We start from the raw sequence: 71,178 nt of genomic DNA, 5'->3' as shown, positions 1-71,178 counted from the left end.
CGAACCCAGGGTAACTCTTAAAGTGGAGGGGACCCCTATTGACTTCCTTGTCGACACCGGAGCACAACATTCGGTCCTCCGCACCCCACAAGGAAAACTAGCTAGCAAGAAGTCCTGGGTACAAGGGGCAACTGGTATGAGCCAGTATTCATGGACTACCCGAAGAACAGTAGATTTGGGAACGGGCCGGGTATCCCACTCCTTTATGGTAATACCAGAATGCCCCTGCCCGCTGTTAGGACGGGACTTACTGACCAAGATTGGAGCTCAGATAACTTTCAGACAAGGGGGGCCTCAGGTCACCGATGGCAAGGGCCACCCCATCCAGGTCCTGACCATGAAACTGGAGGATGAATACCTCCTCCACCAGGAGGCGCTCCCGAGAGAGGATAATATAGACAGATGGCTACAAGAATTCCCCTCGGTTTGGGCAGAGACAGGGGGGATGGGACTAGCCGCTCATAGGACCCCAGTCCTGGTAGAGCTCAAGCCAGGAGAGAGTCCGGTAAGGATCAAACAATACCCCATGTCTCAGGAGGCCCGGAAGGGGATCCAGCCACACATCCGGAGACTACGAAGCCTAGGGGTACTAGTTCCTTGCCAGTCTGCCTGGAACACCCCCTTACTGCCGGTCAAAAAGCCTCCCACAAATGACTACCGACCGGTACAAGACCTCCGGGAAGTAAATAAGAGGGTCGCGGACATACACCCAACTGTTCCCAACCCATATACTCTCTTGAGCTCCTTAGCGCCCTCCAGGGTCTGGTATACTGTACTAGATTTAAAGGACGCCTTCTTCAGTCTGCCGCTGGCACCCCGGAGCCAACCCTTGTTCGCCTTCGAGTGGCATGATCCGGAGGAGGGCTACAGTGGACAACTCACCTGGACACGGCTACCTCAGGGATTCAAAAATTCACCCACCATCTTCGACGAGGCACTACACGAGGACCTGGGTGAGTACGGAAGGGAGCACCCTGGCCTCACCCTTCTACAGTATGTAGATGACATCCTGATTGCTGCCGACACTGCCAAAGACTGTGAGCGAGGGACCCAGGACCTGCTGGCTACCCTGGGGGCCTTAGGATACCGCGCATCCACGAAGAAGGCTCAGATATGCAGGGAGAGGGTAAGTTACCTGGGATATATCCTGGAGGGCGGACAGCGGCGGTTATCAGAAGCCAGAAAAGAAACTGTCCTAAAGATCCCTACTCCCACCTCCCGAAGAGAAGTGAGGGAATTCCTAGGATCAGCCGGCTACTGCCGCCTCTGGGTTCCAGGTTTTGCTGAGATCGCCAGGCCCCTATATGAAGCTACCAAAGAGGGGAAAACATTTAAATGGGCTGAAAAAGAAGAAACTGCCTTTAATCAGTTAAAAAGGGCCCTCCTAAGTGCCCCAGCCCTGGGCCTACCGGACATTACGAAGCCCTTCCACCTCTTTGTAGACGAGCATAAGGGAATAGCAAAAGGAGTTCTAACTCAAGCCTTAGGCCCTTGGAACCGTCCAGTGGCTTACCTGTCTAAGAAACTAGACCCAGTGGCTGCCGGCTGGCCGCCATGCCTAAGAATTATTGCAGCGACAGCACTCCTAGTCAAGGATGCAGACAAACTGACCCTAGGACAGGAGATCTGGATCACGACCCCACACGCCATTGAAGGGGTCCTGAAACAGCCTCCAGATAGATGGATGAGCAATACACGTATGACTCATTACCAGAGCCTCCTACTCAACCCTCCACGAGTGCGGTTCCACCCCAGTGCAGCCCTCAATCCTGCAACCCTGCTGCCCGACCCTGACCTAGGTGCTCCACTACATGACTGTGCGGGAATCCTGGAACAAGTACATGGATTCCGGACGGACCTGACCGACCGGCCCCTCCCCGATGCCGAGGCTACTTGGTTCACTGATGGCAGCAGCTTTGTGCGAGGCGGACACAGGTATGCGGGTGCAGCGGTGGTCACCGAAACCGACACCGTATGGGCGGAGGCTCTACCCTCCGGAACGTCAGCCCAGCGAGCAGAGCTCATAGCCCTCACCAAGGCGCTGATGCTGGGAGCTGGAAAACGGCTCAACATCTACACAGACAGCCGTTATGCATTTGCCACAGCTCATAATATTCATGGGGCAATTTATCAGGAGAGGGGGTTACTGACGGCAGGGGTTACTGACGGCAGAAGGACGGACTATAAAAAATAAGCAGGAGATACTTAACCTGCTTACGGCCTTATGGCTTCCTGCCAAGCTAGCCATTAGCCACTGCCAAGGGCACCAAAAAGCTGATAACCCAGTAGCTAGAGGTAATCGAAAGGCTGACCAGGCAGCCAAGGCAGTAGCCCTTACTCCAGTCCCCACCATGACCATACAACTACCAGACCCGGGAGACCCAGTTTTACCAGACCAGCCCAAGTACTCCCAGGAGGAATTACAGCGGATCAAGAAACTCCCCATGGCCCAGGAGATAAAGGGATGGTGGTATACACCTAACAAGGAGCTCGTGTTGCCAGACCGGCTCGGAGTCTCAATATTAGAGCACATGCATGCACATGGGGGGCCCGAAAATTAAAAGACTTAATCCGACATGCCGGAATTAAGATTCACCAACGGGACACCAAAATAGAGCAAGTTGTATCTGCCTGCAAGACCTGCCAACTCACCAACGCGAGGGCCACATCAAATAAAAAAGGAACCAGGCTCAGACGCACCAGACCGGGAGCCCATGGGAAGTCGACTTCACTGAAGTCAAACCAGGAAAGTATGGTTTTAAATATCTTTTAGTATTTACAGACACCTTCTCTGGCTGGGTGGAGGCACACCCAACCAAGCACGAAACGGCTCAGACGGTGGCTAAGAAGCTACTAGAAGACATCTTACCCAGGTATGGTTTTCCTGCCCTGGTAGGATCAGACAATGGACCAGCTTTTATCTCGCAGGTAACACAGGCAGTAGCCAAGGCGGTGGGGGCAAACTGGAAATTACATTGTGCTTATAGGCCCCAGAGCTCAGGACAGGTAGAAAGAATGAATAGAACCCTAAAAGAGACCCTTACCAAATTAACCATGGAGACTGGCGGGAACTGGGTGACTCTCCTACCGTACGCCCTTTACCGGGTTAGAAACACTCCTTACACTCTGGGTTTTACTCCCTACGAGATCATGTTTGGCAGGCCACCCCCTGTTATTCCCAGCCTTCGAGCTGAACTTATTGCTGAGTTTAAAGATCAAGAACTTTTTCTTTCCTTGAGCGGGCTCCAGAGGGCGCACGAGGACATTTGGCCGCGCCTCCGTGCCATCTACGAGGCTGGCCCGATCCCGACACCTCATCAGTACAGGCCGGGAGACTGGGTCTACGTCAAGAGGCACCACCGAGAGACACTCGAGCCGCGCTGGAAGGGACCCTACATCGTGGTGTTGACAACCCCCACCGCTCTCAAGGTAGACGGCATCGCGACCTGGGTCCATCACACTCACGCCCAGCCAGCGGACCCCTCCTCGATCCGGAAGGACTTCGTCACACGATGGGCCATCAGTCGGGACCAACACAACCCGCTCAAGCTCAAGCTACAGCGCATTCGACCCACCTAATATTGGTAACTCTGTTATCTCTGCTTGTCATTGCTCATACGCCCCCCAAAACATCACCTGGCAGATCATAGACACCAGCTCGGGGACAATACTTAATCAGACCTCCCAGAGCCACCCCAGGGACACTTGCTTCCCAGAACTTTGCGTAAACCTCCAGACTCTGTTCTCCTTGTCACCATAAATGCAGCCGGTCCCATGATTGGGTCCGTGAGCTACATGGCAAGGGGGGAATGAAAGGGCGGGCCTACGCCAGCCGACTCCATCTTGTTCTGTGTCCTTCACCTTGACCACACCTCCTCTCCTTGAGTAAACCCTCCCTCACCTGCCGGACCCTTCCCCAGGACCCCTCCCCAGCCAATCGGCTGAGGCCATAGCCATTACCTCACCAACTGCCCCCAGGCCCCAATAAAGCCTTTGTCCTTTTGAAACTCGCTCTCTTTCCCTGGTATCTCACCGCTGCATCGTCGGTGCAGGTAGGGGATTGAGCTCGAGCTAGCTCGAATAAAGGCTCTTTGCTTTTGCATCGGACTCGGCTCCCTAGTGGTCTTTGGGGATCACGAATTCTGGGCATAACAGCCCCTCCGATCTCTACTACCCCTCAGAACATGGAGGACAGGTTCCTATGGACCCCATCCCCGAATCAGGCTTACCCTGACAGGTCACCTGAACAGCAACCTTTGGTTCATTATGAATCACAAATCATTTGCAAAATAGGAAGCTGCCTAAAGGCTGGCATGAGCTCCCCGTGAACTGCTGTAGGAGGCAGATGGTTGCCAATTAAGGTAGGACTCGGCCATCATGGATTCAGTAGGGCTTCAAACGGGGTGCCTCAAACAGGCTTTGTTCACGCGCCGAGAGGCTCCAGCTCTAAATGCCGAGGCACCTTCGCCCTGGCCTGTCCTTGTTGTTTCCAGAGCTGACAGAAGCCCAGCTGTGGATGTTCAGGGACATCTTTGGGCAGAATACCAAGCCTCGCAGCAGTCGGCCCCTGTTCAATTAAGAGAAGAGAGGACTGATAAATGTTCGGTTTACTTGCATCCCCTCAAATATCCAACACGAGGGAGACAATAATCTCATACATTCTGAAGTAACTTAAACTCATTAACATTGAAAAAAAGAAAGAAGGGAAGAAAGCATTCTGCAGCAATGAGCTGACACAGAGAACAGGGATTTGGTGACGTCACACAACAAGCCAAAGATGTGGCTCAGAAATGACAGGAAACCCACTCGGGATACTTAAAAGTATGACCGCTCAGCTAGCTAGCTCACCAACTAACCAGACAGGCAAACCAGGACCAGGAGATCAGTCTCAAACACCCTGTGAAGTGAGGATGGACGGTTGAGTTCTGTTCTCAATGTGAAACCCGAATGAATTATCCTGGAGGAGGGAGAACTGCTATCAATTAAACAAACAATATGCTGGTAAAAGAGCTGTGTGATGATAACCATTAAGCACATTCATTCAGATGCTGTACACACATTTCATGCCCTCTGTTCAAGACATAGGCTCCTCATCTGTCACAGTCACACACACACGATGTACGTACTTGCTCTGATGCCAGCAGATACAAAGCCCCTCTCCCTCGGCACGCACACCACTCACCCGAGACCACCCAGGGAAAGGGCCTCCACACGCCGACCGCACGTGCACCTTCATCCATTCCCCCGCCTCAGAGCCACGCGTACCAGTGGCCAGCCTCTTCATGCCTAGCAAGATGATGGGACGTTCTGCAAAGCTGGTGGGGTCACGCTACTCCTCAGGAAGGTGCCGCCTCCTGTGGCCTTGTGTGGCCCCTGGCTTGGGTCATGGCACTGCAAGCACTGCTCTGCTCCCCCTAAGGGTGTAAGGACCCTGTTGACCTGAGGCTCCAGGTTGGCCATCCACAAGTCAGTACCTGGGATCTATCCTAGGCTGTGAGGACCCGGGGAAGACACAGGAAGACACCCACTTCTGTCCTCTGGGAAGTCCTGCTGCTCTGTTCTCTGTGAAACAGAGAGTTATAAATGCAGAAGGAACCAGCCAGACTGGGGATATAAACAAGGGCAGCTGGCTGGGTGGCCCCCCGTGAATGAAGCCCTAGGCCCCATTTCAAGAAGACAGATGCTGCCCAAGCCCTAGATTAGAAGAGAAGCTAGAAATAGGATTTTCAAAGGAACGCTCCTCATTAAAAAAAAATGCTATCAGGACACATGGGTGGCCGTCAGCTGAGCGTCTGACTTCGGCTCAGCTCATGATCTCAATGGGGATGGGTTTGAGCCCCACATCAGGCTCTGTGCTGACAGCCCAGAGCCTGAAGCCTGCTTTGGATTCTGTGTCTCCCTCTCTCTCTCTGCCTATCCTCTACTCACGATCTGTCTCGAAAGAAAGAAAGAAAGAAAGAAAGAAAGAAAGAAAGAAAGAAAGAAAGAAAGAAAGAAGGAAGGAAGGAAGGAAGGAAGGAAGAAAGAAAGAAAGAAAGAAAGAAAGAAAGAAAGAAAGAAAGAAAGAAGATGTTGAAATGAAAAAAAAATAAATTTTAGAAATGCTATCAAATTCTTTAAATCTCCCCTTTTCCAAGATAAAACAAATCTCTTTGCAACTTGGTCTGTTGTCCCAAATATCTGGTGAATCATAGCTTTTGCTGTACTTGAGGATGCCGTTTTGGTTAATCTTCATCATCAACAGCTCTTCTGGTTATTGCATGTGTGCGAAAACTTCATGGTCACGATGTTTCTGATGGGGCTTTCCACACATGACAACTGTCTTGGACCTCAGCACAGAAATAATTTTCATGCTAACCTGGGCTCCTTCCAGAGTTTTCTTTTTCTCTACCCCCAGTGTACCCACCTGTACCCTGGACTCACCGCACTGACCTCTGCACTGACCTCACGGTAACACAGATGTTGAGGAACGATGGGGCCTTTTACACTTTACAGGATCTGTTGATTGTCATCCACCCAAAGAACCTTCTCAAACATTTGTAATACAGAAGGTCCAAAGAAGAGCTTGACGGGTTCGGGGAATTTCTAAGGAAGGTGGCCTTCTTAAGTTCCCAAAAGCCTTCTAGGGTGGCATTTGCTTTTTCTGTTCACAATACAGTTCTCAGTTTATTGGGCTGAAATACTGCCCAGACTCTGACGTCGGACCCATTTCTGAGGTGGACTTACCGAAGTAAAGGCTGGCATGGAAGGTGTAATTTCAAAGCATTCATTCACAATGAGAAATACAATTGTTCATTCAAGCCCAATGGCCAGCACCATCTTTACTGTAGAGAAAGCCACATGGGAAGCCAAACTATAACTAAAAGTTTGCCGATGGGGGGGAAAATGAATTTGATTCACCTCAAACGGAGTAGCCACGCTGAGTCTGGCCAGAAGCCAGGGCCTCTGGCTTCTCATTCATCTGCTAAATGTCACCATGCGTTCTCAAGAGAAAGAATACTGTAGGCAAAATCACACTTTGTACCGAAAGGCTTTTGTCCCAAATCTAAACCGTGTGGCCCATTTTAGAGGCAGGCCAAGGTCCTACTCCAGGGTAAGCAATTCTTCCTCCCTGGCCTCTTCTCTCACATTTACTGCTTGATTTGGGGGCTCGTGGAACATCCAGAGACACAGCGCTCAAGTTCCCCTTCAGAAGAAGCAAACTGCCGTGGCAAGACTATGAATCACTGACAGCCTCCACCTGGCAGCTCCTCCCAGGTACTTAGATTTGAACCAAGGTAACGCTTTTTGTGGGTTGGTCCTTGGCCAAGACTGAGAAGTATGGCAGTACTAGGGGCTGGTCATTTCTGCCCAGTGCAGGACTCCTCTAATGGGCAACCTGGGCTCTGGAGCACCCTCTACTCTGGAAGTCCCCTGGGATTCTGGACATTCTGGAGAAGAGACGCGAACTCCTTGAGAGGAACAAGACATCGAGAGGACCCAAGGAAGAGGTGACCTGGGCTTGCCTCTCTATAGCCCCAGAAGGATGTGCCGGCGCCTTGGCTGCAAAGACTCAGACCTCAGTGATGAACAGTATCTTTATTCCAAAGTCCTCTGCTGGGATTGTGGTGTCCTGAGCAGGTATTCTTCCAGTTTCAGTGAAGCAATTCCTTCAAGAAACAGTCTAATGGTATTTCCAAATCCTCCAAGCTGGGTAACCAGGGGGATTTTATGAGACATATTTATTCTACAATCCAGCATCTCACAAGACATCCGGAAGCTTCTTGTAAGCTGCCTCTCCTGCCTGCCTCCCAGGCAGAATTCTCACGTTGCTTCCCAGACAGGAAAAATAAAATGAAAAAGCTCCTGTTGTGCAGGATGAAACCGTCTGAGCTGAAAGGTTCCTGCTTCCACCCCAGCCAGTTGGTAGACATGCCTGTCTTCCACCTCCTTCCTGTCTGTGTAAGTCCCCTTGTGGCTGGGAGCCTTTCTCTGCCGTGGTCAACCCGACTTTAGATCTGCAAGGCCCAGGCCGTGGTTGAAATGTAACACAAAACTACCCTACTTCAATTTTCATTTCTATGAGACCTTTCTAATGATTCCTTCTTGAACTGACGCTTAAATGGCTAAAGACTGATCATAATAGAACATTGAATCGTTGACTTGTCTAACTCTCTCAGCCCTAATGAACTATTGTGTTTTCACTGAGCAGCTTACATGGTGTTTTCTTCCTGTCACTGAAGAGAGCAAGGGGGCTGAGGCAGAATTCAGATGAGCCCACGCTCACTTGGTGTTCTCATCCTAGTCATTTTCCATCCGACAGCGAGGAACAGAGCCCTCTGGAGGGAGAATCACAGAGTTCTGGGGAACAAGCTTTCCGACATGATCACATGCAGGTCCTCAGAGAGGAAGAAGGCGGCTGAAGAGGAGTTACCAGAGACCATGTCACCCTGTTGGGATTCCTAGACGGGGTGCAGGCTCTGCGTGTTAAAGGCTGGTGTTGGAGCCACTCCAGTTACCTTTCTTCACACACCCCCTTCTCACTGCCTATGGTGTCACCTCCGTGCCATCCCCCGGGTGCCCACCACCCTCCCCTGTCACCAGATCATTCCAGAAGCCTCTTGACTGACCCGTGTTTATCCCAGCTTCACTACAGTCTGCTTCCAGCACAGCAGCAAGAGGTCTTTCATGTCCCTCTCCGTCTGAGGACCCTCCAGTGGCTCCCAGCTCACTTAGAGGAAAGCCAGGGTTCTGACCACAGCCTCCACCCCCACTGTTCCCTCTAACGTCGCCTCTTAGCGCTCACCCTTTGCTTGTTCAGCTCCAGCACTACTGACCTCCTACCTCAGATATTCTTCACACGCTTCCTCTTTAGGGCTTTTCACTTGCCATCCCCTCTACTGGAACAGAACTCTCCTGGAAACCTGCGGGGTTCACTCCCTCATACCTTTATCCAAATGTCATCATTCAATGGGGCCTCTACCCCTTACATACTCCCTGGCCTCCATCTCTGTCTTCTTTTTCTCCATAGACTTTACTACTGACACACACTTTAGTTCACCTACTGATTTTGTTTACTGTTGATCCACCTGACTGGGATCTTAGCTCTAGGAGGGCAAGGATCTTCCTCTGTTGTTTTCACTGCTGAATCGTCAGTGCCTAGAAAAATGTCCAGCACTAATAAGGTGTGCAAAGACATATTTTCTTGAGTGACTAGAGTACATAAATCAATGTAAACATGCATAAATGAATGAATAGGCATTCATTTCTGGCCACGAATCCCAACGGCCAGAGTCTACTCTAGGCCAGAAGCCTGGACGTATCTGCACTTTGCATTCTAGGATTCTGGGCATAAAGAAATCTTCCAATGGGAGACGGCGATGCTAAAGGCAGAGTGAGATCCAGAGCTCAGAATGAGCCCCAGCCTTCCAGCCAGAAGCGCTGATTTAAGCCTAGGGCAACATGATGGAGGAGGAGGGGATGTGAACCTGAGTTCAAAAAGGCCCTGCTTCACAGCATGAGAAGGGACAAGTGGACTCAAGGAGCTTCCCTGGAGGCATCAGATAAAGACAGTCCGGTGAGTGGAGGAGGCATCACTGTGAACACCCCTTGAGTCTGGGGATGCTCTGGGAGCCTGGGGATGGTTTTGGCTGTTAGAGCCCAGAACAATCCAGGACAATTTTCCAGAAGGAGAAGAGGGGACGTTGGCTACCTAGGACCATGTCCTTTGTATAGGACCGATTCAATAGAATCGTGGGGCCAAGGTCAATGACTGAGACACATCCCTCTCCGAAGGCTTCTGGAGAGGGGAGTTCCATTTATCCCCTGTTCGCCAAGTCTGGGGTTTCAAACTTCTTACAAAAAAGTAGTATTTCTCCATGAGACTTCGACATTTGAGAACCTCAGTCAGTTCAACCCAACACTTATGTATTCATCAAATTTTCAAGGTACGCACATTTTACATTTTGACAGTTGTGTCAATCCGCCCACCAGAAATTGTGTACCGATTTATATTGTCTGTTTCTCACGCCTTACATTGAGTATCTATCTCTTTCTACCTGCTTTGAGGGGAATCCTATTTCCCAGAGACTTGTCTACTTGATTTATCCTTCCAAAGTTCTGGTCCTTGATTTGATTCATCAATTTCACAGACTTTTTACTTTGTGATTAATGGAGGCTCGTATCTTTATTAATTTCTTCCACCACTTTTTATTTTGCTGTTCATTTTCTAGCTTAGTTTGAATTCTTCATCCAATTATTCTCAATCTTCCAACGTTTTAAGCGTATTTATGTTAGCAGTATCAGCTTTAGATGATGAATTTTTACTAAGAATAACTTTAGTCCCATCCCCGTATGTATTTGTATACAGTGGTCTCATCATCTTAAATGTCTAGTCTGTCTTTTCAGTATTGATTTCCACTTTGACAGAGGAGCTATTTTTTATTTTGTTTAACTTCCAGATGGCTATCATTTATCTTCATTTAGGCACAGTCTTGCTATTAATGAGATCAGGAAATAGAGTTTGTAAAATTTTCATTTGCGGATTGGTTGTGGATTTCTTTGCCTGGGTACGTACATTGGATCAGTCAGGATGGGTTAGGTTAAGCTGCAATTAACAACTAAATATTCTAGTGCCTTAACTCACATGGGTAAGCTGGGTGTTCTTCTCATCATATCCATTTAACGACTGGAGCGGATAGAGGCTCCCCTTTGACACCTGCTTCCATGATCACAGGGGCAAAGAAAAGAGAACCTGGCTCTTAAAGCCACTTCTGTGTTCATTTCATTGGCTGAAGGAAGTTCAGATGCCAAGGTTCCACACAGCATGGATGTCTTAACCTCCCAAGGGAGGAGGACTGAGTATTTGTGAATAAACATCCTATCATATGCATTCAACAAATACTTATAAAAGACTGTGGAGACACCTCCTGCTATATACCAGAATTTGTCATAGACTTTGGAATCCTAGCAGATATTGTCAGTTGATGTCCTGCCTCCCCTTCTCATCCCTGACCCTCCTGTTATCATCCACTTTCCAGCCAGAGGAGGCCATGTGACCCAGATGTAAGTGGAAGTTGGTGAGGTTCCTAGGAAAGCTTTTTTTTTTTTTTTTTGCTTTTTTTTTTTCTTTTTTAAGCTTTTGTTTTCCTGATGTTGGTGCTGCCTGGTCTTCTTCCTCCTTCTTCCTGTCTTGAGTGCTAATGTTGAGAAAGGCCAAGAGAATGCCAGAAACATTTGCCTTGACATTGTTGAGCATCTGAACCAATGTCAGCAGCTGCCTACTCACAGATTTCTCATATGAAGAAAAAGGTAGCCTCGTGTTTGTATAAACCACTGTGGTTGGGTTTCTTGTTACTTGCATCTGAAAGCATTTCTGAGTCATAATCGAATTCAGCATGTAAACAAGACAATTCCCATCTTCAGTGAGTATTAATCCATTAGAAGTATTGTTATGAAATTATAGAAAATACGTTCATCGGTCTCTGCCCCCAGTTCCTGCACACAACTCCCAAAAGCCTTGTAATTTCCTAACCGATCAGAGCACTAAGAGCTTCTTTTGGTCCAATATTTGAGATTTGATCCCAGTTCCTGACACAGTTCCTAAATTCCCCGGAATGTCCTGGGTGATAGCAGTGCCTTTTGTTCTAATGAGAAAACTCTGGATGGGCTAGTGGGTGGCCCCTGGATGGGGGCTGGTTACTAGAGAGACCGTGATTAGAAGCTGGGGATTTTCAGCCCTACCACCTCTCTCTGTGCCTTGCCCCTCCGACCATTCTCCACAGAGGAAAGAGGGATGAAAACGAGTCAATAGTTGTTCATGCCAACGTGATGAAGTCTCCATAAAAATCCAATGGCACAGGGTTTGGAGAACTTCCGTGCTGGTGAACAGGGTTGGTGAACCCTCCCAGAACTTGCCCCATGTATCTCTTCATCTGGACAGTCGTCTGTATGCTCTGTCACACATCATCTTTGTCAATGTAAATCAGTGTTTCTCTCAGTCCTGTGAGCTGTTCTAGCAAGTAACCGAATTCAAAACGGGGGTGGTGGTGGTCATGGGAACCTCTGACCAGCCACCAGGTCAACAGAAATTGTGGGTAATCTGAGGACCTACCACTTGGAAATGGCATCTGAAGTGGGGGGCAGTCTCGTGGGACCGGGCCCTTAACCTATGGGTTCTGTGCTACTCCTGTTAGGGTCAGAATTGAATTGAATTGTAAGATACCCAGCTGGGATCATGGAGAATTGCTTGGTACCAGGGGGCGGGAGGGGAACACGACACATCTGGTGTTAGAAGTGTTGTGAGTGTGGTCGTGGTGTGAGAGTAAAGGAGAGAGTCACAAGAAGAGTGCGTTTTTCCTCCTCATCTGTGGACAGCTGAAAAGAATGCTAAATATGTATTCTAAATATGTAAAAGAATTTATACGGTCCCAGATGATCAAAGGTGTTCAAATATGTGCTAGGAGACAAAGTAAGATTGTCAAAATGTTGATCATCGTTGCACAAAGAATCTATTTTTTCCCAACACATAGTTTTCTCAATTGTTATAGGTGCAACAACCACACTAACAATTACTTAGCCAACTCTAATTTTCACTGGTATCAGTGACTCACCACTGTTATTTTTACAACAGCTTTATGGAAACTAGAATTCACACACCATATAATTGACCAATTTAAAATGTACCTAGTTCTTAGTATATCTGCAGAGTTGAGCAACTATACCCACAATCTATTTTAGGGTGTTGGCATCACTCCAACAAGAAGCTCTATACCCTCTCAGGAGAACTCCTTATTTCCTCCCCACCTCCCCCAACCCCGCTTGCCCCTCCTCCATCCCACTTCTGCCCACAGCCCTAGGCACCCACTGATCTCTTTTCTGTTTCCACGGACTGACCTCTTCTGGACATTTCATACACGTGGAATGATACACACATCAGGTGGTCGTTCAAGATGAGCTCCGCCCACTTACACGTTCTCCCAGTTCGTCCGTCTTGTAGCACACATCGGCCCTTCGTTTCTTTTACTCCCAGTTATTCCATTGGATGAGTACAGCACATTTCTTCATCCATTCGCTGGACGTTGCAGTTTTTTCCTTTTTTTCTATGATGAATAATGCTGCTGCAAACATTCACGTACAAGTTTTTGTTTGAACACCTGTTTTTCATTCTTTGCGGGTATATACCTGTGAGTGAAATTACTGGATGTGTAACTTTTTGAGGAACTTCCAGGCTGTCTTCCTAAGTGGCTGCACCCTTTTACATTTCTACCAACAGCGCATCACATTCCTATTTCTCCTATCCTCTCCAATGCTTGTTATCATCTGTCTTTTTTATTGTAGCCATTCGAGGAAGTGTAAAGTGGTATCCTGTTGAGGGTTGGATTTGCATTTCCCTGATGACTAACAATGTCGACATCTTTTCACATGTTTATTGGCCATGGGTGTATCTTCTTAGACTGAGTTTTTTGCCCACTTTTTCCATTTTTTAAAAAATGTTTTCTTTATTTTTGAGAGTCAGAGAGAGAGAGAGAGAGAGAGGCAGAGATAGAGAGAGACACAGAAGCTCAAGCAGGGTCCAGGCTTTGAGCTGTTAGCACAGAGACAGAGGTGGGGCTTGAGCCCACAAACCGTGAAATCACGACCTGAGCCAAAGTTGGACGTTTAACTGACTGAGCCACCCAGGCATCCCTTTTGCCCATTCTTAAATTGAGTTATTTGTTTTTGCGTTTTTGAGTTGTAAGAGTTCTGTATCTATATTAGTACAAGTTTCTTGTCAGAAATAGGATTTGCAAACATTATCTCCCATTCTATGGGTTGTCTTTTCACTTTTCAACTATGTCCTTTAAAGCACAAACATTTTTTAATGTTTACTTATTTTGAGAGAGAGTGAGAGAGAGAGTGCATGAGTGGGGGCAGGAGCAGAGACAGAGGGAGAGAATCCCAAGCAGGCTCCATGCTGTCAGCATAGAGCCCGACGTGGGGCTTGATCTCACGAACTGTGGGATCATGACCTGAACCGAAATCAAGAAATGCTTAACTGACTGAGCCAGCCAGGCACCCCAAAGCACAAAATTTTTAAATTTTGATAATGTCAATTACCTGTTTTTTTCCTTCTGCTGTGTTTTTGGTGTCAAGGCCACAGAGATTTACATCTATGCTTTCTCCTAAGAATTTAATAGTTTTAGCACTTAACATTTAGGTCTTTGGTCCATTTTGAGTTCATTTTTACCTATGCTGTGAGGTAGAAGTTCAACTTCATTCTTTTGCATGCAATATCCAGTTGTCCCCACACTGTTGAAAAGACTGTTCTTTCTCCCATTGGGTTGTCTGGATGCCTTTGTTGAAAATCAATTGGCTCTAAATATGATGGTACATTTCTAGATTTTCAATTCTATCCCATTAATCAACATGTCTTTCCTTACACTAATACCACACTATCTCGATTACTGTAGCTTTCCAAGAAGTTTTTAAGTCAGGAAGGGTGAGTTCTCCAACGCTGTCCTTCTCTTTAAAGATCTGCTTTGGCTATTTTGGGTTCCATAAATTCCCATATGAATTTTAGCATCAGCCTGTCAGTTTCTGCAAAGAAGCCAGCTGTGGTTTTGATCAAGATTTCATTGAATCTGTAGATCAATGGGAGAAGTGCTGCCATCTTAACAACATAGTCTTCCAATCCATGAGTCTGTTTATTTAAATCTTGTTTAATTTCCTTCAATAATGTTTTATAGTTTTAGTGTACAAGTTTTGAATCTCTTTTTTAGTTAAATGTAATTAGTATTTTATATTTTGATGCTGTTGCAAATGCAATTGTTTTTTTTTTGGGGGGGGGGTTAGGTTTATTAATTTATTTTGAGAGTGAGAGTGCGTGAGTGGGGGGAATGCAGAGAGAGAGAATCCCAAGCAGGCTTAGCATTGTATGTGCAGAGCTCAACGCAGGGCTCCAACTCAAGAACCAGGAGATCATGACCTGAGCTGGTCTATAGCCTGGCCCCCTGAGGCTTGGAGTTGAACAACGAAATTGAACAAAACTAAGCAAAACGTTGGGGGAGGGGGGGGAATGAAAGTGTAAAAAGCAAAGATAGAAAGCTCAAGGGGAGGTAAAAGTGTTTTCAGACACACACAGAAAAGGAGTGTCCCCACGTGCTCTGGCCAAACCAAACGCCCCCTTTTACTCAACTGTTGAAAACAAAGAAGAAGAAAAAGCGATGAAAAAGTCACACTTTCATACCCCTTCTCGGAAGAAACAGTCAGCGGGGACAGGACGGCTCACTGCCCTGAAAGACCTTGAAAGATTTACCCCAGATAACACAGCACACCATGATCAACCTCCAGAGGCTCTCAAAACCACTACAAACTCCGGTCTCTTCTGTCATTTCATCATCGATCGCTTCCTGTCAAGCATTAAAGCCATACCAGAGAAACCTGGACAAGGATTTGCTCCCCAATCCAAAGTGAGAAAAGCTGTTTCGAAAGCCCCCCCTCTTTTTGTTTTTCCATTTGCCCAAGGCCTTTCCACAATTCTTTCCTCCCGGTTCCAAATGTCTACAGGTCAAGAACTTGAGCAGTGCTGTCCACAGGGGCCACGGTTGGGAGACGGCACACCCTCCAAAGTCCCTCCAAGGGAGTCCCGAGGCTCCCTAAGCCGCTCCGATGGGCTCTGATCGCCCCTTCCTTATTTACTGCCATCAGGCACTTGGAGGTGGACGGTCGGTGGGTAGCGGCCGGGCGACCCGGAAAGGCTGAGAATGCCGCCCCCCAGAGCACCGCGCCCGCCCGGCCTCGGGCACACTTCGCCCAAGGCAAAGCCCCGGGAGAGGGGGGGAGGCCCGGGGAAAGCTTGGGGCCAGACCCCAGAGGACGACGCTCAGCGGGGCCGGGACAATGGGCGGCGGGGACCCGCGCGAGGGGCGTCCCGGGAGGCCGGCCGCCCCGCTGTTCCCGGGGGCTCGGGCGGCGGCCCCGAACTGGCCGCCTGGCCGCGGCGTGGCGCAGCCCTGGTCCCTGGCCCGAAGGGGACACGGCGCGGAGCGGGCGGCTGGCCCGAGCACAGGGCCCAGCGGGCCAGCGGGCCCACCCCGGCGCGGGCCACGACCCTGACCCCTGGTCCCCGGCCCGCGTGCTCCCGGCCGGCCTGGCACGGCTCACTCACCTGCCCACGGTCTGCTTGGCGAGCTGCTTCTTGCGGTTCAAGGGCAGCGACAGCGGCGGCCGCGGGGCTCGGGCCTGGAGCGGCTACATCGCTTCCGGGTCGAGGCGGCGGCGGCGGCTGCTACTGCGGCTGCTGCGGGGGCTGAGCGGCGGTTGCCGTGGCGACTGCGGCGGCGCCAGCGGCGGCTGCGCTGGCTGCAGCTACTACTGCGGCTGCTTCAGCGGCTGAGCGGCGGCGGCGGCTGTGCGGGCTGCGGCTGCTACTGCGGCTGCTGCGGGGGCTGAGCGGCTGCGGCGCCTGCGACTGCGGCGCCTGCGGCTACTACTGCGGCTGCTGCGGCGGCGGGGGCTGTGCCTGCTGCTGCTCCTGCGGCTGCTGCGTCGGCCGCGCCTGCTGCTGTGGCTCCTGCTGCTACGGCAGCAGCGGCTGCGCCTCCTGCGGCTGCTACTGCGGCGGCTGAGCAGCAGCCTCGGCGGTGGCGGTGACTGCAGCTACTACTGCGGCGGCTGCGGCGGCTCAACGGCCGCGGAGGTTGCGGCTGCTACGGCGGCTGAGTGGCGTCTGTGGCGGCGGCAGCTGCGCCGGGTGCGGCTACTACTGCGGCTGCTGCCGCGGCTGAGCGGCCGCGGCGGCTGTGGCTGCTAGGGCGGCTGAGCGGCGTCTGTGGCGACGTCGGGGGCTGCTGCTCCCGGGCCGGAGCCCAGCCCTCGCCGTGTCACTTCCAGCGGCGCCGCCCGCCGGGGGCCGCGCGGGGCCGGGCTGGCAGAGGAGCGCCGGGCTCGGGCGCGGCCTGGCCCCCGCCGCCTGAGCCCCCTCTGCCCACCCCCCGCAACCCGAGCCACTCCGCAGAGCGCGTGGAGCACCGCGTCCCGGCGGCACTGCGGGTCCCGACGCCCGCCCCCCGGCTAGGCCGTGCACCGGTGGGAGGGGGCGGCGGTTCGTGATCTCGCGGTTCCTGAGGTTTAGCTCCGCGCTGGGTTCTGTGCTGACGGCTCGGAGCCTGGAGCCCGCTTCGGATTCTGTGTCCCCCTCTCTCTCTGCCCCACCCCTGCTTGTGCTGTCTTTCAAAAATGAATAAAGGTAACAAAAAATTTAGAGGCGCCTGGGTGGCTCCGTCGGTTGAGCGTCCAACTTGGGCTCAGGTCATGATCTCGCGTTTTTTGAGTTTGAGCCCCGCGTCGGGCTCTGTGCAGACAGCTGGAAGCCTGGAGCCTGCTTCAGATCCTGTGTCTCCCTCTCTCTCTTGCTCTCTCTGCCCCTTCCCCGCCCATGCTCTGTCTCTGTCTCTTAAAAATAAATGTTAATAAAAATACTTTTTAATTAACAAAACAGTGGCTACTTTTTTTTTTGCAATAATTTTTTGATATTTATTTATCTTGTTTGAGAGTGAAAATGGGGGAGGGGCGCAGAGAGAGAGAGAGAGAGAGAGAGAGAGAGAGAGAGAGAGGGAGGGGGGACCTGAAGCAGGTTCTGCGCTGACACAGGCGGGGCTTGAACTCCAGAGCTGAGAGGTCACAAGCCACAAGATCACAAGGCACGAGACCACAACCTGAGCCAAAGTCAGATGCTTACACTGACCGAGCCACCAAGGCACCCCAAAACAGTGGTTACTTCTGACCAGGGTAGACATTGGTGGGTTTGGAGGCTGTGGCCAAAGGAAGACATACACGTACATTTGTCTCTATGGGAGGAGAGTATTCTCCAACCACTTTGTTTGGGTGGAGGCCCACTCAATGTGGTCTGCTTTACAAGTAACAGCATAAATGGGCTGAAGTAAAATCAACAACAAGGAATATGTTGCCTCCAGAACCCCCAAAATACGGAAAGATTGGAGACTTGTATGTCCTCAACAAACGTGTCCAACAAATGTCCTCACGGTAGGATGTCATACCTGTGCTCCCGGAGAAAGATAGGTAAGTTAAGATCCTGCCTGCAAAGATGACATGTGATAGCAGAAGGGTTTGGGTGCCCTGTGCATAACAAGGTAAAACATGTCCCCTTCAAGGTCAAGGGAAAGGTGGCCGAGAGGACATTGAAATCGGCGCTGAACAGAACCTATTAGCCAAATCTATAAGAAAGAGCAAACTATTTACCGTCTTTAAATCTGTTGGGATCCCAGGTGTTTTAAGGGTAGCAGGGTTTATACGGATAGAACTATAACTGAAAACAGTGGCTACTTATGGGGCACCTGGCTGGCTCAGTCCGTTGAGCGTCCCACTTCGGATCGGGTCACGATCTCGCGGTCCGTGAGTTCGAGCCCCGCGTCGGGCCCTGTGCTGACGGCTCAGAGCCTGGAGCCCGTTTCGGATTCTGTGTCTCCCTCTCTCTGACCCTCCCCCGTTCATGCTCTGTCTCTCTCTGTCTCAAAAATCAATAAACGTAAAAAAAAAATAAGAAATAAAAAAAAAATACAATAAAATCTGAAAACGTCTGAATTCCAAAACTCATCTGGCCCCTAGGGTTTTGGAAAAAGGACCGTGGGCCTGCTGTACTTTTCACATCCACGTTTAAGACAATAGACACACACGGCAGGTAGGAGTGTAATATTTGTACGTGAATCTACACTTGATTGATTACGATGGCCTCTGCCTACATTTGAGAAACAGAAACAGAATCATAAAGGCCAAACATCTCCAGTCCGACAAGACTGCCTGGTGTGCATACTGACTCTGGGACCCTACACCATACACCCATGTCCAATCTCGGGGGCAGGGGGCTGCCGCGGACACACTGGGAACCACGACCACAGACATCGTTTCCTCTTAGAATGACATGCTGCCTTCACGTGTAAAACCAACGCCATAAGGCCACACGTGAGCACATCTGTTTAGGGTTCATTTTGGTTCAGTGAACCACGGGCTTTCTTCACTCACCTATAAACAACCCTGTTTGATTTCACAGTAGGTAATACAGTGGATGACCAGGCCACGGAAGCTCGGATTCAGAAGTCGTGGAGAGAACACTTTCCTTTCCTCCTCTGCTCTATGCAGAGGCTGGACGGGATCCACTCAGACTGAAGCGAACCAAGCACAGCCACCTCCCCTGGAAAAGGCGGAGGAAGTCAGGGCGTGGAATAGGTGGGGGGGGTGGGGTGGGGGGAGAATGTTACCGCTGATAGAGCGAGGACACGGTTTGCGAGGCCGAACACAGAAAGGGCCGTCTCGCGGAAGGGAGACAGATGCGTCGTGGCAGCAGAGGACTCCCCTGGGACTCACGGGCAGAGATGCCTCGGACTCACGTTGCCCCTAACGGAACGGGCTACCTCGCGAGGTAGAGACTCTGCTGCTCCTGGAGAAGGTCGATAGAGACCTGTGAGTGGGGTGGGTCCGCAAGGAACATAACACAGCAGGACAAGCCAGGTAGGGACCCGGGCACACTGGACGGTCGATGCCCCACCCAGACGAGACAGCACCTACGCAGCTGCAGCTACGACCACGTGTACTCGCGTCGCGAGGGCGCGATGCCAGGTTTCGCTAGGTCTTGCATGATTTGAGAAGAAGCTGGAAGTCCAGGTTTCCACGTGAGAACTCCCAAGTGTTCAGTATGGCCGATGATTGTCATCAAGACTTCCACACGTAAGAAACAGACCAAACAGAACACATCTTCACCCTGCAGGCAAACATCACCCATCTTGGGTTTTCACGATTCACATATCCAGCATCTCAAAGGACTCGACCAGGCTTTCCCAACCTCACCACGCTTGACATTTGGGACCAGATGATTCTGTGCGGCGAGGCTGTCCTGGGCGGTGTAGGCTGGTCAGCAGCATCCCCGGCCTGTGTCGCCAGATGCCAGGAGCACCCCACGCCCGAGCCAAGTCACAACAAAAACAAAAATGTCTCCGGCCATTGCCAAATGTCCCCCAGGGGGCCATCCCTGGCAGGAGCCCCTGGACTAGAGCAACATCCAACTCTCAGCTTCCAGGATTCTGTGGAAGCGTCGTCACACAGAATTCTAACACGGGGTTTCTTAAAGAAAGAGTTGCCTGGGTGAAGTGAGGACTTCTCCCTGCTTTGGAGGCAGAACCCTGGTTTCTGATGAACGGCAGCGCTCTCGTTAACTAGCCCGATGACCTCTTTGAGTCCTCGCTTCCTCATCATTAAATCAGGAATCCATAACATCACCTCTGGCAGTTGCTGTGGACAAGGCAGTGAGAGACTTGACTCAAAAGCATCTAGCCCAGCAAGTCAGCAAGCACCAAAGACATTTCATCCACAGGAACCCTTCCCTGGCGGGCAGCCGGCCCAGTGTCTACAGTCGGAAACACACGGGGTCCGGAGTCACACCCCGGGCCCCAAGTCCTGCCTCGGCCACTCGCTGGCCGGGCAGACAACAGCAGGTCATTTTTCCTCTCTCTAAACCAGAAATGATAACAAGCACCAGTAGGTGAGACCAGGCCAGGTGGTTCGGTACAGCACTTGGGAAACCAAACCGGGAGAGAAGTACTGATGATCACTACTCTCGGATCTCTGAAACGTTTCTGTAAAGGAAAGGACGAGCTCGTCGACACATCCAAGAACTGAGAAGGTAGTCATGGGAGGGTGGGGCGCAGGAGGAAAAAGAGAAAAATCATCACAGGAATCTTCACCTCCCCAACCTTTTCCACAAGCAACTGCCCACTGGTGACCCACAGACCGAATCTGGCCACAGATGTGTTTTGTTTAGTCCCGCTCAGGGTCCTGGTGGTCGTTTTCAATTGGCATTAAATGCCACCTCATCTTCATGAAAATCCAGATTTGAGGCCTTTCTCAACAACTCCAAAGGTCGGGCCCGACAGCGGGCCCATATTCTCACGCGGCCCTTTGGTAAGACAGGCGCCGTCGGGTCCCCCACGGCCCTCACCTGGTCCAAGTCGCTCTTATTTTCTTCTTATTAGCCTGGCCCCCTGAGGCTTGGAGTTTGCAACCCTGACTTATCTAAAGGCTACTATCTAGGAGAACATTCAGGCCTCCACGGAGAGCTTCAATATTGGCAGAAACCGACACCCAAAGAGACACTCCCTTCCAGAGCCTCACCCGCATAGTCAACTCTGCTATTAGGCCCCAGATCCCTGTCCTCCTGGACTCATCGACCTCACAACCAAATGCGCAAGTTCCCCACCTTGGTGCACCCCTGCCTCCACACCCTCCACGCCAACTGCCATGCGCAGCTACTGGCTTCTCTGCGTCAGGGATTTCCAAAAAGCTTTCTTTCCGTTTAGCAGGACTAGAAAAGACCACACTTCCTGCCTCCTGCTGGTAAGAACACCCCGGTTATCTTGTGGGGGAGGGGGCTCACACCCTCCCATTCTAGGCCCCTGTGGCTTGGGTGGGGCTGACTCCATTGCCATGTCCGGGGAAAGGCCACTGACCCCATCAGATACCTTCAGAGTCAATCCTGGGGCTCTGGCCACAGTGAAAGGTATTCTTTGTCCCTCTGGGACTTGAACTGAAGACGTTGGAAGCCGGGGGGTGGAGGGGCGATTCCTGCTTATCGACACAGCTTCCCTAAAGAGTGGAACCCCTGGAGCCAGCCCTGGCTGCAACTATATTGCTTTTGGACTCTTTTCCTCACATAGGAGCCAATCAAATTCGCAGCTTGGCTTATAACAATTCCAGTCGGTCTGGTTTTGTGTTTTTTTTTCTTTTTTCCTCATTGAGACAGGGAGCGGGGAAGGGGCAGAGACAGAGAAGATCCCAAGCAGGCTCCCCGCCATTGGCACACAGCTTCATCCCAGGAAGTGTGAGATCAGGACCTGAGCTGAAATCAAGAGCCGGATCCTCAGCCAACCGAGCCACCCAGGCGCCCCTCGAGGTGGGTTGACTGACAATCAAAAGAGACCTACGCGGCACCTGGGTGGCTCACTGGGTCAAGTGTCTGACTTCGGCTCCGGTCACCATCTCTCGGTTCGTGGGTTTGAGGCCCGCGTCAGGCTCTGTGCTGACAGCTCGGAGCCTGGAGCCTGCTTCGGGTTCTGTGTTTCCCTCTCTCTCTGCCTCTCCCCCGCTCCTGTTCTGTCTACCCTCTCACTCAAAAATAAATATTTACAAAAAAAAATTTTTTTTTAATCAAACAAAAAAAAAGGGACCTACTCAATACAACAGAAGTTTGAAAGAAGTGTTGAAAGATAGAGGGGAAAGCCTCTGGTCAAATTTTCTCCTGTGTTTTTTTGTTTGTTGTGTTGTGTTACCTCTCTCCTTCCAATAAGAGTAGAGTTTCACTTAGTGTGTCAGCCATCCCTCTGTAAGGACTTACCTCGTGGTACATAATCGTTTTTGCTTGCCTATCTCTTCCACAAGTCTGTGGAGCCCCTTCAGGGCAGAAGCCGCGTTTGTATTCACTTGGATTCTTTTCTACTTCCCACAACGGCACATAATTTGGGCTCAATAAGGGTCTCTTGCACGGATGAATCAGCCATCCTAATTCTCTTCTTTGGGACACCCCACTCAAGAGACCACTGCATCATCCTCGCGCCTGTGATACACAAACCATCTCCCGAAACAGACTCATGCACCCATTGTCCACAAACTGCATCATGAGAACTCAACTTCTTCTAGCCGTTACGAATTCTCCCACACGTCCATCCCACAGAACCTCAGTGTGGGGTGACTCACGAGGTCCTCATTGTTGGGAAGAGAATACTTCCTCGCAAGACACCACTCAGAACTCTATGCATCCATCACAGACACAATGGGCGAGCCACTCACACACAGAATATCACTCCTGGCTGCGGGGGGTGGTTGGGGGGGGAGGTAACTTCTCTGCTTTCTACCTTTCCTCTTGACCCAAATACCCCCCAAATCCCAATCCTGATGCCTACGCCAATAACACACAATTACAATTCTAGGCTCTCTCTTGCCTCCGTTTTTCCTCCCTAGTCCTTCGTAATTCTTGACGTGCAAAAAATACAAACTTGTCGAGGGAATCAACAGCAGTAAAGCCAAAGCTTCCCCAGGAAACAGTTTTGGCTCTGGGAGCAGAAATTGCCACACCCCTAACAGCTCCGTAACAGCTGCTGCTTCCACTGGCATCTAGCAATAAAGATTTTCAAACAGAGTCAAAGGTCAGGGCCAGAATTAACAATCCTACCACGAATCACTATTTATCCAGCTTTCATGTTCCCATTCTTGGGCTCACACCACCGGAGCGAGCTGGTAAGAACTAGATGTGTGCTGGATTGACAAATGTTTATGGAGAATCGACCCTAGGACAGGAGCCACAGCAGAGCTGGCCAAGGAAACAGAAAGATGGCAAGGAGAATGGAGGCGTTCAGTCTAATGGAGAATACTTACAAGTAAACAGGCGTTGCATTATAGAAAAGCAGGCGCTATGTGGACGTATGTAAGTGGCCAGGAGAGGGCCTCCCCATCCAGGCTTGGAGCATCAGAGAAGGTCTTTTAGAGGCAGTGACCTTTGCCTGGACACCTAAAGAATGCGTAGGAGGCAGGTATAGGGCAGGTGAGGCGAAAGGAGCTTTGGAGACTTCCAGGCAGAGGCTAACAGGGAAGAAGGTTCGGCGGCCTCTGGCAACCGAAAGGAGCCACATACGGCTGTAATTCGGAAGCGTGAAGAGAGAAGCTGCTACAGAGGAAGCCGGAGCCAAAGAGACCCTGAGTGGCTTGATAGCTTGAAAAGTCTCACAACTTTGTGCAAAAAGAGCAAACACCCCTTTCCTCATGAGATGTACAAACTGGACAGAACGACAATGTGACAGATGGGTCTTGATAGTCACTAAATACTGATTTCACAATGCATGTTACTGAGAATGCTGGGGGGGGGGGTAGGGGGAGATAACTCCTAAGGAGTTATCTTGTAACTCATTCACAGATGCCTGCTTGAAGCTTTGGGCCCCACGACTATTCCGTCTGCCTTCCCCTTGGCACTCCTTATTTCTATCATTGTCCTACAAATGACAGAAAAGTAGGCACCGCTAGGCTGTAGGGACAGGGATCCACTCTGGAAACAGGATAAGCGCACACGAAGATAACAGGATGGGGGTAGCAACGAAATTGAACAAAACTAAGCAAAACGTTGGGGGAGGGGGGGGAATGAAAGTGTAAAAAGCAAAGATAGAAAGCTCAAGGGGAGGTAAAAGTGTTTTCAGACACACACAGAAAAGGAGTGTCCCCACGTGCTCTGGCCAAACCAAACGCCCCCTTTTACTCAACTGTTGAAAACAAAGAAGAAGAAAAAGCGATGAAAAAGTCACACTTTCATACCCCTTCTCGGAGGAAACAGTCAGCGGGGACAGGACGGCTCACTGCCCTGAAAGACCTTGAAAGATTTACCCCAGATAACACAGCACACCATGATCAACCTCCAGAGGCTCTCAAAACCACTACAAACTCCGGTCTCTTCTGTCATTTCATCATAGATCGTTTCCTGTCAAGCATTGAAGCCATACCAGAGAAACCTGGACAAGGATTTGCTCCCCAATCCAAAGTGAGAAAAGCTGTTTGGAAAGCCCCCCCCTCTTTTTGTTTTTCCATTTGCCCAAGGCCTTTCCACAATTCTTTCCTCCGGTTCCAAATGTCTACAGGTCAAGAACTTGAGCAGTCCGGTCCACAGGGGCCACTGTTGGGAGACGGCACACCCTCCAAAGTCCCTCCAAGGGAGTCCCGAGTCTCCCTAAGCGGCTCCGATGGGCTCTGATCGCCCCTTCCTTATTTACTGCCATCAGGCACTTGGAGGTGGACGGTCGGTGGGCAGCGGCCGGGCGACCCGGAAAGGCTGAGAATGCCGCCCCCCAGAGCACCGCGCCCGCCCGGCCTCGGGCACACCAGTTAGCCCAGTTTTCGCCCAAGGCAAAGCCCCGGGATAAGGGGGGGGAGGCCCGGGGAAAGCTTGGGGCCAGACCCCAGAGGACGACGCTCAGCGGGGCCGGGACAATGGGCGGCGGGGACCCGCGCGGGGGGCGTCCCGGGAGGCCGGCCGCCCCGCCGTTCCCGGGGGCTCGGGCGGAGGCCCCGAGCTGGCCGCCTGGCCGCTGCGTGGGGCAGCCCTGGTCCCTGACCCGCAGCGGACCCGGCGCGGAGCGGGCGGGCGGCCGGGCCGGAGCGCGGGGCCCCGCGGGGCCGCGGGCCCACCCCGCCCCGCCCTGGCCCGGGCCACGACCCCGACCCCTGCGCCCCGACCCGCGCGCTCCCGGCCGGCCCGGCACGGCTCACTCACCTGCCCACGGTCTGGTTGGCGAGCTGCTTCGTGCGGTTCAAGGGCAGCGGTAGCGGCGGCCCACGGGGCTCCGGCCTGGCGCGGCTACATCGCTTCCGGGCCGAGGCGGCGGCGGCTGCTGCTGCGCCTGCTGCGCCGGCTGTGGCTGCTGCTGCAGGGGCTGAGCGGTGGCTACGGCGGCGACTGCGACGGCTGCTCCGGCTGTGGCTGCTACTGCGGCTGCTGCGGGCGCTGAGCGGTGGCTGCGGCGGCGACTGCGGCGGCGGCGGCGGCTGCTCAGGCTGTGGCTGCTACAGCGCCTGCTGCGGAAGCTGAGCGGCGTCTGAGGCGGCGGCGTCTGAGCGGCGCCTGCTGCTGCGCCGGCTGCGGCTGCTACTGCGGCTGCTGCGGCAACTAAGCGGCGTCTGCTCCGGCTGTGACTGCTAACTGCGGCTGCTGCCGCGGCTGAGCGGCGTCTGCGGCGGCGGCGTCTGAGGCGGCGGCTCCTGCTTCAGGACCGGGTCGGAGCCACGCCCTCGCCCCGTCACTTCCAGCGGCGCCGCTCGCCGGGGGTCGCGCGGGGCCGGGCTGGCCGACGAGCGCCAGGCTCGGGCAAGGCGCGCCGCCTGGCCCCCGCCCCCCAACCCTGGCCGCTTCGCCGAGCGCACCGAGTCCCGCTCCTGGCGCCGCCGCGGGTCCCGACTCCCGCCCCGGCTAGGCGGAGCACCGGTGGGACTGGGCGGCGCTTCGTGATCTCGCAGTTCCTGAGTTTTAGCTGGCGGTGGGCTCTGTGCTGACGGCTCGGAGTCTGGAGCCTGCTTCGGATTCTGTGTCCCCCTCTCTCTCCGCCCCACCCCTGCTTGTGCTCTCTCTCATACAAACACACTACTTACAAACAAACTACAAACACACTACTTACCTAGAAAATGTTTTAGAAGGCCAGTATAAAATATATGTAACGAATGTCTTCGGTATGTGTAATAATGAAACAGGTGAACCACCCCAACTTGAGAAATGATTGAAGGGCCTAAGTAACCCTTCCTTTCCAGTGTTGTATCCTCTCCACTGTCTAAAGGTCACAAGTGTGGTGATTCCTGTCTCCCTCCCCCCCCCCCCACGCCATTCCTTTATTTTTCTGTAGAGTGTTTTATCATATATATGTATCTCTTAACATCCGTTTTGCTTGGTTTGGACTTTATAAAAGTGTTACATCCCTTCTTTCACTGAATATTATGTCCTTAAATTCAGCCATTGACGCTTGTAACTGGCAGCTCTGGTGCATTTACACTGCAACATAGTTTTCCATTGTACCAATTTCCCACACCTTCCTTCCTCCACATTTGAAAGGCGATTATGTGCGCAAAGCCCTTACTTAGCACAGCTCCTGGCGCAGAGTTAGGACTCAGTGAACATTTGTTCAATTGTCGAATGAGACTGAGCCCCGACTAACTGCAATACGAACACTTGTTTCTTCCAGCTGGACTCTCTGCCCTTCGACCCAAAGCTGAGCATCCTGCTAGCTCTCCCGCCCTGCGTGAATCACAGTTATAAAATTTTCTGACCAGCAATAAGAAACCCAAAGCCTGGGGTACCTGGGTGGCTTAGTGGGTTAAGGGACCGCCTCCTGATTTCAGTTGCGGTCATGATCTCACGGTGGCGAGATGGAGCCTAGCGTCAGGCTCTGCGCTGCACATACAGCTTGTTGCAGATTCTCTCTCCTTCCCGTGACCTTCCCACTTGTCTTCTGTCTCTCTCTCTCTCGCCCATAAATAAACACACACACACACACACACACACACACACACACACACACACACACACACAAATGAATAAATGAATAAATAAGTAAATAAGTAAGTAAACAAATGAATACTCAATGCACTCCCAGCGCACCCACGACCACAATTCCCAGAAAGCATTGCGGTGCTCTCGTTTTGCGTCCACTTGTTTCCTTCCCGCTACTCAGCTGACTCGCGGTGGTGTGGGCGGGGCCAATAGAGCTATCCAATGAGCCCTTCCGCGGGCCAAGGGGGCGGAGAAATTGTCCAATGAGCGTCTGGGCAGAGGCGTCAATGAGCGGGAAGGTTGCTGGAGAAGCTGAGGTGGGCGGTGGAACTGAGCCGCACCGTCTGAGACCGGTGGAGCCCAGCCCCTCTCTCCGGTCTTCTCAGAGGCTCGCTCCTTTCCAGGGCATTTGTGGAGCCCGCTTCCATGTCCCCGGTGGGCACGGCACCCCGGAACCTCCACGCCCATGGCCGCTAGCCTGACGAGGCCCTCTTTCACAGCCTCTTCTTCCTCCTCGACAGGCCCAGACGACGAGGGAGTGCGCTGCACTTGCGAAGATGCTTCTATATGCAAGAGGTGCTTGCGGGGCATGGGCTTACGGGCCTAGGTGGGAGGCGGGCCTGTGATCCCAGCGTATCGGAAACATCCTGGTGCGCCAGAAGGTACCGGTCAATTTCGGGCGACCCTGGTTTCACACCTGTGAAGTGCACAGAGCAGCGGTTCATTTATTTAACTGGTAATTGTCTCACTTCTGCCGTGTGTCAGGCCTGGGGAGAGCGGGACTGGGAATCCGGCCCTAAACCAGCCGAACGGGGTCTTGTGGCCTTCGTGAGGCTCAAGTCTTGCTGGGAGACAGACTTGACTTCACAGAGAGTGAAGCAAATAATTCTAGTCTTGAGGAGTTAGGAGAAGTGCAAGTTCTTCCTCTTTAATAGGTTACTTTTCATTGGGGGTTGTTACGATCCCCATCGTGCCCCTGAAACTCAGGCCAGTCGAAGTGGGGGGGGGGGTGGGGGAATGGACTGCCGGGGCCCCATAATGTTGCTGTGCAGAGCCAGCATTTTCCAGAGCTCTTGCCTGTATGCCACAGGGGTCTACATACTTGGGGGTGTAGTGAGGCCAGTATCGTGAACACAGACATGTATCACACACCTGGAAGCACGAGGCTCGAGTGTACTTTATTCATTCGTTCCACAGAAATTATTGAGCGTATCCGTTGTGCCAAAGCGTTCTTTTTTGAATGGTTGGTGGGTATTCAGTTATTGGGAACACATGATGAATAGGACTGACGTGGCGTCTGAGGGCAGCACCACCTCGTCGGAAAAGACAGGAAGCAAATAATTCCCCGTGAAATACATAATTACGGTTTTGTGTTGAGTGCTGAGAAATACGGCATGCCATTCGAGTTTGTAATTTAGGCAATAATGTTGAAGCTGAGATCAGAAAGCTGAATGCAAAACAGGGATATAGGAGGGTGTTGGGGCAGAGCAGGGGAGTGCGAACTGTTAAAGGAATGGATAGAATGCCCTTGAAGCTGGGGCCACTAGGGAATGTAGGTGGGGAATGCCAAGGTTTTGGGTTAAGGCTCGCACTTTTTGTAGGTTCTTGGAGACTAAGCATAGTGATTTAAAACATGGACCTTGGGGCCAGGCTCTGTCAAGCTGATCCTAGCTCTGCCGCTAAACCATTCTGCATCAAGTTTCTTGATCGGGCTCTGCTTCTGATGCTGCGTCTCCGTCTCTTTCTGCCCCTCTCCTGCTCATGCTGTGTCTCTTTCTCTCAAAAAATAAATAAATGTTTAAAAAAAATTAAGAAAGAAAGAAAGAAAGAAACCACAGATGCTCACGTCCTACTCTAGACTCACGGAATCAGAATCTGCTGGGATAGGTCCTGGGCTATAAAGACTGGGCATGTTTCCCATCTGGGCGCATTTCATTGAAGCTTCTTTTGCACTGGCCTTTCCCTCATCTGAAAAAAACACGCAAAAAGATTGTGAGAATCCGTAAGTTAGTGTTTTAAGACACGTTGTAGGTCTCTCTCCTTCAAGTTCCGTGATATCTTCACCGTAATGTGTTAAACCCTTCAATCTTGTCAAAAGATCACGTTATTAAACAGGGATTCCTTGGGGCGCCTGGGTGGCGCAGTCGGTTAACCGTCCGACTTCAGCCAGGTCACGATCTTGCGGTCCGGGAGTTCGAGCCCCGCGTCAGGCTCTGGGCTGATGGCTCAGAGCCTGGAGCCTGTTTCCGATTCTGTGTCTCCCTCTCTCTCTGCCCCTCCCCCGTTCATGCTCTGTCTCTCTCTGTCCCAAAAATAAATAAACGTTGAAAAAAAAATTAAAAAAAAAAAAACAGGGATTCCTTGCGTGAACCGTGGGCTGTCTGTCGTCTGAGTTTTGAAGTGGGGGGATAACAATGGTAACCCGCCTTCGGGATGTGAGGATTCAATGAGATCGCAGACACGAGGCAGTTAGCACGGATCTGGCACAGCGTGAAGCCTTCAATAAATTGTTACTACTGGTTTTGATTTCCCTCCATTCCGAACACTGTTTGGTTGAAGTTACTGAATATGTCATCCCTGTGGATCAGGCTGGTTCCCCCCGCCTCAGGTTACGGCCATAACAGCCCTAATTTAACACAGGAGCCAGTTAGCTTCCCAGGACTCGTGCGGTTCTGTTACTTCCCTTGCAGGTTGTTCCCTCCTTCCTTTCAGAGCCCTCCCGGGGATAGTGGTGATGTGAACGGTGTCAGACGGCTGTCGGCGGGATTAAATGTGGCGCGCTCCCCACAGTGCCTGGCACGTGGCAGGGGTCGAAGACTGGTGGTTATTATCAGCACTGTCCCAGTTGTCATCGTCAGTGCCGTGACCATCAGCATGGGCCTGTGCTCTCAGTCCTGCGGTCCTACAGTGAGAACTCTTCTGAGCGGACATTCTGGGCTTATGCTTAAAAATTCCATGGGATTCCGCAGGTATTTTTCCAGCGCTTACTGTGATCGCTAACTCTCGCCACTACCCATCTCCCCTCTCCTTGTCTTCTCCGTCCTGTGCTGCCCGCCCAAGGCAGTTCCCTCTGTTGTTTACCCCTGACCCCCTCTCCCCAGACCCTCCCTGTGTCCTGGGAAATTCCCACTCCTTAATCGCCAGCCTCGTCTCTTTCCTCAGCCTCTCCTTAGCCATCTCTTCCCTCTCTTTGCTTTGACCCTGGTCCTTCCCCGGGGATATCCTTTTTTGAAGTCCTTTTTGAAGTCCTTTGGAAGTCCTTTTGATATCCTTTTTTGAAGTCTCAGATGGTGCCTCTGTTTTCTCATACCCCGGGGTATGAGATTTCAGGATCCGGGGTGCAAGATTTGTGTCCTTGTTCTTTGACCCCCCCCACAACCCCCCGTTTTTTTGAGATCCATGGTCCCCACGTGCAGCATCCTCTCTTCCTCCTCAATACTGTTTTCTCCTGGTTATTCACCTGATCCGTGGACGTCTTGGGTGCCTGGCCCACAGTCCTCCTGTCTGTCTCGACCTTCTTGCCATCAGCCGAGTCGGCTTCACGGTGCGTGTGGAGGACCCAGGCTACGCACAGGGCACTCGTTTTCTCGAACGCCTCGTCTGTAGTGATCACCTCTTCTCATCCATGTCTGTCACCATCGCCGCGGTGGCACCCTGCGTTTCCGCCCTGGTGCCGCGCCGCCTTATGCGTGAGCAGCGCGGCCTCTCTCGACCCCTGATCTCTGCTTTCCACCTTGCTTGGTCAGTTATTTCTGCTATGTCCTCAGGGTGTTTTTCCTTAGGACCTGAGGGGTTTGGGTTTTTTTTTTTTTTCTGTCCTTTTGATGCCCTCTAGGCTGGTATCTCTGAGTAGAGCTTAGAGTTTCCCCTGAGATGGCCCCCTGAGAAGGACAATGGTGGGGACAGACTTGTAGGAGGTGAGGGAGGGAGCCCTGTGGATGTCTCTGGAAACGGTGTCCCAGGCAGAGAGCAGGCAGGGTAGGAAGCCCCATGGAGGGAGCAGGCCTGACTTGTTCCAGGAAGGACCAGGCCAGCATGAGGGAGAAGGAGGAGGGCTGAAGGGGTCTTAGGGACTTGTGGTGGTGTCCCATGGAGAATTTTGAACCGAAGAACGAGGTGACCTGACTTGGGTTTTAATGGGATCACTCTAGCTTCTCTGTTGAGAGCAGCCTGTAGGGAGCAAGGACGGAAGCAGGGAGATCAGTTCATAGGCTGATGGAATATTCCAAGACAGAGGTGCTGCTGTCTTGGGTCAGGATGGGAGCACTGGAAGGGCTGAGAATCGCCCAGATTCTGGGTACGTTTTGAAGGAGGAGGTGATGGGATGTGTTCACAGATCGGATGTGGGTGAGGCCAGTGAGCGAAAGAAGCCAAGCCCTGTGGCTCATCTCAGATGCGGCTCCCACCAGGAGGCTCCTGACACCTGCACACCAGGCCCAGCCCCTTCCGTGTTCTCTGTGCGTGTCCTTGGCGGTGGTCAGTCCGGCTGCGGCGTAGGCGTAGTGTTGAACGTTTGTCTCCCCGCCGCGAGAAGAAAGGTGCGGGGAATGACCGTGTCGGCCTTAGCCACGTGCCCGCTAGACCCATTTCTCAGGCGGCAAAGTGACGAGGAACTGAATGCCGATGCTCAGGGTTGCACTTCCTGATGAGGTCTCAACATTCTGCTGTTCTGTTTCACTGGATTTGAGTGGTCTGTCTGTTTTAGAAACCAGGCCAGGGGCTGTAAGACTGAAATCCTGTTGTAAAAATTACGCAAGTTAATCTGATTTCAACCGAATCCAAAAATGTCCCCCTTGAGGTGCAGGTGGGTCACAGGATCACCTCCCTGGAGAGGCGGCATTTTCCCAAGGGCCTAGGCCTTTCCAGCACACGGATTGCATCTTTGCAGCCGTGCCCAGAGAGCAGCGCTTGAGAGATTGATCTGAATATTTGAAGGTGGGGGCTGCTGCTTTCCATCCTCAGAGAAGATGTGTCACTTTAGAATTGGAATATTCTGGTGAGGATAATTAGCTGCCCAACTTGCCCATCAGGAAGGTCCCGTAAATCGTGGATTTTCTGCAACCCTCTCCTCATGTTTTCAAAAAAGGAACAAATTAAATTTTGGAAAATATCTATGAAAAACAATGATTTCACATCTAGAACACTAATTTTTTTTAATGATTATGTTTTTAAGATTTTTTAATTTTTTAAACATTATTATTATTATTGATGTTTATTTATTTTTGAGGGGGGAGGTGGAGGAGCAGAGAGAGAGAGGGTGAGAGAGGCTCCATGCCATCTACGTGGAGCCCAGTGTGGGGCTCGGTCCCACAAACCATGAGATCATGACCTGAGCCAAAGTCAAGAGCCAGGCACTTAACCAACGGAGCCACTCATGTGCCCCTAAGATTTTATTTATTTATTTTTTGTTATTTTTTTAACGCTTATTTATTTTGAGAGAGAGCGAGCGAGCGAGCGAGCGGGCGAGTGTGTGCACGCCGGGTTGAGGAGGGTGGCAGAGAGAGAGGGGGAAAGAAAGAATCCCAAACGGGCTCCATTCTGTCAGTGCAGAGCCTCATGCGGGGCTTGATCTCACAAAATGTGAGATCATGACCTGAGCTGATGTCAAGAGTCAGATGCTTAACTGACTGAGCCACCCAGATTCCCCCCCCCCCGCACCCCCAAGATTTTGTTTTTAAGTAGTCTCTACACCCGACGTGGAGCTCAAACTCACAACCCTGAGGTCAAGATCACCTACTCTTTGAGCCAGCCAGGTGCCCCTTAATGGTTAATTTGTTAAAGGGCCAAAGTGAGTGCTTTTCCCCAACTCATTAGTCTAATTTGAATATACTGTACATATAATTTTTTGTCTCCTTTTTGTGTTGTTGTTGTAATGGCTGAACAGTATTCTACAATGTGGTTTTAGTTTATGGGACTGTTCTTCTGTTCATTATTTGGGTAGCTCTGATTTTGCTCTTAAAACGGGGCTGCGATAAACATCTTTGCATGTGCGTTTCAGGTTTCCAGTGAGATGGATTTCAGGGGAGAAGCCTTTGCAAAGTGGTCCTCGAAAGAGGTTGTGTCCGTTTCTGTTCTCATGGGAAAAGAGATGCTAAACACAGAGTATTCTCAGTCTCTTAAATTGTTTGTCAGCTGGCAGGTGGATAATACCTCTTAAAATGTTTTATTTTATTTAAAAAACTTTTTTAGTATACTCACTAGTAAGACTGAGTATTTTTATTTAAAAAAATTTTATGTTTATTTTTGAGAGAGTGAGAGAGAGAGAGAGAGCAAGCGGGGATGGGGCAGAGAGAGGGAGAGAGAGGATCCGAAGCAGGCTCTGTGCTATTGGCACAGAGCCTGACGCGGGGCTGGAACTCACAAACTGTGAGATCATGACCTGAGGCGAAGCCAGACGTTCAACCGCCTGAGCCACCCTGGTGTCCTAAGACTGAGCATTTTTAGTTCTTCACTATCTCTGATATTTTTTTACATGACGCCTTTCTCCTTATATTTTCCTAACTGGGTTTTTGGTTTTTTGTTTCATTTATGTTTTTATTGGTCTGTAAGAACTTGTCATATGTATGGTAGTAGTCCTTTGCCTACGTATGTGTTCCATTATTTTCTCTCAAACTGTTGCTTGTCTTTAAGTTTGGCTTGTACCGTACATTTCATGATGCAGAAATTCTGACTCTTTATGGTGCCAAATCTGACAGTCTAACTTTATGGCTTGGGGCTTTTGGGTAACGTGTTATGAGACCATTTTCATTCACTGCCTTTTCAAAAGAAAAGCACTTGTATGGTTTTGGCTTCTATTGCTTAGAGCATTCATCTATCTTTATAATTTTGTATGTTATAAGTTAGCAGTTTTTGTTCCTACACTGTCCGTTGATGGTCTGTATCCTCCATTGATTTGAAATATCACTTACATACTAAATTCTTATGTATACTTTAGCACAGCAATGCGTAGATCATTCTTGACTTCCAGGCGGAATTGCTTTTTTCATTTCGATGCCTAAACATTTTCACTTGCGAAGTGTTAGTCGTGACTTGCCAAGAGCTCCTCTAGCTTGGGGTAAAACAGGGTTGTATCAGGGACTAGCACAATCTCCTTAGTTCATTTGAGCAGCTGTGCTCCAGGAAGAAAGAAAAGAAAGCGATACTAACCAAAGCATGTGTTTGAGTCCGTGAAAGCAATAGCTTTTCAGGGAGTCCCACCCTGTAGACTTCTACATACTTCTCATTGGCCAGAATTGGGCAGGTGACCTCACCCCTAGCTGCAAGAAAGTGTGGGAGGGGAGGATTTCTCACGGGGCAGATAGATACCTCAAACAAAATGGGGGTAAGGAGGAAGGGGTAAGTGGATATTGAATGGGGAACTGGGAGGGTCAGCTATATCGCTCATCTTTCTTGTTCTTCAGAATTTCCCCAGGTATTCTTAAGAGACAGAGGGAGAGGGGAAGGAAGAAAATGGAGGTGGGAGAGCAGGGGTGAGAGGGTGATGATTTATAAAATAAAATGCTCAGGTCTTTAGTGTTCAGTTTGATGAGTCTTAACAAGTGTATATGGTTGACTCTTGAACAACATGGGTTTGAACTGCACTTATATGTGGTTTTTTCGATAAATGCAGTACAGTACTCTAAACGTATTTTCGTTTTGATTTTCTTAATATTTTCTTTCTTTTTAATGCTTATTTATTTTTGAGAGAGAGAGCGTGCACGAGCAAGGGAGAGGCAGACAGAGGGAGAAAGAGGATCCAAAGTGGGTTCCACACGGACCGCAGAATGCCGATGCGGGGCTCGAATCCATGAACTATGAGATCGTGCCCTGAGCTAAAGTCAGACACTTAACCAACTGAGCCACCCAGGTGCCCCTCTTAATATTTTCTTTAGCCTACTTTATTGAAAGAATACAATATATAATAAATCTAACGTACGAAATACATGTTAATCAACTGTTAAGACTTCTGGTCAACAGTAGTCAATTTGTAGTGAAGTTTTTGGGGAATCGAAAGTTATATTCAAAGTTTTGATTGCACAGGAGGTTGACACCCCAACCCCTGTGTTGTTCAAGAGTCAACGGTGTATCTGTGTACCACCGCCCAAAACAAGATATAAAATATATCTGAAACTCTAGAAACTTCCCTTGTTACATCTTTCTAAATAGTCTCCTTACCCTCACCAGTCATCTTCTGGTTTCGAAATCTGTGGTAGATTAGATTTGCCTGTTTTCGAATGTCATCGAAATGGGGTCATACAGTATGTATTCTTTTGTCTTCTTTCACTCAACTGTGTTCCTTGAGATTCATCCATGTTGTTTGCGTTATCAAAGGGAAAGCCAGGGGCACCTGGGGGGCTTGGTCACTTGAGCATCTGACTCTTGATTCCGGCTCAGGACATGATCTCACGGTTTGTGGGATTGAGCCCCATGTCTGGCTCTGCATTGACAGTGTAGAGCCTGCTTAGGATTCTCTCTCTCTCTCTCTCTCTCTCTCTCTCTCTCTCTCTGTCTTCCCCACCCCCTGCTCCTCCTCTGCGTGTGCATCCACGCACACACACAGCCTCTCTAAATAAATAAACATTAAAAAAATTGTTTTAAAGATAAAGCCAGATAGTAGTTCACGTGGTGAGGACAGAGTTTAATCAGTAATTAACTATTCCAATAAGGAAAAGAGTCCAGAGTGAATGAAATTCAACTTCAATTTGTACAGAGGAGATTTTTTTTTTTTTAAATTTATTTTTGGGACAGAGAGAGACAGAGCATGAACGGGGGAGGGGCAGAGAGAGAGGGAGACACAGAATCGGAAACAGGCTCCAGGCTCCGAGCCACCAGCCCAGAGCCCGACGCGGGGCTCGAACTCCCGGACCGCGAGATCGTGACCTGGCTGAAGTCGGACGCCTAACCGACTGCGCCACCCAGGCGCCCCTGTACAGAGGAGATTTTTTTTTTTTTTTTTTTTTTTTTTTTTTTTTTTTTTTGGGACAGAGAGAGACAGAGCATGAACGGGGGAGGGGCAGAGAGAGAGGGAGACACAGAATCCGAAACAGGCTCCAGGCTCCGAGCCATCAGCCCAGAGCCTGACGCGGGGCTCGAACTCACGGACCGCGAGATCGTGACCTGGCTGAAGTCGGACGCTTAACCGACTGCGCCACCCAGGCGCCCCCAGAGGAGATTTTAAAGAGAGAATGAGGGAGTAAAGTTGGGGGTGAATAAAATCAGAAGTAAAAAATTACAAAAGCCAGACAAGGTATTGGTTCATGTGAAACCACCTGGATTTGCTCACTGGGAGACAGAGACCTGATCTTTCAGTGTTGGCTAGAAGAAACAATGGATGCTTTTGGCAGCCTTGAGTTTTCTCGGGCAGGCACTAAGGGGTACCGGAATCATCCTAGGGGTGGAGCCTTGAGCTGTTAAAGTCTTCATTAGTGTTTGTTCGAGTCTCTATACAGTAAGTCAAGGTTGAAGCCTAGTTGAGAAGAGGGCTCGAGGAACCTGGCTAGAGTTTGGTCAAGGAAAGAGTCTTTGTCAGTGTAAAGTAGTTTGTTCCTATACATGTATGAATACACCATGATTTGTTCGTGCGTTCTCCAATGATAGGACGTTTGAGTTGTATCGAAGTTTTTGGTCATTGCAAATAGGCTACAAGGGACGTTCTTATACAAGTCTTCCATTTCTCTCAAACAAACGTCTAGGAATAGAATTGCTTAGTCACAGGGTGGGTATATATTTAACTGCTAGACTAATTTCCAAAGTGGTTTATCGCTTTGCACTTCCCACCAGCAATATATTGAAACTCCAGTTGCTCAACATCCTTGTTAACATTCTGTATTGTCTGTGAGGGTGAAAGAGCATCTCGTTATGGGTTTAAATTGCATTTCCCTGGTGACTAATGATCTTAGGCATCTTTTTGTGTGCTTATTGGACATTCCTACATCTTTCGTGAACTGTCTGTTCAAGTCTTTTGCCCATTTTTGTTGTTAATGGTTTTTGGTTTGGACTCATTGGAGTTTATTCTCTATTCTGGATAGGAATTCTTTGTCAGATAGATATATTGTACGTATACATACATGGGTAGGAAAATTCAAATTGAAAACATTGCCAATAGCATCCAAAAACCTAAAGTGGGTAGGAATGATTATAATGAAAGACGCAAAACACCTTTACACAGAAAACCGTAAAACATTGTTGAGAGGAATTCAAGAAGACTGAAATAAATGGGAGACACACTTTGTTCATGCATTGGAAGATTTGATGTTTTGAGATTCCTGTTCTCCCTGACTTGATCCGTGGAATCAGTGCAATCACCGTCAAAATCCTAGCCATCTTTTTTTTTTTAGAAGAAGAAATTAACAGATTGTTTCGAAAATGTATATGGAAACGTGAAGGGTCTTGAATAGCCAAAAAAGTCTTCAAACGAAGAGCAGAGTTGAAGAACTTAAACTGCTTAATACCGCGTAATTTGAAGACTTGCAGTAAAGCCACAGCAATCAAAGTCTTTGGCATAGAGATAGATCAGTGACACAGAATAAAGAGTCCCAAGAAATAGACCAAACACAAGTACTGTTGGTTGATCTTCACCTAGATTGTCAAGCCAATTCAGTGGGCGAAAGGGACGTCTTTTTAATGACTAATTCTGGGTAAAGTGGAAATTCAAGTGGAAACAAAATGGACCTTAGCCCCTACCTCGTTCTGTACACATTAATTTGGGATGGATCGTAAACCGAAATATAAAAGCTAGAACCATAAATCTTTTAGATGAAACCATGAGAGCATATGTTGACAACCTTGAGGTAGGCAAATGTTTTGGATACAGAACCAAAAAAAGTACTAATTACAAAGGAAAAATGGATGCACTGAGAAAATGAACGGGCAAGACAGACTGGGAGAAAATATTCAGACTACATGTGCTTAAGTGTTTTATTTTTTCCAAAAGAACTTCAGCATTATTCAGGCCCATGACATCCTGTTACTATATTCTGTATTCACTGGGTTTTTTGTTTGCTTAAGTCAGATATGAGACATTGTACCATGGGAACTTTCTGATTGACTTCTCCTACTTAACTCACCCTCTTGTGAATGTTGGTTCCTTTTTCATAAATGCCTTGCCCACTAGTCAATGAGTACTTACACTGAAGGCACTAGATTTTAGAACCTATTAATCCTTGTAAAGTCATTGGGTGTTAGCTGAAGCCAAAAGGCAATACCAGTAGCCTCTGTTGGGAAGAAACGATAGCGTGTGAGTTAACTGAGGCTCAGTTTTGTTTTGTTTTCTTTTGTTTTTACCTGATTCAACACTTAAGGCCTTGCGGATCTACTTAAGAAAGCAACAGAGCTCACAAGAAAGGAAACAAACTGAAAGTCTGTTTAGGTACAAAGTCTGTTGCCCTTAAGACTTTGCTTCCTGCCTTCCATGTATAACCAAGAATAAAACTACCAAGAAATAGAAACAAAAAAAAAAATGAGACTAAAAAAAAGAACAATAACATTAACAATAAGAGGTAGAGCAGTATCTTAGGCTAGTATGCAGTATGTAGTTCAGATTTCAAACTTAAAAATTGATGCTAAGAGTATCGGATTGATTTTTGCAATTGCATTTAAGTACGTTGTATGTATGTGTATGTGTGCATACGTTACATATATGTGTTTAATGTATAAATATGTGTGTGTGTGTGTGTACACGTATATACACACACACGCACACACAGATATCATTTAAGCAACTGAAGTGTCGGGGGAGGGATCCAAATCCAGGTGGGGAAATAGGTTTGAAAAGCAATAGAATGAAGTTTTCTACAAGGTTCCGCAGCTTGAGGGACCGACCTTCACCTCAGTCTGTAAAGCAGTGCCTTCCGCAGGGGGTCATTATGAGGGTTGTAGGCGTTCCGTTCCTATCGGTCAAGCATCTGGAATGATGCCTGGCATTGTAGTCAGCTCTCAGGAGTGTGGATAGAAGTAAAATGAACCTGGCCTTGATCCTCACTGGCTGGGAGAGCGCGGAGGGCCCCTGCCCTTTCCTTCAGGTGAAGAAATCCCTGGCGGAGAGCATGTCACCCCCTTCCTGTTGCAGGTGGTACTCATGCCTATAGGGCAGAGTCAGTAAATGCTCTCGAGTGAGTAGGCGGTTGGCCCAGATCAGTGTTTCCCACGGAAGGAATGTGAAATGACTAGGTGGCACACAGATGTTTGAAATTTTAATAGTTAGGTATTTATTATAGCGTGTGTTAGAAGAAAATCCCAGATAGCACGTCAGACCCGAGTACTAAAAAAAAGCGAGTTGATTTAAAGAAATGTTACACTGAACAGGTGGTATGTGAATGTCATGAAAATTTCAAAAGCAATAGGGATTGACCGAAGACTGCGAAATAGGTCTTCCCAAATCTGAGATTTTTGATGCTTTGGGTTTTAAACAAAGTCAGGATACACAAAGAGAGGGGCTATTTTCTGGGTTTGGGCAACAGAGGACTGTGGTGGGGACAGACAGACAGACAGCAGCACTAGGTGCACAGCGTCAGTGTAGAGGCGACCACTGTTCACCTTTTGGTGCCTACTCTGGGAAGTCTCGATATGTATACTGTACACGTATGTATATTCACGTGTACGTGAATGTACGCATTCATCTAACAGAATTGGGAACATTCTGTACATAGAATTCTGTAGCTTGCTTTGTTCACCTGATAGCGTAACCCCAGGTTCAGTGTTCTTACCGAAACCTTTTTGTGTTCATTCTTGACTATTTCCTTAGGGTAAAATCCTAGAAGTGGGATTGCTTGGTCATCGCGTAAATAGAACTCTTCAGCTTTGAGTACCAGCAGCCGAAGTGCCTCGTGGCATGGCAGTGACAGTTTACAGTTCTGGCGGCTCAGGTGCCCTCTTTCTCATCCTCACCAAAGCCGGGTTCTATTAAACGGTTTTGTGGCTGATTTGATAGCAGATTTACTGCTTGCTGTTTCTGCTTTCATTTTGCATTTTTGGGTTTCTTTATTTTGTATATTCAGTGATCACTTGGCTCTTCGGTGAACTGCCCATTTTTGGCCTTTCTTCTGGGATATTAGGAATTTTTTCCTTACTGATTTGTAAGTTCTTTATGTTTTAAGGATGTTACTCTGTGATGTCACAGGTACTTTTCATCGCTTAATATTTGCCTCTTATGTTTGCTTATGATATGTAAGCTTACTGTTGCTCATGTGGTGAAGGCAATACTGTATTTGATCCATGCTGTGACACACGTTCTTCCGTCTTTGCCATCAGCTGTGATTTATTCTCGATGTGTCCCGCGGTCACCGCCAAGTCGTGTTAGAGTTGTCATTACCTGTGCAAGTGGATGTGGTCATTGTTGCTTGCGGCATGGCCAGAGGACTACAGCGTCAGCTCTTGGGTGCTTCTGGCCACGTGCCTTTTAAGGGCCATTTGCAGAAGGAGCACAAATCCTGATGCTGTTGGAGAACCATCCATTGATCCCTCCTGATGAGATCGAGAAAGGCTCAGTAACAAAACCTGCACCGGAGGGTCGGTAGCGTGGAAGGAAATCTTGGAGAGGATGACGGTGATCTCTTGGGGATGCAGCCTTGCCAATGCCCTTGGCGGCCCGAAGGTCCATATTGTGTGGAAACTCACAGATACCCCAAAAGGGAAGCCTTAACCCTCTTATTGCATTCATCCATTCCCTTTCAATCCGTTTAAATAAGCACAAAAGGGCTTTTGCCGGAGCGTCTGGCGGCTCAGTCGACAGAGCGTGCAACTCTGGATGTGGTTGTGAGTTCAGGCCCCACGTTGCACACAGAGCCTACTTGAAAACTAATTAAACAAACAAGTAAACGGGCTTTTTCCAACAAGCACAAAATTAAAATTGTAAGCAATAAGAAAAACATTAAGCTAACTAACTGGCAGTGTTTCTTCTTTCTTTTTTCAGTCTTATAATTGATAATGTCTTAGATGAAACATGGCATATAGTTCATGGAGAAAAAGTTTAAAACATAGAGATAAATTAAAACACACACACACACACACACACACACACACACACACACACACACACCAGAAATCGCCAGTTCCCTAGTACTCGTCTGTAGATACGCACATACACGTGTTCACGGGCACGTTGGCTACATAGGTTTTTGGCCTAACATTTTTCCCTTCACGGTGTCTTGAACATCTTGGCATGTCTGATCCTTGTAGTTCATGTCTGAGATGACCGGTTAGCGTTTCCTTGTGTGGATCCACCATGTTCAGCTGGGCTCCCAGGGGTGACAGAATTCTAAGCTCTGAACCAGGTTGCCCATCTCCCTTTGGAACTCCCCATCAGCAGTGCCCGCTAGTTCTTTGACCCTTACTCTTCTTAGCAGTGCTCTGTAAATCTTCTCATGTTAGCCACTCTGAAGGGCAGATCAGTGACATCCTTTTCCTCCCAGAAACCACGGGCAGTCTTCTAGATCTGGAGACCAGAAGGAGACGCGTGTTGGAAACATTAGGAAGCGGGAGTCGTAAGGACTCGTGACCGGATACGTTTGTGTTCTGTCCCCACCTGTTACGTTTGTGCACCTCGCCGTGGTTTGGGGCCGCTGCACGTGGCTGCAGAGGTCTCTCCCTGGCTCCCACCACCCGCCTCTCTAGTTTCTCCTGTTTCTCCGCTGTTCTCCAGCCTCCCTACCGACTTTGTGACTGGAACATTCCAAGGCGGTTCCTGTCCAGAGCATTTCTGTCTGCTCTTCCTCCTGTCTAGAACGCCTTTTGCACAGCTTTCTCCAGTTGTGTAAGGACCCAACTCAGCCCATTCCCTTTTCAGAGAGGCTTTCCCTCTCACATTCTCTAACGTAGGTCCATCCGTCCTCCATGCTGTTGTCCTTCATCTGTCACAAGCCCTTCCTTCTCTTTGTGTCTGGTTCACTACCGTATCCCCAATGGCTGGCACTTAGCAGACCCTCACCAAAGATGGCTTGACGGAATCAATAGTATTAACTTGACGGAGAATACGGTTGAGAGGAGGGGAAACCGCTCCTTGTCATCCAGAGGAGGGCGGTAGTAAGTCCAACGCAGAGCTTGCGGAGGGGGGCGACTCGATCAGCTTTTCGGCAGGTAGGGCTGCTGGGCATTGGAGTGAGTGCCTTCTTTGTGGTGCATAGTCAGGCAGTGGCTTGGTGTTGTTGAAGGATTCTGGCATCGGATGTCAGGGTTGACCAGGTCAGTTCCAAGGCCGCCTCCAACCCTTAGGTCCATGTTTGATGTTCGCATCACTAGTCTGTGGTTCTTGGACTGCAGATACGGCCTTTACCACTAGATGGCACTAGGTGATTCCTTTGAGGCCGGGGCTCCTCAAATCCGCCAACAGTGAGAACAGCATCTTCTCTCTTTTTTTACTTATTGAAGTATAGTCGACATACAATGTGACATTAATTTCAGGCGTGCAACAGAGTGATTTGACAAATCTACATATCACTCAGCACTCACCACGGTTAGGTGTCCTCACATCTGTCACCGTACTGTTATAACAGTATTATCGACTGGATTCCCTATATTCCACTTTTCATCTTTGTGCGTTACTTATAGGACTGGAAGTTTGTACCTCTTAAGCCCTCCTTGCCTATTTTGTCCATCCCCCCGCCCCCTCTGGCAACCACCACCTTGTTCTCTGTGTTTCAGAGTCGATTTTGGTTGTTCGGAGAACAGACTTTTCATTGCATTTTACCCCAAACACCCACTTCAACAAAAGCTTCACAAAACCGTCTTAACTCTTACAGTGTGGAATGCATACTGATATTGTCTATTTCACTCTATTCGACTGCATTTTCACAGATGAAGACTTGCAAACTACTACACTGATTTTATTATACGGATGGGTCATAATTCATCGTTTGAAAAGCACCGTTTTAGACAGCTGAGCCTGTTCACCCTTGGAAAACTTGGACAGTCTGGGCCCGTAGCGAATCGTGTCCCTTAATGAGTACTTTGTGCATTTCCGTGCTGACTTGCTGCCTCGAGAAGCCAAAAGTATGTGCTTCCTTATGTGTGTGTGTGTGTGTGTGTGTGTGTGTGTGTGTGTGTGTGTGTGTGTGTGTGTGTGATGTGTGAACGTGGACATGAGAGAGACTGGGGGGGATAGGTTTGTACAGGATTAGCACCGACCACAGTCAAGGCAGCGGTAAGCCTTGTCAGTGGACGTAAAGAGAAGGTATCATATCTGCCTCTGGGAGCTCAGACTCTAGCTGGGTAACAGTCACTCACCCCTTCCCCTCTCCGCTTGTTCATCAAGAAACACTGGAAATGAGCTCATACACTCAGGATATCGCTTAGGATGCTTCAGGGTGTAGCAGGTAACAGAAGCCTGACTCCGTTTGGTTTAAGCGATAAAGACATTTGGAAACTCTCAAAATGTCTGTGGAGAGGTAGAGCGGGGTGCAGGCCCACAGGGGCTCGGCCTTAAGGATCCAGGTTTCTCCCATTACGTGTCCTTGTCCTAAGGCTGGTTCCACTCACGGTTGCCAGAAGACCTTAAGTGGTCATTGGGGTTTCAGATCCCTGGCTTAGAACACTAGAGCTTTGATTCCCTGCGTGTGGCCTGGGGAGAGGTTAGGTTACTGTAGCATTTTCCAGGTTGTAGTGCATGCCAGAGAGGGTAAGCTACAATGGCAAAATTTTCTAGGTTGTAGCTGTTCTGTTTGTTTGTTCCTGGTTTTCCCTTTTACTCCTTAAGGGACGTGAAATGACAGAGCTGGGGGAAATACTTAGGGAGTCATTAGCGAGTTTGACAAAACAATTCTAGATCTTTCCTGTGGACCCAGAACTTCTGGTTGAGTAGGGTTGTCTGAATAGTTCTGGCCAGCGAGTTTGCCGAGTGAATGAACGGTTGCACGTCTTCTGGGTGAGGGACGAGGTGAGGTTATATGCTCTCCAGGGTCCTGGGAGAGGAATTAGCAGTCAGAATAAAGAGAGGTGACACATGGCCGCCGTGGGAAGGGTGAGAGGAGTGTAAGTGAGCACCTCGGCGGATGGCTGAGTCTGTTTACATGTGTAACGGAGTGCTAAACGGGAGTGTGTTGGCCTTGTGAAGTAGATGGTTTTCCTCCTTGACCTGGTTCCCGAGAACCTGAATCCACTGACGTCTACTCACCTGCCTCCTTTTTATCCCTTCCAGGTTTGCAGTGAGCATTGGCTACTGGCATGACCCTTACATCCAGCATTTGGTAAGACTGTCTGAGGAGAGGAAGGCCCCCGAAATTAACAGAGGCAAGTGACCCCCTCCCTTCTCACTATTCCCTCATCAGCAGAGAGGCCTGGGGTTTTAGGGATTCATTCGTTTTTCTTTTTTTTACACAATACAAATTTATTATCTTACAGTTCTGAAGGTCAGAAGTCAAACATGGGTCTCACTAGGCTAACATCAAAGTGTCATCAGGGCCGTTTCTTTTGGAGGCCATAGGGGAGAGTCTATTTCCTTTTCTTGTCTACCTTCTAGAAACCACCTACATTCCATGGAAGATGGCCCCTTCTCCATTGCAAAGCCAGCAGTGTAACAGAGGGATTCGTTCTTAACATGAGAGTTCCAGCGTTCCTTCTCTCCGGTAGTATATGAAAGTGCTTACTTCCCAACATCCTCACCAACACAGTGCATTATGAAACTTTTCATCTGGGTTAATCTGATCCATGAAACATGGTGTCTTACAGTAATTTTATTTTAGATTCCTCTTATTTTGGGGTGAAGTTGAAGATCATTATGATTATTTTTTTAATATCTGTTTTAAATGTTTATTTTGAGAGAGAGCGAGCGAGCGAGAGTTCACTTGCTTGCAAGCAGGGAGGGACAGAGAGAGAGAGGGAGAAAGAGAGAGAATCTCAAGCAGGCTCCATGCTGTCAGCACAGAGCCCGATGTGGGGCTCAAACCCTTGAACCGTGAGATCATGACCTGAGCTGAAATCAGGATTCGGACACTTGCTTAGCCCACTGAGCCACCCAGGTGCCCCAAGATCATTTTTATATGTTGAAGAGCCATTTATATGTCTTTTACTGTGAACTGTCTGTTCATGGAAGGAATGACTTTTTTTGGCCTTGTCAAAGTGATAGTAACCGTGTTAGGCTGTACAAGTCATTTCTATCAAGGCAGTGAAAGGATTTGAGGCAGGAGGGTGACTTAGTCTCAGCCAGATTGAGAAATTGGCCAAATGACCATAGTTCTTGTGGGTGCAGGGCATCTTGGCCCTAAAGACGGATCCTATGGGTAGTTTCAATGAGAAATGCGAAGAAATTTTAAAGTGGTGCTTCCTGAGAATAAGGACATGGTACTTACTTTGAGCTGAGGGTGAAACTAGGCATCAGTAAGATTGGACGAGGCCTGGCTAAGAGGCCTTAAGCCTCCCTCCCACACTCTTGAGGACACTTTCCTAACAAATGCTGCAGAGGCAGGGCCCCACCATGGTGCCCTGGGTGCTGGGGGCCCTGGGCAGCAGGTCAGCCCTCCGGCCTTCCTTCTTCCTCTCCCTGGGTTGGCATCGCTAGACTAGGGCCCCATAGTAGGAGAGTGCTTCCCAAACAGCGTGTGGGGAGCATTTTTAAAATTTTTCCAATGTCCAGTCCGTTGTGGGTGATACTCTGTAACCCACGGTAAAAAGGATTTACTAGAAAAGTAAAATGGAAGAGACATGTAACGTTTATTTATTTTTGAGACACAGAGAGAGACAGAGCATGAACAGGGGAGGGTCAGAGAGAGAGGGAGACACAGAATCTGAAACAGGCTTCATGCTCTGAGCTGTCAGCACAGAGCCCGACAGGGGGCTCGAACTCACAGACTGTGAGATCATGACCTGAGTCGAAGTCGAACGCTTAACCGACTGAGCCACCCAGGCGCCCCAAAAGAGACATGTAAAAAGACAAGCTCAAATTATTTACTAGTAGAATCCATAGACACGAAATCCCTATGTCAAATTGCAGTAAGTGTCTAAATGCCACTCACATTTTGTTCTTAAAATAGTAATACTGTAAGCAGAAGGGCTTTAGAACACAGATCAATTTCATCTTCCTTTCACCCTCTTTTATTTCTTGTCTCCTCGGTTCCAGCTTCCCACGCCAGAGCTTCACAAGTCAGTTTATTAGGCACCATTTGCCTGTGCACCGCCCCCCGCCCAACCCCGCCTGTGATGTTTTACAAACATCGAGGCTCTAACCCGCACAGGATGGACACGAAGGGAGCACGGTAAGAAATATGGCTGTCTTTGCTTTGACATTTATCTGCCCCATTTCCTGACCCCAGAATACTTTCCAGACGGTCTCCCAATTTTGAGTTTCAGCCGAATTCTGAGTAGCTCTCACTTAGCCACGAAAAGACACATTTCTAAGAGGGACATTTAGATCCCATGTTTTGATGTAAAATATTTTTCTTTCATATGTGGAATTAGGGGGCGTTGCGTTTTCCTTAAGGTAGTTGATCCAACCATTAGATAGATTGTGCTTCTTTTGGTTCAAATGGCTTTAAAAAAAAAAAAAAGGAAGAGAATTTTAAAGTCGTTACTTCTCCCATAAGGTCTATGGATAACCTAAACCGCGACCCCTGAAGAAGGGCAGAAGGGTTGCCTTTTGTCCTCCTGGTGTGGTGAACTTGGCAAGGCTTATTTCCATCATCACCGAGTCATGGCTTGTCTCTGTCTCTCTCTCAGGATACGTTGCTCGCGTCCATGGCGTCAGTCAGCTGATAAAGGCATTTCTACGGAAGACAGAATGTCCCTGTCAGATTCTAAATCTTGGGGCTGGGATGGGTACCAGCTTCTGGAGACTCAAGGTAAATTAAAAAATACCGCCCCCTTGTTTCCCCAATTGTTTACTTTTGGGAAGGTTCCCACCGGGTTCAAAAATGTCAGGGGCGCCTTGGTGACTCTGTCGGTTGAGCACCCGACCCTTGACTGCGGTTCAGGTCACGATCTCTCGGTTTGTGGGTTCAGGCCCCGCGTTGGGCTCTGTGCTGACGGCACAGAGGCTGCTTGGGATTCTCTCACTCTCTCACTCTCCCTCTCTCTCTGCCCTTCCCCCATCTCTCTCTCCAAATAAGTCAATAAACATTTTTTTAAATGCTAGAAATCTATTCAAAAGGAATGCGGTGACTGCCTGTCTCGCGTCCCTGTCCCCATCTGCTTGCACCTGCTGTGCCACCACTGTCAGCCACGTACGTGATGTCACCAGGGCCCTAGATATGTGCCTTGCTTCTGAGCTCCTGCTGTTACAAACAGGGCTTTGGATCAGAATCCTTGTATACATTCTCTGCGTGTGTGCAAGAGCCCTGCCAGTGGAGTAGCTGAGACCAGGGGCCCGTGCATTTGCCGTTTTGACGACAACAAAAGACTTTACTGTCGTCGTGACGGTGTCTTCAGTATAGCTTGGAGATTTGCAAGGCTGGGTGATGGTAGCATGACACAGAGCCCTTTTAAGTTTATTTATTCATTTGGAGAGAGAGAGAGAGAGAGAGAGAGAGAGAGAGAGAGAATCCTAAGTGGGGCTTAGATGCGGGGCCTATCCCACGGAGCACGAGACCGTGACCCAAGCCGAAATCCAGAGTCAGAGCCCAACTGCCTGAGCCATCCAGGTGCCCCTCCATTCTCTGATTTGGTCCCTCACCTCCTTCGTTAGGGTTCAAGGGCAGGTATCATTACACTCCCTCACAGAAGAGGAAATGGGTCCAGTCAGTGGCAGAATCAGGACCACAGGCCTGGTCTTTGATTCCGGGCTGGAATTGTAGCACCAAACCTTTTCTCTACAACGATCTCACTGATTGCGTTTTCTTTTTTGTAGGTTTGTACAGATCTCTCTTGGTTCTTCTGTCAGGTCGGTCATGTGGCAGTCGTGGGTACGTGCATTTCCCCAGATTCTTGCAGAAGTACACCAAGATAAACTAGAGTGTGTGGGCCTAATGCGACCTGAGTGTGTATTTTGTCCCTCATCAGCTCACCCGATGAGGTCTTTGGTCATCGGTGCCCCCAGCCTCTCTCTCACTGAGGCGAGAAATCAGTGGCCTCAGCACAGCCTTAGTGTTAACCGGTTGCCTCTGCATTCTTCATTCAGGATAAGATAGCTAACGTTTCTGAAGTGCGTGCACATCCATGACCTCGGGAATGAACATGAGAGCTCTGCAGGTGGGGGGGGGGGGGTTACCCAGATGGGGCAAGGCGGGCTCCGAGAGCTTGTGCCGTCCCCAGGTCGGACAGCCAGTGGCACTGGAGCATGGAACAAACGACGGACTGCAGTTCGTCCACGTCCAGATTCCCTCCTTGTTCTCTCCAGAGAGCCCTGCGGCTGCTCGGGGGGTGGGGGGGACTCTTTGCTATAGGTCGGCGGTGCCTCTGGGCCTCAGAGACCACGGTGTGGTGGAAGGACCTGGAAGAGAATGCAGTGGCAGAATGTGTGCAGTGTGAACAGAAGCCACGGGAGAAACTCCTCCTTTGGGCTTGACACCCTTTTCAACGTGGTCCCGTGGTTTGGTTTCTCCCCCCGCCGTGTAGGTGGGTTAATCGTTACTAAATCTGAGATTTTTATTTCTGAGCAAGGTACACTGGAGCTCATGTGGCCCTTCCAAGAAAAAGGTTATCTGTGAGGAGCGAGGAAGGAGAATAGTGCAGGCTCTGAAAAATTTGGTGGAGTTTTTTCGTTTTGATAATGACATTAGTCGAAAGGGTTTTAAAAAAATCTGAGTTTCTTTTTAGAAAAATGATGCTCGTTTGCTCTTTGGAGCAGGAGCTGAACGGGCCAAACTTAGGCTGCCACCTATGTTGGTAAATAAAGTTTTACTGCGACACAGCCAACTCCCAGTTCCTTCCATCTTCCCTACGGCTGCTTTAGCCCTACGGCGGCAGAGTGGAGAAGTCACAGCAGAGACCGTCTGGCCTGCAAAGGCTAGAGTATGGCTGTTGACAGCACGTTCGCTGATCCCTGTTTTTGAGCTCTGTGTGCTTCTGTAAAAGAGGAGGGGAAATCTCGTCGGCTAGTCTTGTTGTCTCGGGCACCTTCCACCTGGGAGGGTCCCCTGGCTGCACCAGCAGAGGCTTGGCTGTGGGTCACAGGCTTTTGGCTGCCGCTGTGCGTGAGCTCGTTCTGTATGACGTCAGGCCCCAAGACCATTGGGACAAGTTGAAGGCTCCCACCTTCAAGCAGCGGGTGAGAGTAGGGTGCAGGAAAGCCAGGACAACCCCAGACAAAGAATAAAGGGTGAGTGACACCCTTTAAGGGACCTCAGCTTCTTGGTGTCTCTTGAATCCTATTTCCACACGGCCAGAGGATCAAGGACGCAGGGGGTCAGTCTCAATATGGCAGCCTGTGCAGCGGTCGGCCACGTTGGATCTCCTTTGAGCCTACGGGATACTCTTCGTCACGGTTGTCCCCGGCTGCCCTCCGGTAGCTATCCACGGTCCTGGTTGCCTTCCATGCCTCCTGTGACGTGCGAGCTACTGGCGAGTGGAGTGTCGGAAGGGCTCAGGGAATGCCAGAATACAAAGTTGAAGCCTCATGTCCCACAGCCATTTGTTGCCCCTTTCCCAAAGGCAAGAAAGAAGATGTCTGTTCCTTAAAAGCTCCAGGTGTGCCTTTTGGAAGCTTTCCCTCCATGGTGACCCCTTAATCGGCATTCTTAAGAGGGCAAGTAGCTGATGAGTGGGCAAGCTGTTTAGAAAGTCAGAAGTCCTAGACGAGCTATAGGATCGTATGCTGTCCTTCATTTGCTTTTGTTCTCCAGGCCTTCTCGAATTTTAGCGTGTCCTTAACTTCATATCGTGTGAGCGAAATCCTCAGAGGGTGTTCTGGAATTTCCTAGCAAAAGTCATCTTCTGGTATGCTCTAAACGTTTCCTCCAAATATCTTCGGACAGCTTTTTACCCGGCCCTGCCCTACACACGGGCAGGGGAGCGCGGCAGCACCGAGAGAGAACGGTTGAGATCGGTGAGCGTGTCTCTTCTGATGGGTCAGGAGACTGTCTTTGTCTCTGTCTTCCTGTCTCCCCCTTCCTCCCTCCCCCTTTGTCCCCCAGACCAGATCCCCTGAGATTTTCCAAGGGCTGAGGGGTAGCTGGCTCTCACAGTTCTGACACTTGCCCTTAAGGTCACCTCCTACTGGAAAATGCTTGCTGGTGATTGCAGCCCCCCCTCCCCCGCCAACATGCTGTCTTGGGGGGCCGCTCCCTCTCTGTCCCTGCTGTCCATCGCTCGTTAGTGTGCACGTAAATGGTGTTTTGCGCAGTTGCTCAAGTCAGAAAGAGGGGTGTCATCCTCACCCCAGCTCTTCCTTAATCCCGGCCCACACCTGTGAGGCCCACCACCGGGTTCTGGGCACCAACCATTGTCTTTTTCTTGGTCTTTCTTTCCACTTTAAGTAAGCGGCTCTGTACTTGTGGAATGTAAGTACAGGTGGATACGGAGGCGTTAGAAGAGCGCTTTGGGGGGGCGCCGGGCAGGTCACCAGGTTGTGGAGCGCCTTGTTTCTTTCCCCAAGCCTCAGGGGCATCGGGAGCTGCTGCAGGCAACACGCAGGGTGTCGCTGAGAGTCCAGACAGCGGTGTCCTTACAGTGTGTGCAGTTGGCGAGCTGAGGAGGAGAGAATGCGTTCGTGAATACGCATCGGGGCTGAGGGATTGGTTGGACGTGACAGAGAATGTGCTAGCATGGCCAGGGGGCCAAGCGGAGACCAGGCCGGGGATGCAGAAGGGGGAGCAGGGTCGTGTGTGTGTGTGTGTGTGTGTGTGTGCGCGCGCGTCTGCCACGCTTTTTTACTGCAGCCCTCAGTAAAGATAAATGTACACCCCAGGCCAAGACCTAATTCTAAGTACCCTTGTCAATAAGGTTTTTAAGTTTATTTATTTAACTTGAGAGAGAGAACCGGTGGGGGAAGGGCAGAGAGAGAAGGGGACAGAAGATCCAAAGCGGGCCCTGGCCCCTACGTGGGGCTCAAACTCACGAGCCGTGAGATCATGACCTGAGCCAATGTCAGACACTTAACCGACGGAGCCACCTCGGCGCCCTGTCCCCGTGACAGTCAATGATAAAGGCACACACGTGGCACCTACTAAGGCAGGCCCTGTTCTGAGTGTCCCTTGTGTGTCCTTATTTCCTCATTACTCCTCACAACCCCGTGAGGTGCTGTCCCTGTCTCTGCTTCGCAGAGGAGGGAAACTTGGCCCAGGGAGTGGAGTGACTTTGGGGCCTCGCAGCAGACAGGCGGTGGGGCTGGGATTCGAACCCCCGTCCCCTGCTCCAGAGCACCTGCCCTTTACCACCCGCTGTATCCTCCCCTCACAGAAAAAAGTAAACGTGTCACAAAAGAGTACTCATCCCCACTGTGTGCGATGCTTCGGGATATTTGCTGTTTTATTCCATTTTATCCCTCAAATGCTGGTCAGCATTGGTGTCCTGACCCTCTCTGATTCATCTCGATCTGCTTTTTGGAAAATTCTGTCAGGTCCTACTCCCCCAGCGCCTCCACATACCCCCACCTCCATCCCAGGCACTGCTCCCCCAGTTCAGGCTCCCCGTGACTTCTTCCCTGGACAGCTGTGAACCCCTGACTCCTGTCTTCCATCCGTTCCCCACGCGGAGACCACAGTCATCGGGAAAATACATCTCTGCCCATATCGTTCCTGGATGTCAAACCCTTAAGTGCCCTGATGCTCCTCGGGGCCTAGTACTCGCTCGGTACATGAAGGTGGTCAGTAAATGTAGGAGTGAAAACATAACTCTAAAGCTTACTGCGTGTTTTTCCTCAGGATTGAGATCTTCTCCCAAGTAAATATTGTGAAGTGGACTTTCCCGTGAGAGTCACGAGAAAGCTGCACAGCATCAAGTGAGTATGGCTTTGACCACAGGAGAGAGCCCGGTAGGATTCAGGGGCAGCGTTCAGGAGGTGGCCGGTCTGAACGCCAGACACCTCATTTTAGGGGACTCTTCTCTTTCACCCCCTTCCCACTTTCCTTCTGGCCCCAAGATCCCCATTCCAAACTGTCTTCAAAATGAAATGTCCCGTCCCTTGCAACTCTTCTGTCCGTTAACGTAATTCTCTGAACACTTAATAGAAATGACCTATAGTGGTTTAATTTTAATCTGAAATTTAAAAAAGTGTTTTAATGTTTTATTTATTTTTGAGAGAGAGAGAGGGGGAGACAGAGTATGAGTGGGGAAGAGGCACAGAGAGAGAGAGAGAGAGAGAGAGAGAGAGAGACAGAATCCAAAGCAGGGCCCAGGCTCCAAGCTGTCAGCACAGAGTCTGATGTGGGGCTCGAACTCATGAACCGTGAGATCATGACCTGAGCCAAAGTTGGACACTTAACCGAGTGAGCCAACCAGGCGCTCCGATAATCTGAATTTTTATGTGTGCTCCGGCTACTTCTGTATCTCCAGAGCATAGAAAGGGGCCTGGCTCAGAGCAGATGTGTAGTAAATAGCGTTTGAATGAACAATGGGAGGCCAAATTGGCCATTTACTACATATGAGATAGTATGGGGGCCACCCTGAGTCCATGTTTTAAGAATTCTGCAGTTATAGATGACGAGTTTGTGAATCTTTGCTGAGAGCTTTTGGAGCACCATGTGAAATGCTTCACTCAGATGATCTCATTCAGCCCTCAGAGCCGACTCAGGAATGACATGCTTTTATTAGCAGTTGAGGAAACCAAAGCCCAAAGAAGTTAAGCTAATTTCCATAAGGTTACCTGTTGACAAAGGGGTAGAGCTGAAATTTAAACCCTGACCTCAAGCCCAAGGTCAGATTTTCTCAGTGGTTTTTCACGTATACTTCTTCCCCTTCTTTTTAAATTAGTCATTTAAACAAAATCTTAAGTCTTACATTGAAAAAAATTTTTAGTAAACATTAAAACTTTCACCTTGTCCTTTAAAGATGTGTAATTCCCACAAGCTAGAAATAGTTTTCAAGTTTTTTTTTTTTCTAACTTACCCTATGGAAACAAGTTTTCCCCTTTTCCAAATACAAGATTATATTACACGGAATGTGCATTTTATCTAAAAAAAAATTTTTTTTAATATTTATTTATTTTTGAGAGAGGGAGACAGAGTGCAAGCTGGGGAGGGGCACAGAGACAGGGAGACACAGAATCCGAAGCAAGCTCCAGGCTCTGAGCTGTCAGCACAGAGCTCAACGCAGGGCTCAAACTCACGAGCTGTGTGCGAGGTCATGACCTGAGCCAAACGAAGTTGGATGCTCAACCGACTGACCACCCAGGCGCCCCACGTAGTGTGCATTTGAGATGCGCTATGGCATCTGACGCTGTGCGGCCACAGAATACGACCTAGCTTGTTAGGACACCAAGTCAAATAAGAGCAGGTGGGCTCTCACTTAAGCCTAGAGGAGGTTTCTGGGGTGAAAGATGTGTGTATGGTGGTTGCGATACTGAAATCGGCTCTCTGCTGTCTAATTTTTTGCACATTCTGGAGGAGAGCAGAGTCATCACAGAAACGTTACTGAACGTCAGGTCTGAGTAGGAATCTGTTTGTTTAGTTGTCTGTGATTAATAATGGTTAAAATTTTTAATTGAGTGAGCAGAAGCAGGAAACGAGAGATGGCTTGGAAAACACTGGAACGTTTGGAAACATATCGCTAGCCTATCTTTGGCGATTTCTACGTCTTGAGTGTTTCATGATCAGTTTGTGACTTGACGTCAGGTTCGGAGTGTAACGCTTACTGACCTACTCTGACAGCTGATCCACTGAATTTTTCATGTGTGTGCCTAGGGTCAGACGTGATTAAGCAGCAGGCCCTCTGGAGTCGCCCTTGCTTTGAGCAGTAGCGGTACCTATTGGCCATTTCGGTAGTGGGTGTTTGCGTTTTTTCACTAACTAAGCTACTTGACTCATTTCTCTCTCTTTCCCATCTTCCCATAGACACAAGCCTTTCTTATTACAACCCATTATAGAATTACATTCAGAGGACACACTGCAAATTGGCAAGTACCCTTAACCTAAGTAATACAGTATGGGCTACCTCTCTGCTTTTCTTCCCCTTTCTTTTTAAAGATGGTGTGTGTGTGTGTGTGTGTGTGTGTGAGCCTGCGCATCTGAGTCTGCGCGTGTGTGCACATGAGGTCACAGGGTGTATACTTCTGCATCACATTTACTGTGAAGGAACTTGAAACAATTTTTTGTATGGCCCCTCTTAGATGTCCATAGGTCCCAATCTTAAATCTTTTGAAAAACATTTCAGTGAGTTGCAAACATTTCAAATATAGGAGCTTTTTCCCGAAAATCTTTTCCTTGGAAAAATCCAGTCCGGCAGCCTCAGACCCTGACTCCTACATGGCTGCTTCGCCGAGAGGGAATGCACATCCCCACCACTGTTGTCTCGTACCTGACCCGCTTCACCTGTTACGTTAGGTCCTTGGCCCCGGGGCTCAGTTTTTCCCCGTAAGTTTTCAGTATGAGTGTTTCCAACAACTCTTTCCTCCCTTCTAAGCCTTTAAAACTAAGATCACAAACACTCTTCCAGAATGTTCCATTGTGTTCAGTGTGTGTCTGACAGAGAAGTTCAAGGGGCTTATTAATAATTCAGGTCAGAAAACATGCTCAGAGAGGATGGCCTTAGATGGTGGGCACAGACAACACAGGAAACGTCAGGCAACTAGACAGGCCTCTACAGCAGCACAGTGCCCTCGTCACGCTCCTAGTGAACAGACTCCCACAGAAACGAATATCTCCTCCATCCTTTGTTTCCCTCGTACAAATTTTAAGTAGAACCTCCTCAGGCTTTGCCATTGGCTGGCACATCTGCTTTCTCTAAACTGTAGCCGTCATACTTTTCTGTGTATTTGGTTAATATTTGCGTCAGAAGGATTAGCTGTAATGAAAGGGTTAGCCCTTTGCGTTGCCTTCGACCCATCAGTGTAGAAACAGGTCAAGTAGAAAGTAAAGACCCTGCGTAATCTCTCCCCCCACCACGATAACCACCGTGCAGGGTGTTTTCTCCTGTGGATGGACAGTGTACCTAGAGGCAGGTAAATATCACGCGTAAGAAAATACACATGTGAATAGAATCCCGTGCCCGGCCCGCAAAAGGTTCAGTAAATTTTTGTTGAAGGAATGTATGCATATATTGAATAAATAAATATATACGATGTAGATCAACATGCATTTGTTGAAAGAGTGAATCTATACTTCTATAAATAAATAAATACAGTTTTATGTATAATTTTAGTAAAGCGAATCATTTACACGTACTGTTTTGAAACTTGTTCTTCGTGCATCCTAGTGAATCACGGCTGTCTTCATGTTGCCATATTAGATCTACCTCGTTACTTCTGGTGACTTCGTAGTACTCCTCTGCATGGAAATTCCATTTTACTTAACGTATTCGCTACTGATGGTCCTTTAGATTGCCGCCTTCTTTATGGTTTCCTGGGAAACAGTTTTGTAGAAAGCCTAGTTATATGTGCATATTTGCAGGAATTGCCGGTTCAAAAAATTGTACCTTATGAATTCTAATAGCTACTGCCAAGCCGTGCTTCAAGACCCTTTCGACTAATTTGTATTTTCACTAGAGTAGATGAGGGTTCTCTTTCTCTACACCCTCGCTAACACTGGCTACTACCATTTTAAAAAATTCCTGCCAGTCTGCCAAATCTATGAATTAAAAAATTTTTTGTAACTTTTTTTGTTTGTTTTAAATTTTTTATAACTTTGAACGTGCTGGTGAAACGGAGTACCCTTCCTTCCTTCTGTTGGCCTGTGGGATTTCTTTGTAAATTTCCTTTGCTCATATAGTTTCCAGTTGCGTTGTTTCATTTTCTTTTCAATTTATAGGAATCCTTTACAACATAAAGCAATGTTCTTTGATATAAATCCCTCGTCAACTGTTGATTGGCAGATTTCTTTCCTAGCCTTTCACTTGGTTTTTAACTCTGGGTTTGTGTCTTGTGTAGGCAAATTTTCTAGTCCTGGCCTGGATAGTTTTTGATCTTGCCATCATACTGGGAGAGGGACAGTTGAAATAAATATTAATGAAAATACAAATGTGAGTGAAAATTTGAGAAAAGTGATAGGCGATGATAACACTGACACATTTTCATTGAAAAATTGCCCTATTTCATTAAACCTTTGAGGCTGTGATTGCAAGAATCGCACTATTTATTTACCGTCAGGAAAGAAAAGGTGCTGATAAGTTAAACCGAAACGTTATTGACTGATGCATCCTCATTTCAGAAATGTGAAACTGAGAAAAAATACGCATCTTGAAATTGATCATTTCTTAAAGCTGAAATATGCATGAGGTGAAACTTAAAAGTATCTAAATGGGCACACAATGAAAAGTCAGTCCGAATGAGTAAATCAAGGGGGACGTCTGGGTGGCTCAGTCAGTCAAATGGCCAAGTCTTGATTTGGGCTCAGGTCAGGATCTCACAGTTCATGAGTTTGAGCCCTGCACTGGACTCTGTGTTATTAGCACAGAGGCTGCTTGGGATTCTTTCTCTCCCTCTTTCTCCACCCTTCCCCCGCTCTCCCTCCTCCCCCCACCTCTCAAAATAAATAAATAAACTTTAAAAAATAAATAAGTAAATGAACCTCCATGTACCCATCACTGAACTTTTAACTGTGGCCAATTTCATCCGTACCAGTGGTTCTAAAAGTGTAGTCCTGGACTAGTGACATCACCACTGTGGAGCATTTGTTGGCAATACAGATGTCTAGCTTTTGAAAGAATTTGAGAAAATGTCTACTTCTGGAAGATCTGCTACATCAGAAACCCGGGGGGTAGAAGCCATCAGTCTGTTTTAACAAGCCCGCCAGGTGATTCTGATGACTGCCAAAGCTCGAGAACCACTATAGAAACCATGCTGTCCGATCTCTGTGGGAGTATTGTCAAGCAAATGTTATCATTGTATCTGTAAATACTTTAGAAGCTATTTTCTTTTAAACATAGTGTCTCACAAATTGGCACGACATTTAGAGAGTGGCCAGCCGACCGGTACCAATACTTAAATACGTCACCCTTTGACCTCCTAATTCTACTCCCAGAGACCTACTTAACCGGACAGGTGCTTCATGAGGTCTATACAAAGGTGCTCATCGCACTGCCTCAGATGGAGAAAATTTGGAGATACCACAGGCCTAATCGTGAGGGCTCGGCTGAGTAAGTCGTTTTATCCACTGATGGAATGCTGGGAAATCATTACAGACGATGATGTCATCGATATTACTGTTAAGTAGGAAAAGCAGTTTTCAAAAGAAGAATTGGCCCTGTTTTCTTTTTCCTGTGTGATGTGTGTGTACGTATCTGTGTGACAGAAAACGTGCTTATGTTGTGTGTATGGGTTTATGTTGTATGTATAGAAGAAAGACGGGAATGTTCTATACCAAAACATTACTAGTTGGACGATGTGATTTTCGTTCATTCCACCCTCCTCCTTCCTGATTTTTTTTTTCCTTTTTGCAGTGGGACATGTATTTGTGTAATGGAGGAAAAATAATTTAATTTTGAAAAGAAATCCATTGAAATGATCATCTCTGGATGAATTTCTGTTGAGATGATAATCTCTTCTTGGCTTTCCAGATGGACACCTGTTGGATTCAAAGAGCTATGCCATTATTGGAGCAGATCTCCGAGATTCACCTGAACTCGAAGAGAAGCTAAAGAAATGGAACATGAATCCACAGTGAGATCTTGTTTTAACCTCTTACGCGTTTGTGATTTCATGCGAATACGAAATAAGGTCAGGTGAAAGTGCAGCATGAGACCCGTGTTCCGTTTTAAATTCTGAAATGTTTATCACTTCATGGCTATGAGGGAGGTTTTCTAAGTTTTTGAGAGGCAATGTTTCTCCTGTTTTCACATCAGAATCACGTGTATTGCTTTTATAACATACTGATGCCTAATACCATAAAGTTTGAGAGAAGATAATTATATGTATAGAAACCTACAACTGCAGGGCGCCTGGGTGGCTCAGTTGGTTAAGCGTCCAACTCTTGATTTCCGCTCAGGTCATGATCTCACGGTTGGGGAGATCGAGCCCCTTGTCAGGCTTTGCGCTGACAGCTTGGAGATTATATTAAGTATGCGTGTGAAAGCAGTTGAACGGAAATTGGCGCATAAGCTATAATCTGTAGATTATTACAGTTGCAGTGGTAACCAGCAGCAACCTGCTGCGAACGTAGAAACACACCATTTGGGCAAATGTGCTACATAGCCAGGGAAATAATCACTTACAAATCAGGAGAGCTCTTGGGATGCCTGTGTGGCTCAGTTGGTTAAGCATCCAGCTTCTGATTTCGGCTCAGGTCGTGATCTCATGCTTCATGAGATTGAGCCCCACATTGGGCTCTGTGCTGACAGAGCCTGCTGGGATTCTCCCTCCCTCTCTCTCTGCTCCTCCCCTGTTTGCCCTCTGTCTCTCTCAAAATAAGTAAATACACTTAAAAAAAAATTAATCAAAATAAGTAAATACACTTAAAAAAAATTAATCAGGGGAGCTCTTGATAGGCAAGTTTGCCTCACTTCTGGAGATCTACAAAATGCATAAGGAACAGCGGCTATCACAAGTATTAGAATTACATCCATAATTCTCTGGGGTTCATTTGTGCTCTGTGTTTTCCTCCATGGGCTGTTTTTGCTTCGCTTAGACTTCTCTTCTGAAAAGTATTAATCCTGTTTTGAATATTGTCGAAGCTACCTCTTAAAACTACACTGTAAACGTGTTTAACTTTTCATTTTCAAATAATTCAAATTTGTAAAAAAAAAAGTTGCAAAAACTGTACAGGAAATTCCCACGTAGCCTTCTCCACCTGGCTTCCCCCCATGTGGTAATACCGTATGTAATAGTCGGTGCCTTTTGCATTAAAAAGGTTTTTGGAGGGGCACCTGGGTAGCTCAGTCAGTTAAGCATCCGACTTCAGCTCAGTTCATGATCTCATGGTTCGTGGGTTCGAGCCTTGCGTCAGGCTCTGTGCTGACAGCTTGGAGCCTGGAGGCCTGGAACCTGCTTCAGATCCTGTGTCTCCCTCTCTCTCTGCCCCTCCCCTGCTTGTGCTCTGTCTCTCAAAAATAAATAAACATTAAAAAAAATTTTTAAATCAATAAAAACGTTTTTGGGACTGTTTTTCTCTAATTACCAACCTATGGAGGTTTTGAAATTTTTTTCCCCACTCACTCATTTTTTCTAATCGTTCCTATTGATATAATCTGGGGTTTTAGACTCAGTTTAAAAAAAAATGCTTACTTTAAACTTCCTTTTCATGTTTTTCTTTCTGATTTTCAACTTCATCTGCAACTTGGACTTCATTGTCTATCCTCTGGATTTAGTTCTCTCATTCTTTGTACCATGACCCAGTTGGGTCCAGAGAGCATTTGTAGATATATACATATATATGTGTGTGTGTATTTGTATACACATACATATATTTTTATTTTAGAGAGAGAGAAAGAGAGCATGTGCAAGTCAGGGAGAGGGGTAGAGGAAACGAGAGAGAGAGATAAGATCCCAAGCAGGCTGCATGCTCAGCATGGAGCGCAACACAGGGCTCAATCCCGTAACCCTGGGATCATGACCTGAGCCGAAATCCAGAGTCAGATGCTCAACTGACTGAGGTACCCAGGCGCACCTGGATATATATTTTTAATTTCTTTTAGTGTTTATTTATTTTTGAGAGAGAGTGCGAGCACGAGCCGGGGAGGAGCAGAGAGAAAGGGAGACACGGAATCCGAAGCAGGCTCCAGGCTCTGAGCGGTGAGCAGAGCCCGATGTGGGGCTCGAACCCATGGACTGTGAGATTATGACTTGAGCTGAAGTTGGATGCTTAACCGACTGAGCCACCCGGGCACCCCTGGATGTGTATTTTTAAGTCACTTGAGTTATACCACATTTCCTTGTCAAAAAAAGAAAAAAAAAAAAAAGGAAATCCTGATAAACAGTAACAGTGGATAGTTGGGACTGTCAGGTCAAAGCCAGCAGCATTTGTGGGTAGCCTTTCTCTCTGGCGATCATGAGTCCAGGCACTGAGTCTAACTGCATGGGTTACATTCTGACACTAGCGTACACGATGTTCTTTCCAGCAAATTTCTTGGGTATTTTCAGTTCAGACAATTTACTTGTTTTGAAATTCCCCGCCAATAAAAATAGGCCAAAATAACCTACTTGCTTTGTGAGAAAACTAGCAACCAGCCATGAGGAACAGCAGCGTAAAGGGGCAGAGAAGGAGGAGGATCCAGTAAAGGAGTCAGAAGGAGCAGGAATAAATCAGCAGAATTTAGGATAATTTAGAATAAATCACATAATTTAGGGCTGCCTGTGTTCCCTTCCAACATGTAAAGCTTTTAGAGATTTCTGTAGGAGTTGATTGCTTTTCCTCTTTCGTAATTTGTTCGTTACTTCGGGTCTGGTAACTCAGACCGCATACTAGTGTGTCATTTGCTGAAGACTGTTCGTGTTGTTTTTAATTCTTGATGATAAAACTCTGTGTAAGAAGAATTAGATTCTGTTGAAGGGACAGCAGTATTTCTGCATTTTATCAGTCAGCTTTTGACGTGTACCAAAATCTCTGCAGCCTCAGCGGTCTCGAACAACTCACAATTCAGAGCAGTTCACAAGTTGCTCGGGATTGTGTGAGTTGACCATTTGGACTGGGCTTAGCTGGGTGGTTCTTCCACTGGAGCCGGCTGCCGCTGAGGTCCCCTGGGGTTCACTCCTGTAGCTGAGATCCCCTGGGGTTCCCTCCTATGCGGATGCCTCATTCTCACGCACAGGGCCTCCCCTCCGATAGCAAGCCAGCTTGGGTTCATTGCCACACTGGTTCAGGCTTCCGAGCAAGAGGGCAACGGCCAACGTGCAAGTGATTTTCAGCTTCCGCTTGCGTCGTGTTTGCTACTGTTGTGTTGGCCACAGCAAGTTACAGGCCTAACCCAGATTCCAGGGGAAGGGAACTAGACTACCTCGGAGCAAGGGGTCTGCAGGGCCACCTCGTCACCATGTGCGGGCATGCCGGGGGAGAATTTGGAGCAAGCCAGACAAAACCTTGCTCAGTGCTCAGGTTGTTACGGTCTGAAACTTTGGGTCACAACGGGGCTCTCCACCTCTTACCGCCCTGATAGTTGACGTGCTATTCGGGGCTTCTCCTCTTCCTGCGGCGTGCACCCCAGGGTTTTCCTGCCCTGCCAGCACTATCCGTGGCTGCCGTTAGAGTCCCGATTTGATGAATACATACTTATGTGCCTTTTTCTTCTCTGAAGTTGCCAACACTGCTGATAACGGAACGCGTGCTGGTTTACATGACTCCGGAGCAGTCGGCCGACCTTCTCAAGTGGGCAGCTAACGGTTTTGAGACAGCTATGTTCATAAACTACGAACAGGTAAAAGGAAGCTCAAGACCTTTGCGTGCTGTATGCGTTCGCGTGCTGGCTGGTTATACTCAGCAACCTCAGTATAAATTTCCACTCACTCTTTTCCTTCCGCCTCTGGCCACACACACATCTCCTTTTTAATCGATTCTAGCAATTCCCAGCGTTCCTGATTTCTTAACTTCCTGCAAACTCGCAGCCAGGGTTTTTGGAACTTCTCTCTTGGCCTTTACAAAAACTTTGTAAAGTTCACATTTTACCGTTGTATTAATTACAGAGTCATAGATCGCGATGGAAGGAATTTTGGCTAACATGGGTGTCAGGGTAGCGAACCCTGATCCCTTCCGAGGCAGGCAGGTGATGCAGTGGAGGAAGTTGGCCAGGTGTAAGGCAGACAGGAGTGCTGGGGACTCTGGTGAACCACAGTTCACCCCTGCTCGGTGCCACCTCGTTGTTCCCATGTGGACATGGGAGTCTGGAGTTGAGAACCCCCAATTTTTCAGGAGAAGCTACAGTGTAGAATTTTACTGTAAAATTCCTAATTTGTAAGATCCCCGAGTTTGGCCCGCTGGTTGCCTGTTTTTCTCTTCTGATGTGGTGGGAAGGGTTCTGTTTTAGAGCTTTGGAATTATTCAGCGTGGGTCCGAGTCCCGGCCCTGGCTCTTATGATTGGCCGGGTGCCCTTAGGCAGAATTGTAGGGTGGTTGGGAGTCCATGCTCTGGAGGTAGATTGCCTAGCTGTGTGACCTGGACAAGTTTCATAACCTCTCCGTGCCGTCTCTTTATCAGGAAAATGAGAATAATAACAGTCCCGACGTTAATAGGGTGTAGTGAGGACTAAGCGAGTTAATTTGTACAGGAGCGTTTTCAGGATTGCCCGGCTGCTGAGCAGGTATTAGCTGTGATTTGGATCTTTCTGAGCCCCAGGTCCTTGTTTTTGTTTTTGATTTATGTTTTTAAAGTTCACTACTTATTTTGAGAGAGAGCATGAGCAGGGAAGGAGCGGGGTGGGGGTAGGGGGTGGGGGTGGGTGGAGAGAATCCCAAGCAGGCTCTGTGCTGGCAGCCTGGAGCCTGACGCGGGGCTTGATCCCACGAACTGTGAGATCATGACTTCAGCCGAAACAGGGGTGGGATGGACGCTCAAGGAACTGAACCACCCCGGTGCCCCCGCCAGGGCTTTGTTTCTAAAGGGATAACTTCTCTGGACTACTATGGGAGTTCATGAGATGATGTGTAGCGGGGGGCACGTGACTGAATACGTGGTGGCTAATTTTATTGCTGATTTCATTTTAAGTTTATTGATTTTATTTTTTTCATCTCATTTTATTTTTAAATTCCATTACGGATGAGAGCAGTAAAGGCTTTGCCCCGTGTCACATAATTATGGACAGATCTAAGGCTAGACCTTGGTTGACTTTCTCACCCCTTCATGCTCCAGGCCACATTCCCGTCGAGGTGGTTCTCGGTGGAGTGTTCTTCCTTCCCTCTGTGTAACTGGGGGCATTCCTCAGACTCAGTCTTCAGTCCTGGTGAGTGGACATAGTGGTAGCTGGCCTCATCTGGCTTCTGAAAGTCCTGGGAATCTGTCTTTGCTTGCAGGATACCAGGACTAGGGGAAAATGAATTCTGCTTGCTTTCTTTTTTAAACTTATCTTATTTTTTTTAGCGTTTGTTTATTTTTGAGAGAGAGAGAGAGGGCGCGAGCAGGGCAGGGATAGAGGGAGAGGGAGACACAGGATCTGAAACAGGCTCCAGGCTCTGAACCGTCAGCACAGAGCCCGACGCGGGGCTCAAACTCACAAACCGTGAGATCGTGACCTGAGCCGAAGTCGGCCGCTTAACCGACTGAGCCACGTAGGTGCCCCTGCATTCTGCTTTGTTTTCACACATTGTGGGTGTTCACCCTGCTCTGTTCACCTTGTTTCATTCGTGCATTCTCTTATTCAACATCATATAGCAATGGTGGATGAAGTGAATCTTGACCACGGACCCAGTCACTTGGGAGCAAGCCTGGGGATGTGTCCGTTTTAACTTAATTCAGCAATTTCCTAACAAATGCAAACCATCAGCCTCCTCAGGTGTACTAATTGCTCACATGCCTTCCGTGATTTCCTAATCAGTATTTTAAAATGACAAAGACCACATGAATGATGAAAAAAAATTTTTTTAAATATTTATTTATTTTTTAGAGCGAGCGAGCGAGCAGGGGAGGGGGAGAGAGACAGACAGAATCCCAAGCAGGTTCCATGCTGTCAGCACAGAGCCCAGTGCGGGGCTCAAACCCACAAACTGTGAGATCATGACCTGAGCCAAAAATCAAGAGTCGGTCGCTTACCGACCAAGGCGCCCTGAGTGATGCAGATTTCAGTACTGATATAATAAGGGTAGCGAACTTGTAGAAGTTGCTTGCTATATAGCAGGCACCTTCCATGAGTGTGACCTGTATTAACCGACTTGTCACAGTAACCGGGGTGTGGCGGGTGTGGCCGGTGAGGGGACCGAAGCACAGAGGGATTGGACAGCTTGCTGCCCACGGCCGCACGGCCTCACGGCTGGTAAGTTTCAGGCCAGGATTCAGACCCAGGCAGGAAGACGACGGAGCACGTGCTCACAGGCACCCAGTGTGACCATCCGTGGCACGTAAGCCTCACACGTCCACCGAGAGAGAGGGATGCTGCTTCTTGCCTGCCACCGTTGTCACAGGAGCTCTGGGAATCATTTCGTCTAGTAAACTGTTGACGTTTTGGGACAAAGTAATAATAGTGCGCAGTGTATTACGTACGTTTTGTGACATTTGTGCGTATAGATACGTTAATGGTTTTTTTGAAGTGGTAAATGGGGGGCACATGGGTGGCTCAGTCAGCTAAGCATCTGGTTTTGGCTCAGGTCATGATCTCACGGCTCATGAGTTCGAGCCCCACGTCGATCTCTGGGCTCACAGCTCGGAGCCTGGAGCCTGCTTCGGATTCTGTGGTTCCCTCTCTCCCTGCCCCTCCCCTCGTTCATGCTCTGTCTCTCTCGAAAACGAATAAACATTGTAAGAAGGGGGTTTTAAGTGGTTTCTCATTAGATAAGTAACACCACATGCAAAACTTCAAAAAAAAATCAAATAGTACAAGGGTATGCAGGGAAAGGTAAGTCTCTCTTCTACCCCGGACCTTAGTGAGTCCTCCAACCTAGGAAGCAACACTGCCAGATTCCAGAATTATTCTGTGCATATGTAAATGTAGCTAGAGATTTTTTTTTTTCAACGTTTATTTATTTTTGGGACAGAGAGAGACAGAGCATGAACAGGGGAGGGGCAGAGAGAGACAGAGACACAGAATCGGAAACAGGCTCCAGGCTCTGAGCCATCAGCCCAGAGCCTGACGCGGGGCTCGAACTCCCGGGCCGCAAGATCGTGACCTGGCTGAAGTCGGACGCTTAACCGACTGCGCCACCCAGGCGCCCCGAGATTTTTTTTTTCTTAAGGGCAGACAGGAGCATGTTATGCACATCCCTCTGTACTGTACTTTTCGAGAGTCTGTTATCTGAGAATCTTTCCACATCTGTATCTGTGTCTGTATGTGTGTCTACATCTGTACCTACCTCTACTTGGATGTCCTCTTGCTGTTTTCATGGCAATGCAATATTTCATTAAACGACCATGCCACAGCTGCTTTAACCCCAGCGGATGGGCATGTGAGTCCTTTCCGTCATAGGGCCCGTTACACATCATGCTGCGGAGTAAACCCTCTTGCACCTGGCGTGCACGTGGGAGTCTACCTGTGGAGCAGCCGGTCAGTGGTCTGACCGGCTCCCAGGCCGAGCGCACACCGCCCGGTTGCCCCGCAGGGGGCGGCAGCAGACGACGCTCTCGTCGGCCCTACGTGCCGTGCCTGCACCCGACTCCGTTGACTGCACTGGCTATTAGCAAACATCGGCCTTGACGGCTCAGAAACAGAATACTGTTGTCTGATTTTGCGTATTCGAGAAGCCCTTCTGGCATTGCCCAGCCTCCTCTTTCCCTTCCCAGGTGAACACGGACGACCGGTTCGGACAGATCGCGATCGAAAACCTGCGGAGGCGACAGTGTGACCTGGCGGGAGTGGAGACCCGCAAGCCGTTAAGAGTCACAGGTCGGAGAGCAGGGCGGGGACATCCTTTGGTACCCTTAACCCCCCAGGGAAGGGCACACTCCCTTCTCAGATCAGAGAATGTGAGAAGCCCTGTCGAGTGCCCACCTGAACAGGCAGCTGGGGTTCCACGTGGCCCACTGGTTCGTCACGCTAAAGAAGTCCAAGACCTGGGCCGCCATCTTGGTTTGGAAAATACACATTCACATTTCCCATACCCTATTATTCCAAGTTTTCAGTATGCATATTTTCAAACAACATGAAAGTAGAGGGCACGGTAGGACGAAAACCCATGTCCCATCAGCCAACTTTGGTGAGTCACATCTTTCAATATTGTTTTATTTATCCCCATTTCTCGTCGGTGTTGTCACTGGAATATTTTAAGGCACATCCAGAGAGTATAGCATTACCCCCATAAATACTTCCATGTGAATCTCCTACCAGTAAGCATTTTCTTCCCCCACCCCGGGATAATGGTAACATCATTATTGAACCTCACACATCAGCCGAAACTCCTCCGTAGCACCTACTCCACAGTCCGTGTTTGGATTTCCCCAGTTGTTTCAAAAAAAAAAAAACAGAAAAAAATTCTATAGGTGGTGTGTTTGAAACAGGATCCAAACACGGTCCAAACTTTGTACTTGACACGTCCCTTACGTTTCTTAGAATCTGTAATAGAGACTTTAAATATCTTTTATTTATTGTTTTTTAGTTTGTTTGGTTTTTTCTTTTTTTTTGCTGAAGAGACACCACCCACCCCTGCCCCTATTAAATAGGTGAGCTATGTCACCTTACCCCTCGAACGCATTCAAACACTCTTGCTCACGGAGGAGTTCCTTCCTTTATTTCTCTTTAAATATACATTAGTGACTTCTCTCCCATGATAACAATGCATGTTCGGTGTAGAAAATTGGAAAAGATAAAGAAGAAAGATGGGGGCTGGGACGGGCTTTTGAAAAAGGAGTCATCTGAGACAAGTTCTCATGTGCTCCAAGAGTGCCTTGGATTTGTGCAACAGTGCCTCGTACCTTGCCTTTTCTCTCCGCTGCACATTCTAGAAAGAACGGCTCCTGTCGAATGGGTGGGAAACAGCATCAGCCGTCGACGTGATGGAAGCGTACAGCAGACTGCCTCAGGCTGAAGCGAGCAGGTGCGGACTGGCGGGAGTTTAGTTTCACGGCGAACAATTCTGATTGATTAAAGGCATAACTGTCTTTAATGTAAACACAAACACAAAACAAACCTCAAGCCTCCAACCCTCACTAGATATATTTTGAACCATGTTAATCTGCTAATACAGGCTAAACCATAGCACCTTGAGAGGAACTCATTAGCCACTAACGGAGATAGAGTTTGTGCCCGAGCAGGTTATTTTGGTCAAAACGAGCAGTCACAACTGTCGCACGTACTCCCAGAGCACCCTGTGCGGTGGCAATTCTGCACAATCCCTGTGTTTTGGAGGAGGGAGATGACATTGCCCAAGGGCTGCTGAGGGGGAAAAGTCTGCCTGCAGATTTTTTCTTTGAACTTATTTTTATTTTAAGAGAGAGCGCGCGAGTGGGGAAGGGGCAGCGAGAGAGGGAGGGAGGGAGAGAATCCCAAGCCGGCTCTATGATGTCAGTGCAGAGTCCGAGGTGAGGGCCTTGAACCCATGAACTGTGAGGTCGTGACCTGAGCCAAAATCAAGAGCCGGACGCTTAACCGACCGAGCCACCCAGGCGCCTCTTTGTGTGTATATTTTAAAGCTTCTATTTAAATGCTCTTTTGAAAAAACTCATACAAGCACATGATAAAACAAAACAGAAGACGACAGTGTGGAGTACAAAGACCAACCCTTCCATCCTGCTCCCCTCACCACGAGTCTACCACCTTCTCTCAAGAGACAAGTGCCCTTGCCTGTGTCTTCCAGAAGTGAGCTATGCATGTGGAGCACGTATGTCCCCCACTTGCTCTTTACGTAGATAGTAGCGCACTCTGCACGTTATTTACTCTACAGTTTGCTTTTCGAATTCCACGGTGAGCCGTAGAGACTGTTCCAGGTCGGTGCACACAGACCCATCGCGTTCTTGCAGATAGCTGCATATCCTCCAGTTGTGTGAGTGCGCCATAACCTCTTGAACCCAGCTCTCCTCGGTTACAGCTATGATGCAGCTGTGAGGCTGCAGTCAATATTCTGGAACGTACATCTTTGTACATACAGGGTAAACTCTTAAAGGCAGAACTGCTGAGTGAAAGGGTGTACATTTTAAATGCGGGGTGGGGGGGGCACCTGGCTGGCTCAGTCGGTAGAGCATGCAACTGACCCTGGATCTCAGGGTCGTGAGTTCAAGCCCCACATTGGGTGTGGGGCCTACTTGAAAAAAAAAAAAAAAAAGGAGGGCGCCTGGGGGGCTCTGTCAGTTAAGCATCTGACTTCGGCTCAGGTCACGATCTTGCGGTCCGTGAGTTTGAGCCCTGCATCAGGCTCTGTGCTGACTGAGGGGGGAGTGGGGGGGGGGGGTAAGCATGTGCATGATGAAACAAGGCGTTCCTTGAAACTGGCAAACTCTTGAGGCCCCCGTGGATGTTCTAAGAAAGGACAGGAGCAGACAGTTGCCACCTGCCTCCTGTGGGAATTCTGCAGTCCTCAAACTGCCTGCAAGGCTTGGGGCTTCAAGGGTTCAAGGAGGTTGTGCATATTTAGTACTAACGTGGGATGTGGGAGAGAGAACACTGATGTGAAACCTAGTCTAGTTAAAGGTTATCGAGCCCAAGCAACATTTCTGAAAGTCTGAAAGTGAAGCTGAAATATACGATAAAAGCCAATGAGGAAATATTACTAAGAATAAGATTGTCAGGGCTCCTGGGTGGCTCAGTTGGTTAAGTGTCCAGTTTTGGCTCAGCTCATGAATTCACGGTTCAGGAGTTCAAGCCCCATATTGGGCTGTGTGCTGGCAGCTCAGAGCCCGGAGCCTGCTTCAGATTCTGTGTCTCCCGCTCTCTCTGCTCCTCCCCTGCTCACATTCTCTCTCTCTCTCTCTCTCTCTCTCAAAAATAAAATAAACATTAAAAAGAAAAATTAAAAAAAAAATGAATATGATTATCTAATAATTCTTAAAAAAAAAAAAACCCTCCTACTCTTAATAAAAACTTCTGGTCCCTAAAAAGAACAACAACAACAAAAAAAAACGTGCTCTCAGAATCTTCTACCTGCAGGTGGCTGTCATAATTTAGAAGGATGTTCTGACATGGGCTGGCATGGCACCATTTTTCTAAGCTATGCCAGCTCCTGTCTGTGGGAAGAGACAGAAAGTCACCCGGGAGCAGACTGCTGGTCTTCAGGGGCTCAGGTGAAAAGACCTGCCGAAGGTCATGGAACGAGAAGCAAGGACACAAGCAAGGAGGCTTAAGAGAAACCTCAGTGCAGAAGGGTTCTGTCTTTCCCGGCGTGCTGTGGGGTGGGCGGAGACGGAACGGGGTTGAGGCCGAGTGAAGGGATGTGTACAAAGGGTCCCAGGCCTTCTGGAAGAAACCCCCAGCCCCAAAGTTAGGGAAGCCTGTGAGAGACGAAGTGCGGTGGCCCCGGCCGAGGTCCCTGCAGGAAATATCCCTCCTGCAGGGCAGAAAAGTCCAGGCTGGTAACAGGCCACCTCAGGGCCTCAGGGTGGTTCTGACAGGTCTGGTCACCGTCACTGAGACTCTAAGTCCTTCAGGAGCCAACTCAGCCCAGAAGTGGAGGATGATAGCATGAGAGGCAAGAAGTGGAAACTCTAGGCTGTTGCTGGCAGGGCCTGTCCCATCAAGGACACCGTCACAGCAGCGAGCGACAGGCCCGCACGCAGCCTGCCCGGGACCCGTGACCAGGCTGCAGTGCCGGTGGACCGGCCAGGCCAGCCAGCGCCTCCCCCACCCCACCCCGACACCTGGCACTTGAAAGCAGGACAGCCCCATCTGAACTTCACAACATGACACCGAAGTTCCAGATCCCCTTTTCATCACCGTGCAACCCAACTGCTTTTCTTTCCTGCTCGGGACCAGGCCGATCAGTCTCATCGTGTCTCAGATCATACATACAGACGTACGGACACAGATCTGCTTCAGTTCTCGCCGATGAGGCTTTGTTTTGTTTTCCTCTTTAAGCAAAGCACTTTAAGAAGATTTTATGTTGTTACCTGTAACAGATCTTCACTGAGGACTTCTGTTTTCTCAGCTCTGTGGGGAAAAATGAAAAGCTCAGAGTCAGAAATCCAGAAATGCAAAGGAACTCGTGAAATTTAATAATTATTATCCCAGAGTTTAAAACAACACAGCTAGGGACGGACGCCTGGGTGGCTCGGTCGGTTGAGCGCTCAACTCTTGACTTCAGCTCAGGTCATGATCCAGGGTCGTGGGATCAAACCCCACGTCGGGCTCTGTGTGCAGGGTGGCGCCTGCTTGGGGTTCTCTCTGTCTCCCTCGGTCCCTGTCTCCCCCCGTTCCCCGCTTGTGTATGCATGCTCTCTCTCTCTAAAACAAAAAAATAAAAAATAAACAAAACAGGCAGAAATGAATGATAACGTGGGGAGAAATTCCACCAATGTTGACATCAGAGGGCTCCTTGAGCAAAACCAAAGAAAAAAACCAGCAAACAAATGTCTCCAAAGAATAGCAACCCCACACAAGAACAAAGCCTCAAGACCAGGGGCTCCCAGACCTGGGCGTGTATAGAATCACGAGGGTGGGGAGTGTGCGGATTTAAAATGCCAGTTTCCAGGCCTCACCTCTGTTCAAAAGCAGGTCTGGAACAAGATCCTGCTTCTTTATTATTTTTTTTTATTTTTATTAAAAAAAATTTTTTTTTCCACGTTTATGTATTTTTGGGACAGAGAGAGACAGAGTATGAACAGGGGAGGGGCAGAGAGAGAGGGAGACACAGAATCGGAAACAGGCTCCAGGCTCTGAGCCATCAGCCCAGAGCCTGACGCGGGGCTCGAACTCCCGGACCGCGAGATCGTGACCTGGCTGAAGTCGGACGCTTAACCGACTGCGCCACCCAGGCGCCCCAAGATCCTGCTTCTTTAAGAGGCCCTCTCCTCCCAGAATTCCATGGCCGAGACCCACAGGCCACCCCTGGAGAAAAGACTGCTCTAGAGGCGCCTCGCTGGCTCAGTCAGTAGAATGTGCAACTCTAGATCTGGGGGTCATGAGTTTGAGCCCCACATTGGGCATGGAGCCTACTTAAAATACATTAAAAAATAAATAAATAAATAAAGACCGCTGTAGAGAAGCTGAACCTTCAGTTCCTAAAACGATCATTTCTGAGCTTGACAGCCTTACTGAAACAAGTTTGTCACAAATCCAGGAACGTGATTCAATGATACACACACAAATAGTAACAACTGAGTATTCCTTCCTTCAGGCATCTCATCTTTACTTTAAAAAGAAACAAAGTATTTTCACAGCTTTCTCCCACTCATGCTTTCCAATTATTATTAGCTAGGTAGACCTTTCCAGAAAGCCGACCTGGCGGCCATCGATCGGCAGAGGAACAGCCTGAGTTGCTCGAGCCTCAGTTGCCAGATCACGGTACTTTCCGAGGACTCCTCTGCAGCCCAAAGGGGCAGCACTGTTGCTGTACGTAATACCCAGAATGATGGCACTCGAGGTGCCATAGTGGGACTTCTGGTTCAAACAGTGATTTAAGTCGAGTCATTGGACACCCCTGTAATCAAGTCATTTGATTACAAAGCAAATCAATGTATTTATTATCCTTTTTTTCATTTTACCAACTAGACCCTTTGCT

General features: G+C 48.8%; 1 protein-coding gene and 1 pseudogene across 1 annotated transcript; one reads left to right on the top strand and one right to left on the bottom strand.

Annotated features, from left to right (window-relative positions):
* Positions 1-16,121: 16,121 nt before the first annotated feature.
* Positions 16,122-18,879, bottom strand: LOC122478462 (protamine-like). The gene is made up of 3 exons (XM_043572058.1): positions 18,808-18,879; positions 16,370-16,617; positions 16,122-16,248 (listed from the first exon to the last, which is right to left on the bottom strand). Exons 1-3 carry the CDS (start codon positions 18,877-18,879, stop codon positions 16,164-16,166), a joined length of 405 nt encoding a protein of 134 aa, XP_043427993.1. The 3' UTR covers positions 16,122-16,163.
* An 8,501-nt stretch (positions 18,880-27,380) lies between these two features.
* Positions 27,381-65,397, top strand: LOC122478463 (annotated as a pseudogene).
* Positions 65,398-71,178: the final 5,781 nt, after the last annotated feature.

Source organism: Prionailurus bengalensis, unplaced genomic scaffold (genome assembly GCF_016509475.1).
Source record: "Prionailurus bengalensis isolate Pbe53 unplaced genomic scaffold, Fcat_Pben_1.1_paternal_pri Un_scaffold_68, whole genome shotgun sequence".
Classification (NCBI taxonomy): domain Eukaryota; kingdom Metazoa; phylum Chordata; class Mammalia; order Carnivora; family Felidae; genus Prionailurus; species Prionailurus bengalensis.
This window is presented reverse-complemented; position numbering and strand designations above follow the sequence as displayed.

Bases quoted from the DNA above. Each gene is read 5' to 3' on its own strand.
- LOC122478462 (XM_043572058.1), bottom strand. From the start codon at position 18,879: ATGTCTGTGGTCGTGGTTCCCAGTGTGTCCGCGGCAGCCCCCTGCCCC. The intron at 16,618-18,807 runs GTAGGGTCCCAG...CCGCAGTAGTAG, and splicing joins ATTGGACATGGGTGTATGGT to CTGCAGTCACCGCCACCGCC. The intron at 16,249-16,369 runs AGCCGCCGCCGC...AGCAGCCGCAGT, and splicing joins GTAGCAGCCGCAGCCCGCAC to AGCAGCCGCCGCCGCCGCCT.